A 54445-nucleotide genomic window follows, 5' to 3' on the forward strand; every position below is an offset into this window, starting at 1 on the left:
AATTCTTTTTTTCTTTTTTTTGAATGCTCTCTATTTTTTTTAATTGAAAAAACTTGCTGCAAATTTTATTTTATTTTGGCAAAAATTGAATTTTGAGTAATGTATTTTTTAAGGAATATCTGGGAGTGAATCAAATTCAACCGATATCAATCCAAGTACATCTTCTATTTTTAATAAAAGTAAAAATCTCCAGCAAATAAATCAAATATTGGATGGAAGCATGAGATAAATATTAATGAATGGTAAAAAGGTGAAATGTAATTATTGTTCAAAGAGTGTGAGTGGATGAATCTTTATATTCAAACATCATCTTGTTGAAATTAGGAAGAATTTTGAACCTTGTGTTGCTCAAAATATTCACTTAGATGGAGCAATAAGAGCTTCAATTCTAGATGCATTTGATCTTGAAAATATAACTTTTGATACCAATGTGGATTGTGATGAAGATGAAGATAAAGATGAAGATAAAGATGGAGATAATGGAGGAGAGGATGTCATTAGAGGAATGAACATACAAACTTGACATTTGTCTATTTATAATTATTTAATTATTATGACTTGAACAATTTAACCATCTTGACATGCAACAAAAAGGAATCATTAGAAAGGAAAACTATAGTCAGGTTAAAGCTTATAAAGATGAAAAAACCTAGTTTGTAAGGTTACCAAGAATTGAACTATATAACAAGATCCTATCATTTGCAGAGGACTCCTTATCATAAACAAACAAAAAAGAATTTAATATGGAAGACACTTGCAGAAGAGTGTGACTAAACAATCATGATATCATTATTAGCATGAATCCTAATCAATGTCAGCTTTCCACCCTTTAGATATCTACCTATTTTGCTTTTCTCTCGCTACATCTTCACCTTTCAGGAAATGATATAGCATTTAAATGCAGGAAAGTATTATGCATTCCATACCTTGGAAAGATTATAGATGAAAGTGTTTTCAAGATCAGGGTCATTTGTAAATGTAAGTTGGTGAATACATTGTGTGCCCTTGAGCTTCTTCAATATCCACAACCCTGAATTGAATAAAGAGTTCGAACTATACATATAACCCAAATGCAGACCAGATATGGAGACATATGTTTGCCGGTATCTTAGATATGCTCCATGATGCTCTTTGGAATTATTTTAAAAAAGAGATTACTTTCCCTAGTTTAATTTTCGAACACTACTGTTAAATATATATATATATATATATATATATATATATATATATATATATATATATATAACTAAGAGAAAGGTAACGAAACAATAATATAAATCTTAGACTTGTCAACAATAATACATTCACTAGAAATAACATGTCTTAAGACTCCACCTTGCCTAACCATAAAATGAAATTTTTCAAAATTTTAAAAAAAGGTGATGTTCAATACATCAAGGCTATCTAAGCATACATTAATTGAATGAACATACACGATGGAGTGATCCATACAAACTTCCATACAATCCTCAAGAAATTAAAAAAAAAAAGTACTTACCATGCAACCTGAAATTATGGGTTTCACTTTATGATCGGTTGTTTTCTTGGAGATTTGAAAAGGGTGACGGAAGCAATGGATGTGATAGATCAAGAAGGGCTCATATAAAGCTATGAGCTCCTTGTAGGTGCATAAAAGGTATGGAGAGTGATTGGTTGGACCATATCACTTGGAGAAATGTGGAGGTGAAAATCAAAGTGTCTAACCAAGAGAGACTAAACAAGGGAGTAGAAGCTTGCAATGTTTGACAACATTTTACTCATAAAATTGATCTTACAAAACACGAGCCAAACACTCCTATATATAGGTGCAAGTACCTTGGAAGACAAAAAGGTGGAGGGGTAGAGAAGAGACATGAGAGGGGCAACCTAGGGTGTTGACCTAGCCGCCCCTTGGCTAGGTTTCTAGAAGGCAGGGCTACATTCCTACCCTAAAAGGCTTAGGCATAAGCCAAAAATGATAAATACACCCCCAACCAAAATGATAAATACATTCCCTATTATGCTTAATGTACCCTACTCTATTGAAATTACAAATAAAGAAACTAGTTGATGCTCAACTCCCATGGCTTGGGCTCTACTCCTTGTGATCCTCTGAGGGGTCTTTGAACATTAGAGAAAAGTTTCTCTACCATCAGTAGTAAAGTCTCAATCTTCTTGAATCAATTTTGCCATGGACCTAGTTGTTGGTCTTGAACTTGGACATGAGCTTGGGCATCTTCCATCATGAAATGTACCAGGTGTATTACATAAGTCAAAATGCATCTTTTGATATGCAAAAAAATATGCAAAAACATTAAAGTGGAAATGTGAGAGTGGTCTTCACCTAATCTCTAGATGAAATATGAATTTGAAAATAGCTAGGAAATCCATCCAGAAAATAATAATGTAACTGACTTGTCAACCTATCTAACATTTTAACACTGAAAAGTAAAGGAAAATGATCCTTTAAACTATCTTTGTTCAGTTTTTTATAATAACAACAACTCAACAATTTTTTTGTATTATTGTATGCGCCAATTTATCTTTGGAATTCTTCATCAATCTCATGCAAGATTTTTTAGGAACCAATTCTATTAGAGTTATGCATTAGCTATATGAAGTATGATAAGTTAAGAAACAACTAAAAATTTCTAACTTTCTTTTTCACCACATCGAGTATGTTGAACTTTTCTGGGTTTTCTTATTGTTTCACTCTTTCCCTTAACTGAATTTTGTGTATAATCAGAGTATATTTGCAAATGTTGGACTAATAACCTTTATGTTTTGCCTCAATGTTCAACAACTTCTCTTCTTTTTCTAATAACAAATCTTTAGCTATGATAACTGGTAGCTTATTATGGTTTGATGCTAAAAGTGCTTACTTCAATTTTGTCTCCATTGTTGGTGACTCTTGTACAAAAGGTGCTAAAACTCATATTCTAGTTTTATTTTAGCACTTGCATCACGTGAAGGGTCTTGGAGAAGCACTGATCTACAAATAAAAAAGAAATAGAAATTATAGAGTTCATATAATTAAAATCAAAAGCCATAACACCATGGTTTAAAAAAAATTGAATTGGAATTATAAACTACATCAAAATATTTAGAATCAACAACAACATTAATCGAAATAAAAGTCACAAAGTCAAGAATTTTAGAAACCTATTAAAGTTCAACACTGAATATTGGAATTCATTCATAATCTGAACATTTTAATTCACCTATAGTGCCTACAATTTTAGAAAAATTAGCTAACAAATTCTCATAATGATATTTAAATGAAAACATAACATTTTCCTAGATATCTCAAATTGAACCTTAATATCTCAAATTCCACGAACAATGTCAAACTACACATTAATCTTAGTTGTCGATTTTAAGAAATAATCTACCTAAAATGAATGCTAATTAATTAGTATGTAAATCACTCTCATGCATATAAAAAAATCTGCTGGAAAAATGAAGTCATTTACTCTTACCTACTATATCTCTCAAAACTATCTCAGAATGAGTTATACTTTGGTTAATAAGTTAAATCAGTAGGTAAATTCGATTGATTTTGTATTCATTAACTAGCTTTTTAATTTTCATTATCTACAAAAATTATCCATAAAAATTAAAGTATTTTTTTTTATGATTGAAAAATATAGATTGGGAGGTTGTATATTGGATCAGGTTGTGAATGTATCATTCTTCTTCATGATTATAATAATAATTTTTTGAATAAAAAATTAAAGTGTTTTATAATTAATAATTTTTATGCATATTTTATTAAAATTTCATTTTTTTTATTTTGATGAAAATTTATAAGTATTCCTATTGTAGAACTAAAATATTATAAAAAATATATTTTTAATTTGTTTACATAATTATTTAAATTTTACATAAATTTTGGTAATACCTTCTAATTATACTTTTATAAAAAAGTGTGAAGAGATGGGAGTAGGAGTTTTCACCTGTTAGTATATTATTAAGTCAATAAAAAACTTGGCAAGCAAGTAGTTAGCACGCGTAGACGCATGATTCGGGTTCGCATTTGCCACTCACTCGGCGAAAACGAACCCAAAACTTGAAAGCAAAACGAAACCTTTTCATCTTCTCTTCTCCAACACACTTTACAACAATTCTTCATTTCCCTTCTCATTACAAACAAACCCCATTGCTCCCACACTCGACTCAACCAAGGTTCTCATCTCTTCCTTTCCTTTCTTTTATTCTCTTTTTCATTTTGAATGTTGAAATGTAAACGTTTTCAAGCGCATCCTCAACTTGCTTCTGAGTTCTTACTCCCATCGCATTCTCTTCCGTGTTCCGCATTTAGTTTCATTCTTGTCATTTACTTTTATGCTTGCTTCCTTTTATTACTATCATCGTAAATGTATGCTTGCTTGCTTGCTTGTTTGGACTTCCTTATGCTGGTAATCGAGTATGAAGTGATCGAATTTTCTTTTTCTTTTCAGTTATTATTGAAAAATATGTTAAACTACAAATTCTGATGTCTGTTTGTTGGTGAACTTATATTTGGGAGTTTTCTGGAAATGTTAAATTGGATTACTAAGTATTGCTAATTGGGGGTTAGATTCCCTCTCCCCTTCCAAATACTGATTGCAGAATAAGTTAGGTTTTAGTTTAATGCATTTCACACGTCCTTCAGTTAAATATTTTACTATCCCTTAAAGAAAATGCGAAGGGTAACTTATGTGATGTTTATTTATTCCGAGTATGCTAATAGCCACTTAAGAAGTAATTTATTGTCAATATGATAATGTATTGAGTTTGAAGTATGTTGGGATAAAACAAGTTCTTGGTTGATCTATCTTTTTTTTTTGGTTTTCTAGGTTACTGGATGGTCTGAGCTTTTTGTCATGGAAACTAGAGAACATCTTGTTGTTTCACACAAGAAACCAACCCTTACACCTAAGGCCATAATACACCAAAATTTTGGCGATAAGGCTTGCTATGTGGTAGAGGAAGTGAAGGAGGTTCATCAAATTGAATGTCCTGGATTGAGTATTCCACAAATGCGTCCCTGCCTTTATCGTTGCACATTACAGCTTCCAGAACTTTCTGTCATTTCAGGGACCTTTAAAAAAAAGAAGGATGCGGAGCAATCTGCAGCAGAGATTGCTATCAAGAAGGTATCACTCATTCTGATCAGTATGTAAATTATTAATTTTTATTATGTTATCATCCTTCTTGACTTCCCTTTCAACTATCTATGATTGTTGTGAACTTATGATATAAACAACATTTCCTTTTGTTCAGTCACAGTTATTTTGAATCGAGCTACAGCCTTATCTCACATGCCTTTTGAATTTATTTATTTATTCAAAAAGCATTCTCTAAGTCAACAAGAAGAGGTAGAACCAGTAAATGACTAATTGCTAATGCTGTTACATTTGGCTATAACTGATTATGTTTAGTTTTAGTCATGCTTTGATGATGATCGGAGTCAAGTTTGTAGGATGGGTTTGTTTTGAGTCTTTTGAGTGCTTGTGTAATGTATCATTCAATTCACTGGAATTTTCCATTGATGTTTCTTGTTTTTTGGTCAATGCCCTGTATGGGAGAATGGAGAGCACTTTTAATGTGGCCTTGATTGTATTTTGCCGACTCATTGTCTCATTGTTTCTAAATAGACTTGACACTTTAGAGAAAAACTATACAATCTGTTTGATTCTGAAAAGTGAAAAAGTTAATAGCACAAAGTGCAGACTCGTGTATATATAAAATCAGGCTATGGTGAAGACAAACTAACAAAGCTTCATAACAGACTACTTAAGATCCAGCTGTCACTAACAGACTCTTAACAGATTTGATCAAGATCCAGCTGTCTACTGATTACTTATAGTTACACAAACAGAAAGAAAAATATACAGTATAGGCACACGTGAAATGTTAGGTGCTAATACATCTGAGTAAGTATACACTAATAGTTTCAAACTATATATAATTTCTCAAAAATGTTATGGATAGGCATATTTCTTTTTCCCCAACATTGGATCGATCGCTACAGTATGTTTTATATCTATACATCCTAGTTTGATAGTATTGTGATATTTTCTAATATTTTTTTCTGCTACATTGGAACCAGATTTATATTATTATTATATCTTTTATTCAAGTGTTTATTGTCGTAAGGATTATGACATTTTAACTTCCATGATGCTATGCAGCTTGGCATTTGTACAGAGACCATTGATCCCACTCCACAAGAAGCACAAGAAAGTTTAGTAGCTCGAATCGCCAACATATTTTCCGATAAGGTAGGTAATCTATTTTAACCTTGTATATTAGGCCATGAAGCTAGGAACTCCTCTTTGAAGTGTTGTAGTGTTAGACACACTTCTTATATGGACGATCTCTTACACTTGTTAGACGCATTTTTGTTATGGACACATCCCTAACACCCATGTCTTACACTACTAATTAGGTTTGCAATTAAAAAATGTATTTTGTTATTCGGAGATGTAGGATGAGATATTTGCGTGCCTTAGACACTTGAGTTGACACTTCCATATGGACTCAATTTATTTTAAAAGAACTTGTTTTAGAATTTAGAAAAGCCAGCTGAAAGTATAATATAATGCATTAAAAAAATAATGTCTCACTTTTTTTTGTCTTGTCCTTCTATAATTTTATTTTAGTAAAGAATTTATAATTATCTTTAGCAGCTATATCATGTTGACAAATTAGTAAAAAGGAATTTTAATTCTTTTATGGCATGCTGCTCTGACATTATCTATTAGTGAATTTTAAATAAGTCTGATATTCAATTTTCTCTGCCATTTGGTGCATCTACAGTTTCTTTTATGTGATCATCCTCTTGGTGGTCACATTCGAGCAACTTTGTGGAGGAAAGGTGACCTTTGTGGTTCAATTCCTATTTCTGTCCTTGCTGTGTATGATGCAAAGCTTCTCAGCTTGTGTAAATGTATTAATCCTGATGTGGAGTCAAACCCATTTTTGGTTATTTCATTCATAAAGAGGGCCACTACAAACTTATGCCAGTATCTTGCTACTTCTGAACGACATCTCTATATTAGAAGGCTGTCTCCGTATCCACAGGATATTGTAGAGTCATTGATGAAAAAACATGATTCACTAGAATGCATTCAGGTTGCTGCCATACGCATTCCTAGTTCAGTGGAACAATCTATAGAACCAGTTATTCTTCATATTTCTTTAAGAGAATACTACCTTGATGTCATTGCAAATGAACTTGGTTTTGAAGATGCTGCCAATGTTATGATTTCAAGGTATGGTAATTAATGACATTACCGAAAAGTTTCCACGTTTCAAGGATACATACTAACTTATTCTTGACTTCTTGTTTTCTACAGGAATTTAGGTAAAGCTTCTTCTGAGACAAGACTATTCTTTACTGCTCCGAAACCGTATCTACAAGATCTATGTTCTAAATTTGCAAACGAAAAAGAAACCCTTTATTTAATGGGATCTCTGAATGTAAGGGCAAGTTACTTTTCTGGGCAAGATATAACTGGTGATGCAATATTAGCATCGATTGGATATACACGAAAATCTAGAGACATTTTCTATGAGGATGTATCAGTTCGGTTATATTACAGGTCTCTTTAAATTCAAATGATTCATTGAGTTGTTTATTGCATAGTTGTCAAACTTAAATTGCCTTCAAGAGTAAATTACAAGTTATACTTGATTAAAAGAAAGATGCTATTATGTCATGCACTTTTGCTGTATCATAGTGGCCAACCAAAGTATTCTTTCTCTCCTGCAGAACTACTTCTAAATTTTTTGTTGGTTTCTTTATTGTAAACAATTTCGTGTTTATTCCTTTGTCATATGTTTGGACCTAGAAATGGAGCTTACCAGGCTTGTTATCTAAACTACTGTAATACTGAAATGCTGATTATTCTGTCTGCCTTATTCTGCTTTCTATTGTTGACAAACTTACTGTCAATCTATGGAAACCATAATTTCTCTAGATGTTTGTTAGGCATCATCCCGAAGTTTAGAGAGATAAAAAGAGGATAGTAGGGGAAATAAACAGGAGCAGAGGAAGGATTAGGCTGTAACAACTTTGCTTACATAGCAAGAAGTGTGGGAACCTTTGAGAAACATGGGTAGCTTGGATAAAAGAGAGGTATCCATTCATTGAGTAGGAAATTATGGTCTTTGGGCTGGCAGAAATCTATGTTTTCTTTTGCTATTTTCTTCTTCCATGGTTATAAACAATTTATCCTGAATTGGTCCATTGGTACCAGTGTCTGTGTTAATATAAAGTTATAGATCTCTATTTCTTGGTAGGTTTGTATTCAATATATATTTGTTCTAGTTATATATATATATATATATATTTATTCTTTTTGTTTTCTGGCTAAAGCTGTGGCATATCGTGTATGACAATGCTAACAAACAGTTTATTTCTTGTGAAATATTTTTGTTAATTTAGAAATTCATGAATCTGTGTCTCTGGAAATTGAATGTGTGCGATGGGATTATAGGAAAGAGTATTCTTAAACTCATATGTTTACCTCTCTTCTGATAGAATTTGAACCAGGAGTTGTAAAAGAATTTTATTGAATATTCAGGATTTTGGATAGACCCTGTTTTCGCCCCATTATTTTCTCAGACGACAGATATTTCTCTCTAGCTCCTCTTATTTATAAGCAACATGCCTTATTTAAATTATTTCAGTCTTCTAAACTAACTACGTAACTAAGTATGGTGTATGGATGCCTAACATCTTCAGACTTTGGTTTCTCATGTGTTAGCCTTTTTTGAGTCTGACAGTTCTCTTGAATTCATTTGTCAAATATTTGTTTTGATGAACATCGACATTTGTAATTGTCTTTTTCAATAAGCCAATAAAATTTTTCAACATCTATGTCTGCAAAATTGTGTTAGTTTGCATCATTTAATGAGGGTCAGATTTCCATTACAGAATGCTTCTAGGGAAGACACCAGGCGGCATTTATAAATTGTCCAGAGAGGCAATACTTGCAGCGGAGTTGCCATCAAGATTCACCACAAGAGCAAACTGGAGGGGTTCTCTTCCAAGGGATATACTTTGTATGTTTTGCCGCCAGCATCGTCTATCCGAACCTCTCTTTTCATTTCATCCTTTCAAAACATCGTCAGTATTATCAGGGTCATCTTTGAAGGTTGCAGAATCTGGTGACAATGTGATTGAGCATGGCAATGGGGTCTGTGTAACAAGTCCTATGCATTCAGATTCGGAGATGTTTAAATGTGAAATAAAATTGCTTTCTAGGTGTGGAGATTTAATACTTTTGTGTTCCCCAAAGGATGGTTATAAAAAGCAGAATGACGCTATTCAGAACGCTTCATTGAAAGTTCTATCATGGCTGGATATGTGGTTTAAGAGTGTGATTCTCCCTTTTGAGCGGCTTTGTGAAACTGCAGATGACTTTAATATCCAGATTTATTCCAACGACATTATCAGTGAGATTTTAGCCGGTCAATCAACACACAATGGTCAACTTAATGCAATTCAATGCAATAAATTAGTTGAACCAACCTTTATGAACTCATCATATGACATGCTGGGGAATATAGTGCAGTCGTTAAAGATTGAAGGTCCATATTCTGGTGTCTGTCCATGCAATGGATCTTTACCTTGTATAAGGTATTCAGTGTCTTTGGCTGTGGAGAGTCAGAATGTCAAAGAAGTTATTGAAGTCTGTGATGAATTTGAATTTGAAGTGGGAGTCGGTGCTGCGGTTTCATGCATTGAGGAGGTTGTTATGCAGATGTCTGTTGGCCAGTACGCTTACTTCTCTACAAACTTTCTCACTTCTAATTTGATTTTTGCTTCAGCTGGTGAATCAACCAAAATGTTGTCCTTGTTATCTTCTAGTGAGTTACTTTCTCTCAATTCTCTCTCCTTCCCTGGTTCAGTGTGGGGTTAAATTGCTGACTGTCATGGTTTTATATTTTATTTTCAGAAGACTGTTCTATAGAATACGAAATAAGTTTGATCAAGGTTGCTGAACCTCCCGAAGAAAGAATGGAGCAAGCTCTTTTCAGCCCTCCTCTTTCAAAGCAACGGGTTGAATTTGCAGTGCAACAAATTCAAGAATCCCATGCTACTACATTGGTATGCAAAATGTTTTCATCTTTGGTTTTCATTGGTGAATAGAAATTGTTAAATTGATGCTCTCCATCACAGATTGATTTTGGATGTGGATCTGGAAGCTTGTTGGAAGCTTTGTTAAATTATCCGACGTCTTTGGAGAAAATGGCGGGTGTTGATATTTCGCAAAAGGGTCTTAGTCGTGCTGCAAAGGTCTCTTCACATTCACTTTCATCTAACAAAGTTTTCATTTGTCAGGGTTTATGCTTTAGATGTACAATAAAGAGCTAGGTTTAGTTTTTCAAAACACATAATGTTTGGGGAGTCTTATCAGAAGAAGATAGATTTTAGAAGTATGCCATAGGGATGTAAATGTTTACTTCGTTATGTGTCCCAACTTTTTTGCATTGTAAAATAAAATAAAAAGAGGCATTAATCCCTTCCCTTGTGTGTATAGAGCACAGAGGGTTATGTATTTATAAATAAGAGGGTTATGTATAAATAAAATAAGAAAAATGCAGAAGATATGGTCTAAGCCCATTACATATAGCATGCATAATATGAAAAAGGCTTTTATTTTGTTCATCATGTATGCGAGTCTGGTTTTGTTCATCACTAAAGTTAGGAAATTCTTGCTATGTACATAATAGTGTCCGTTGCCATAGAAAATATCAAAGTAATTGGTAAACACTATTTTATTATTCTTTTTTTGTTGAATAAAAAGGATGTGCTCTTCCTAGTTGAGGGTATTTTTTAATATTGGAGGATGATATCTTTGATTAAAGTGACAGCTGACTAAGTACGGAAATTTTCATCATGAAATTGTTTGGTCCATTCTAACCAGCCCACTTAGTGGAAAAATGCTTTGTTGTTGTATAAATATTGCTTTGTTAGTAAAGCTGTTTGGGTTTTGGTGTGCACGAATTCTGCAGGTACTTAATTCAAAATTAAGCGCAAATTCAGATGCCGGTGGGCAATGGACAAGCGTACAATCAGTTATTCTTTATGAAGGTTCAATTACAAATTTTGGCTCTCAGTTGCATGGATTTGACATTGGAACTTGTTTGGAGGTAAATTTCATAATCCATTGTATATTCCCTTCTTCCATCGTTAACTTCATTTTGACATGGCTGTCTTCATGGTAGACGTCTTGTCTATTCTTTCTGCTAGTAAATCATATATGATAAATGATTTCATTATTGTTGAGTTTAGAATATGTTGGCTGTCTGATAAATAAGTTTGCCATCAATAATTTAGGGTTTAAATATGTCAAATTGTGCCGTATGCTTTCTTTACTACGAGTCAATGTTTTTATACCAATCTATTAATCTAATATAACTGATATTAAGTTGTCTGTCTGAGATTGAAAGTAAAAAAAGAGTTTGACTGAATAATGTAAGTTTACCTTCATGGGAACTACTTGGGATGGAATTACATGGTAGAGCAGGTCAGGAACATGGACATTATGATGATTTCTTGTTTTCTTATTCCTCTGCAGTGACATCAGTCACCGGTTTCATGGTAGTATGCGGTATGCACATGTTTGAGCATATTCATGTACACATTCTAGTTCAAGCACCTTGGCCTTATGTAACGCTGCTAGTGGTCCTTATCATTCTTTAACCCCTTCTGCATTGCCATAACTAGTAATAATTGTACTTGTACACCTCTTTGTTACTTCCTGCACCAACTCACTGGAAATATACTTCATAGTTTGTATTTATTAGTTGAATTGGTCTTGTATTATGCTATCACTGTCATGTTCCTATGTCTTGTGGTTACATAGTTTGTTTTTGTGCAACACTATTAAGACCTGAGTCAACTTATATGAATCGATGATACAATGTAGGTAATTGAACATATGGAAGAAGATCAAGCTTGTCTATTTGGGGATGTGGCATTAAGTTTTTTTCGGCCAAGGATTCTCATTGTTTCCACTCCAAATTTTGAATACAATGTAGTACTCCAGAAGTCGAGTCCTCCAACCCAAGAACAAGAGGAATCAGACGAGAAAACCCTCTTACAATCATGCAAGTTTCGTAATCACGACCACAAATTTGAGTGGACCAGAGCACAGTTCAGGCAATGGGCATCTGACTTAGCTGCTCGGCACAATTACAGTGTGGAGTTTAGCGGTGTTGGTGGTTCTGCTGATGTGGAGCCCGGCTATGCTTCACAGATTGCCTTGTTTAAAAGGGATTGGAAACTTGAAGATGATGTACTGAAGCATGCTGATGAACACCATTATAATGTAATATGGGAATGGAATAGTAGAAAGGAATAGATTATTTGAAGTTTGAAAACAATAGCGAGATAAGTACAGTTCTTTTATTTAGGTAATCAGATTGCTGGTGTTTTTGAAAGCAGAGAAGCAAGGCAAGGTAGAATGGATGCTAGGAGAAGACAAGGTGAATTGAGAGGTTTATGATTAGAAAAAACGAGAGGAAATAGTTTATATATTTTCTTCCATTACATTTCTTATTAGTGTATATTGCATCTACTACCTATACGTCCCATGAAGAATAAATAACTTCGAATGAGTATAGTATGTGAAGCTAATGCTCAGCGTTTTATGTGGCTGTAGTTATGAACAATTTTATTAGTTATTACTTTCATATCATTTCAATTTTTTTTTAAATTGTCCATGCTTTCATCTATATTTGAATTCTTTAAATTTTGACAATAAGAATAAGTAACACAAAAATGTGAAAATATAATTTTAAATGGAAAAACTCAATTTATAGCCTGTGATGCACATCAAACCTAAATGACAGTAAATTATCTTTTGCTTAGGGCTAAAGTAATTACTTACTGAAACAATTTTATATGAGAAAGTAAATGCAAAAAGTAGCGCGTGATAGTGTTAGTTTATGTTCGAAAATGTCTCTTTAATCACGCGTGGAATGCACGCGCACGATAAGGGAAGAGTTTGAAACTGAACTAGTGAGGCAAGAGCGAGTAAAGAGAAGAGCAGGGTTTGGTTTTGGTTGTGGTTGAGTGGGTTATTATGAAGTCATATAGATTGTCAGAACTGGGCGGTGCTGAGCTTCGCAGCCTAATTGCTCGCCCCCGTATCGATTTCTCTTCAGTATTCTCTGTGGTCTGCCCCCTCTCCGTCCCTTCACGTGTTCCCTCTTTCTCACCGTCGTTTTCAGTTTCTCACACTTCTCTTTGCAGGTCAACCCCATTCTTGACCATGTTCGACAAAGAGGCGATGATGCTGTCAGAGAGTGAGTTCGTGCTTCATTCTTCTTTACTCTTTTCATTCCTCTTTCTCACTGTCGTTACGATCATTATCAACCTCACAATTCTTTCCGTATTTCTGCAGATACACTTTGAGATTCGACAAAGTTCAATTGGATAACATTGTTCAACTTGTCTCCGACCTTCCAGATCCACTGGTATTTTTATTGCTTATTCGTATCACCGTTCCATTATTTCTTTCAAGTATTCATGTTATTCAATTTTAACTTTCTGCATTGCATTGAAGCTTGATGTGCATGTTAAGGAAGCTTTCGATATCGCCTACAGCAATATATATGCCTTTCATGCTGCTCAGAGAACTCCTGAAACAAATGTTGAGAACATCAAAGTATGATAACATCTTATTCTTAACGTATTCGCGTTTCATGAGTCGACATTGGCGTGCTTTCTTTTCTGAAACTTCTTTTTGAGTAGGTTCTGGTAGGATTATCTTGCAAGTAGATAATTCGAGATCTCATAAAATATAATACCTTTTACTTTCTTTATTACACCTAATTGGGGTAAATTTTATAGACTTAATTATAATTTTGGTCTTTCAAGTATTGTAATTGGACTCTACTGGTCTAGTCTATAAGAAGCACGGACACAGATACAACTAAATTACAACATATAGAACACGGCTCTAATATATTCCACGGTTGGAAATAGAATCGGTTTCCTCGGTTTTTGTTCTTGGGCACCGTCAACACCTGCTTCCTGCCGCTGCACACAGTCTCCATCTCAGGTTAGGTCCACAACTGAAACGTGCTGACACTGACTCACCATCACCACATTTTCGAGGATGGGTCGCATCACTTCCAACACATCCAAGGATTGGGCCATGCCCGCCTATGGTGTTCGACACTCTGTTGTGCACGCATCTGTAGTGTTTCTGTGTCAATGGCGCGTTGGAAGCAGGAAAACAACTTCCAGTTAAAGCGTCCGAGCTTCATAGTTAGTCCACCTAGTTCCAATTGTGCAAATTAAATCCTTGGGGTATTATAATTAGGCGATTTTAGTTTTTTTTGTTAGTGTGTCGTTAAGTATATTAACAGATTTTGTTGATGTAGTATTGGGCGATGATGTGTCAATGACATGACAGTTAACATATTTCATGACATATATATATGCTCTCGTGATTGCAATTTTTATATCACAATCATGAAGGACTAGAAGTGAAATTAAGCCATGTCACTAAATGTTTTAGACAGCATATTAGCTGCACGTCATCATTCAATGTTATCTCAGCAAAATCGACAAAGGGACCAAATTAAAAATGACACAAGTGCAATATTTGGAGGACTCAATTTGTGCAATTGGACATAAGGGGGCCAAATTTCACAACTGAGAAACTAAAATTGCAAAGCATTTTTACTATTCCTTGTGATTGTATGTGTCCCTTCTCTTGATTGTTTTTTACTATCTTTTCTATGCTGATAACAAGTTATTTTCATTCAATTATCTTCCCTTCATGTTTGTCTTGTGTTAGCCTTTTGAGTTTTTTGAAAATGTCAGGGAGTCCAATGCAGGCGAGTTTCAAGAAGTATTAGTACTGTGGGCCTTTATGTTCCAGGGGGAACTGCTGTCCTACCTTCAACAGCCCTGATGCTTTCAGTTGTAAGTTGAATTTATGTCTAATTAGTTTGTGGTATTGTTCTCCATCCTATAGTGGCATCGGGATTGTTGATAATCATCATCTATCAGATTTTATTAATCTTTGATTGTTTTATTTATATACCAGCCTGCACAGATTGCTGGATGTAAAACTGTCGTTCTTGCTACTCCTCCAGCTCAGGATGGCACTATATGCAAGGTACTCATCTGTATTGTATGAAAACATATTTGAGGTTAGTATCTTTTCTGACCAATGTTTTTCTCTGCAGGAGGTAGTGTATTGTGCAAAGAAGGCAGGGGTTACTCACATCCTTAAAGCTGGAGGAGCTCAGGTTTGAAGCATGATAAAATTTCACCATTGTCCTATCTGTTTCTATAGTTTGAAATTAATATCCTTATGTTTAATTTAATTTTATGTTTGTGTATTGGTATTAATGGTTAAAAATCATTAATATGACATTTTTGGACACTGTAGGCCATATCTGCCATGGCTTGGGGAACAAACACTTGTCCCAAGGTAGATCTGTTTTTCTCATTTTAATCTCATTTGTTTTTTTTGAAATTTATGTTCAATTATAGTCGATAACTATTAGATTGAGCTCATTTCTTATCTTACTATTACATGTTATCGTATCTGGATTTGATTTACTTATTTTTTTTATATCTGATAAGGATCTGAGACCTCCTGTTAGGAGTGTCTACAGTAAGCAAAGGAGGAACACAAGGGATAAGGCCATTTATGATTGTAACAGAAATAAGTAATAGCTAACTACACTAAGTTGGTTGTTGATCAGGTGGGTATTATAAAAAAGGGGCTGAGTTAGGAAGGGGTATCGTAATTGATCATTGTACCAGAAAGCTTTTTACAATTTTTTATTTTAAACAGAAGAAAACATAACATGAAAAAAAGAGAGAAAATTTTGGATTGTGAATAACAAAATGATATAGGAAAAACAACGGAACCTTAGTAGTATTTTAAAGTAGTTTCAAAAAGAAAAAGAAAGTTGGTTTGTTTGAAAACTGTTAGAATAGGTATTAAATATAGGTAGTAAGTAGTTGTAATGGAGATCTATACGAGCTCTTTACTTATTAGCTATTTTCTTGTACCTTTTGGTGTTCCTGATGTAATTTTCTTCTATAAAAGATCAGCTGAGAGATAATCAATCTCTTAAACTCATATTTTCAGTCTTAAGTTGGTATTAGAGCAAGTGTCATCTTTTTTGAAGAAACTTCTTTCTTCTCTTCCTTTACACAAGATGTTCACTCTATTCAATAGGTCTAACCTATCTCTGTAGTTGATCCCCTTTGTATATCCCACTCCTAACACTATTCCAACGTCTCCCAATAATACAATTCCTTCTCATCAGCCCAATTCGCGTGGACCATCTTCTCCACCTCTTATCACCTCTCAACGACTGGTCCAATGACACATGGTGGGTCCTCTTCATCAAGTCCTTCACCATCATTGTTCCATACTATGTATCTTGATAATGAAGATTCCAATTGGCCTATTGTCATTCATAAGTTACTCGCTCTACACACAATCCTCATCCTATTTACAATTTTCTAAGCTTTCATCAGTTGTCCCCTTCCTGTTCTTTTTTCTCCTTTGCATCTTCCATTATCATTCCTATTCCTAAAAGTGTGAAAAAGGCACTTGATCATCTTGGATTGCAACAATCCATGATTGATGAAATGTAGGCTCTTGAATGTGATGGAACATGAGACTTAGTTTCTCTTCCATCTGGACAAAAGGTTGTTGGGTTTATGTCATTAAGGTTGGGCCAAATGGTGAAGTTTTTTGCCTTAAAGTCAGATTGGTGGCCAAAGGATATACTCAGATCTATGACCTTGATTATGGTGATATGTTTTCTCCCGTAGCCAAAATGACTATTGTGCGTCTCTTCTTTGCCATGGCACCTATACGCCATTGACCTCTCCATCAATTAGATGTCAAAAATGCTTTCCTTCATGGTGACCTAGAAGAGGAGGTTCACATGGAGCAAAGTCTTGGTTTTGTTGTTGAGGAGGAGTCTGACTTGGTTTGTAAGTTGCATCGGTCTCTTTATGGTCTCAAGCAATCTCCTCATGCTTGGTTTGGAAAATTTCAATCACATTGTTCAAACTTTTTGGAATGAAACACGATGAGGTGGACCATTCAATTTTTTATGGTCATACCTCTTCTGGAAAATGTGTTTACTTAATTGTGTATGTTGATGCCATAGTTATTACAAGAAATGATGCTACTAGAATCTCGCAACTCAAAGATCACTTATGTAATCACTTTTAGACTTAGAAGTCTCAAATACTTTCTAGGCGTTGAAGTGGCTCAATCAAAGGAAGACATTGTAGTTTCTCAAAGGAAATATGCTTTAGATATCTTGGAAGAAACAGGCATGACTAGTTGTAGACTAGTAGATAGCGCGGTGGATCCAAATAGAAAACTAATGGCATATCAAGGTGAACCTTTCTCTAACCTAGAGAGATATAGAAGACTTATTTATCTTATTATCACTAGACTTGATCTATCTTTTGCAGTGGGTGTTGTTAGTCAGTATATGCAAAATCCTTGTATTGATCATTGAAATGCTATAAGATACCTCAAAAAGGCTCCATGACAAGGTAGTTGTACGAAGATAGAGGGGAATACCCAAATTTCTGGGTATTGTATGCTGGATCTCGTACGGATAGATGCTCCACTACAAGGTATTGTGTTCTTATTGGAGGAAACATTATTTGTTGGAAAAGCAAGAAACAAAATATGGTTGCTCGATCGTACGGACACAAAATATGGTTGCTCGATCTAGTGCTGAATGTGCATATAGGACAAAGACGTCTCTTACTTGTCAACTTGTATGGATGAAACAATTTCTTCAAGAATTAAAATTCTGTGAGATCCACCAAATAAAGATGTATTGTGATCACCAAACTACATTCTACATTGCTTCCAATCCAATATTCCTTGAGAGGACTAAAACATAGAACTTGACTATCATTTTATTCAGGAAAAGTTGTTATCTAAGAAAATTTGGACTAAGTCTGTTTGATATGATCAACTTTCAGATGTAAGAGGACCTTATATTGAATTTATTTGTTCCAAGCTTGGTACATATAATTTGTATGCCCTAGCTTCAGGTGGAGTGTTAGAATAGGTATTAAATATAAGTAGTTGTCTTGGAAAACTGCTTTATGAGTTGTTTACTTATTAGCATTAATTTCTTGTACCTTTTGGTGTTACTGATGTAATTTTCTTCTATAAATAACAAAGATTAGCCGAGAGATAATCAATCTCTTAAGCTCTTTTTATCATATTTTCAGTCTGAAGTAAAACATTATAACCAACTGTGATATTATGTTAGAATTTGCTCATATTCAAGATTTAAAGGATCTATTAAATGTGCTGTGATTTGTAAAGAGTCGAGAACATTATTTGAAATTTCTCCATTTATTTTGTTACCAACAAATTTAAATACTTCGTAGTTCTGATTATTTTTCATGATTTCTTATTTTGATTTTTGTGATCATGGTTTTGTAGGTTGAGAAGATTTTTGGCCCTGGAAACCAATATGTCACAGCTGCAAAAATGATTCTGCAAGTGAGCTGTGAAGTGCTGTTCTTCTCTATTATATATTGTGCTTTATTCATCAGATCTTATAGTTCTTCCTGCTTTGCATTACTGTTCAAAATCTTCTGCAGAACAGTGAAGCCATGGTTTCAATTGACATGCCAGCTGGTCCATCAGAAGTTTTAGTTATTGCTGACAAGCACGCGATTCCTCGCCATGTAGCTGCCGATTTGCTTTCCCAGGTTTACTGAGTTCTAAATGTTTCTATATAGTATATGAAAGGCTATCTACACTCATTGAGAATATATTATCTTTCTTTTTCACTCTCTTAGCGAGGTATCTCATGCTCTATTGTAATTTATTCAGTTATAAACTAATTCTAATTTCTAGAAGCTTTTTTCTGAGCATTATGCTGTTAATTATTCCAAAAAACAATTCAGTATGAATCATGATGTCTGTTAGAGAAAAGACTTTCTGTTGTCTTCTAGATTATTCTTTAAAAGCTGTTTTGGCTGTGGTTGTCAATCATATAGGGTCCTAGGTGTTTTCTGTCAGCCATTTTGTATTTCTCTTCAGACTTAACATATATTAAATTGATCTCCTGAGAGCTCACCCTCTACGACACTTCCACTCAAGTAGGTATCAAAGTCTCCAGCAGCTGGAGGCCAATGTCAATTTCTCCAGCGACTACCAGATCTGGATCGCCTCCTCAAGTGACACAACTGTGGTGGTCGTGAAGGCAAAATCAACTACACCGGCTGTTATGCACAGCTTCTTTACATAGCCTAGTCATGGGCGTGTAGTTCACACGCTGCCCTCTGGTGACCTCAACAAAACCACATCTCCTCCAGCGGTCTTGTTGCCTTCTTCCAGCCCTCCAGTCCTCCAGTCTTCCACTATTGGGGACCCTTTGAACCTTTAAAACATGTAACTCCTTTAATTGGGTCATCCACACTTATCAAAATCGAAGAAAATCGATCTTGGACTTAACAAACATCAAGTCTTGTAGTATAAGTCATATCAATTAGGAAACATGTTGGGTCTTCTTTTCATAAGAAACATGAAACAAGATGTAATTTAGCTTTTTTCTCCATTCATTTAAACATTTGGGTTCAAATCGCCGTACATCTTTTGGTTTATATATTTTGTTACATTCATTGATAAATATTCCATATAAACTTAGGTTTATTTAATAAAAGATCGATATGAACTTTTGTTCATTTTCATGTAATTTTCGTAATGAAATTAAATCTCAATTTGACAAAACGATCAAAATTCTTAGAAGTGACAATTTTCTTATGCTCTTTCTTCCCTCTTAAGATCATATGGTGTTGTATCAATCTCATTGTTTTGTATCAAGACATTTAGTTAAAAATACGTACCGCTAGTGTGCCTCTTCACAAGTGTACCGCTAGTGTAATTTAGCTTTTTCCACGATCATTTACGCATTTGGGGTCCAAATCGCATTACATCTTTTGGGTTTATATATTTTGTTACTTTCATTGATAATTGCTCCATAATAACTTGGGTTTATTTAATTAAAAATTATCTGAATTTTTGTTTATTTTCATTTTTTTCTTCCTTAACTACCGTATGGCTTACAATTTGAAGACAAACATGTTTTTTGGTTTGGTACAGAGACAAGCACATTATATAATTATCATAGTAGCATGCGTTCACTCTTAAAGAAGATATATTTTGTAATTATTCACCGGCCTAAGAACTTTTTGGCCCTTTTGTATAATTCTGATGCGTCTGCAATTTCAGGCTGAGCATGGCCCTGATAGTCAGGTTGTGCTTGTGATTGCTGGTGAAGGCGTGGATTTGAATGCTATAGAGCAGGAACTCAGCAAGCAGTGCAAGAGTCTACCAAGAGGAGAGTTCGCTGCTAAAGCCCTGACCCACAGTTTTATTGTTTTTGCACATGATATGCTTGAGGTCAGTAGTTTTGCCCAAGTTCATCCATGTATTCTCAGTCCCACTGAAAACAAAGTGAAGAGCAAAGTGGAAGAGAGAAAACAATTTGTTCAGATGCATTAACACAAATGTTAGGCTTATCTATGTCTGTATTTTATATATGTGCTGCAGTGGTTGACAGAACTTGTATGCTTAATCATGTTTTCATAACAGGGGAACCACAGTGCTATTCAATGCTGTAGCATTATCTCTTGATGTGTCATAATTCATAACTTCGTTATCCTTGAGTTTACAAATTTCACTTATATGCTAATAATTCCTCTTGTTAGTTTGGTTTCAATTTATCAACATCTTTATTACGCCTTTGCTGATGTTTCAGAACCTGGTGTTTCTTTTTCATGTTGCAGTCAATCAATTTCTCAAACTTATATGCACCTGAGCATCTAATTGTCAATGTGAAGGATGCAGAGAAGTGGGAAGGTTTTATTCAGAATGCAGGTATGGCTTTGTCATAGCGTTAGTTGCTCTTGTGATGGGGTTTTCGGAGATGAAGATTTATTGCTAGTCGTACATATTATATCTGCAACTCATACATTGCTCAGAATTGAACTTGGTGCCAATTGCAAACACCTTCCTTTTTGTTATAAAAACTGTCGAGCCAACATAGATGTAACTTTGAACATGTATAGGCACTTTGCTGTTTTTTCCTTGACCTTTAGATTCCAGATCTAGATTTACATGCCCGTTTGTGGCCTCTGCAGGGTCTGTATTTTTAGGGCCGTGGACACCCGAGAGCGTTGGTGATTATGCAAGTGGAACAAATCATGTTCTTCCTACTTATGGTTATGCAAGGATGTATGGTGGTGTTTCATTGGATTCTTTCTTGAAATACATAACAGTGCAATCTCTCACAGAAGAAGGCCTCAGAAAACTTGGGCCATATGTAGCAACCATGGCAGAGGTTGAAGGTCTCGATGCCCACAAGCTGGCAGTTACCCTAAGACTTGAGGACATAGAAGGCAGGCAGGTTTCAACATGACATGATAATTTACGGTAAGCCTACTATCATTTATTATTTGTCTTACATAAAATTAGTACCGAAGCAATTGCCATCTTTAAGTCATGTAACCATAATGGGTATTGAAATTTTAAATTTTGGTGAAAATTGGTTTTTGATAGAATCGACGTTTGTCATCGTTGAGTTTCTGGAAGGATCGTATGGGAGAAAGTGACCTGTGCACGAGAGCTTTGATACCATATTTGAAAGCTAGAGTTCAGAGAAACAGAAGTGAAAAATCGTTGGACCATGGTTTTTTGTGAAGGATGGTGGTGAAAGTTTTGGTAAGTTGTAGCAGGTTAGCATAATGTGAAGGGAAAGGTTGACTAAATAAAGAAACATCCAATATGTAGTAGCTAGTTAAACAGCCGTTTATGGTTCCTTACAAATTTTAAAGACATTTCCTTCAGTTATAGAAATTTAAAATAATTTACAGGACACAGGCAAAAATTCATGAAACGCCGGAGCATCGTGGAGCACGTAAGCTAGAACATTATAACTATGCATGAAATATCATCATAGCTTCCTAGAGATTTAGCTTCTTTAACTAACTTCTTAGATGCTTTCTGCGCACCATCCACATTCTTGATACAGTCACAAGCCTCTTGATTTGTCATCACCTGCGATAGATACAGGGGCCAGTGATGTTTCTAAAGATCAAGGTTCTTACATGTCATTTCATTATTGAATGTAATTACATGGTTTAATGTATTTGTATTTTTACTATGAATAAAGAAAATAAATTTCTTCACGTATAAGAAAATCTAAAAGTACATATGACATGGTTCTCGTGTGTGATAAGTGAAGAAAAACGAACTATTTGAACCAAAGAAGCCAGGGGTAGTTTCCAACTGTTCAGGCCACGTTTCTGGATCTAAGAACATAGTCGAAAAATATGCAAATTCTAGAATTTGGTTTGACATAAACGAGCACATACAAAATTGTATGTTTCGGTGTAATATAGGTTAACTTTTGACCATAAAAAATATGCAAATGAACTTAGCAAGACATGGTATGTATTTCATTTAACCATACTTCCAAGTTCTCCTTGTCCCGAAACTATTTTTTTGGCCATTTGCTTAGTAAGCTCACTCAGTTATTCTACACTCAGTTAGCAATTGATTGGAAATATGAAATTATTCTTCTTTTCAATATTTGAAATCATTCCTCTTTTCAATATTTCTTATCCTTTATATTTTGGCTTTGCATATACGGTATATTTCTTTGAAGTTTAAAATTTGTAAAGCCAAAGTGCTCATCTGTAATTATAAGATGCATGCAATATTCTTGTACCTTCCATAGACCATCACTTGCCAAAATAATGAATTCAGTGTCTTCATCAATCTTCTGAATGCTCATATCTGGTTCTGCCGTAATGTGCTCCTTTAGTTTTCCATCTCCAAATGCCCGTGTCATTGCTAATTGGCCATCCACTCTTGGAACATTCCCTGATTAAGTCATATTTTTGGAAATTCAGATAATGTTCAGTACTGGACTTGGCAGGAGCAACATAAGTTCACTAATGGAAATATAAATAAAATTAAATGAAAAGAAAGGCCATAAAACTAGGTGGGTGAAACAAATTATAGGATATCTATATTATAACCCAAAGAACATAAAGTCGTTGGTGAAGCAGCAAAACTAGGAAAAAAAGGGTCGCAGTCACAATTTTGAGACACGAAAGTAAGTTCAGGGTGAGGGAGGGTGAGGGAAGGCTTGCCCATTTGGAGGACAGGGTAACCGTTAACAAAGATTTTCAAATGAGATTACATTAACATTACATGGAACCTATCAAATGTCAGATTGCTGAATTAGAACAAGTTGTGCAGTTGACATAAGATGTTGAGTCTCACGCATGCATGCATGTTTAGTGTACATGATCCTACTCGTTATAGTAATGACATTACATGATTGGATATTGCAAAATTTTGCAGTAGAGCAATCTTGTACGATAATTAATGAACTGTAGTTTGGTAGTAGGTACCGCAGTGCATACGAATAGATGCAGTATAGAAATACGGCAAACATTTCAGGCATACAATTGCGGGTTATCAAGCATTAGTAGTATAATTATTCTCTTACATCTATGCACTGACAGTGCAAGAAAGGGCCTAGAAGCCTCAATTTCACAAACGTCAAGAATTAACATTATACACGAGCTTCTGGTAGAGATAGATTTTACCCTTTAGAAGAAGGTATCATCGTTATACAGGTAATACTGTTTTCATATACAAGATAGAAAAAATGTTTTATGTTGGCACACTATCATAAAAAAATGATTTATATGTCAGATTAAATTTTAAAATTTAAATATCAGTTATCAAGTTCCAAACTAGAAAGTTTCCAAAATTAAACTTCTAATATTGTAATTTTTGCTCTGTAGTAGTTTTTGGCTATTAGAAAACTAACTTATTTTCTTGGATATGCAAGAAAGTTGAAGTCTTAAGTCTATTAAATATTGATAAATTAATTTCATCATTACCGGGTCTCTTAGACACAAAACCCCCTCTGCTCTCAACAAGATCTTTTTCCTTCTCTGGATCATGATCCACAGTAAGTGGCTTTGCTCGACCATTTTTGCATGATATTGCCCGAGAATCACCAACGTTGGTGACCAGTAGCTTTACTCCATTGACTAGTATTGCTGCAACTGCAGTTGATCCTCCACGTGAATCAGCTACGTTTTCTAAAATCTCATCATCTGTTGCTTTGCATGCTTTCTTAATAGCTTGCACTGGATTTTCCCAGAAACCAGGCTTTTGATGCATGATTAAGAAAACAAATATTAGTGAGAATAATAATGGTGTGGACTGAAATATAACAGTTACTAAAGGTTACCTCACTCAGTATATTTTCGAATAGATGGCTTCGCAAGTATTTTGCAACTTCATGACCGGAGTGACCATCAAATATTGCATACAATCCTAAGTCATAGCCATCGAGATTCCTGTGTTGAGCAAAAATATAGTCTTCCATTCCATGCTTCATCTGTCCTTGTATTAAGTGATATCCATGGATGAAATGTCGAGTTGAAGGGTTATTCTTTTCATTTGCGTATTTTGTGACCAGACTCTTGTGAGGTTGCTCCTGTGTTTAACAAAATTACTTTGTTAGCTTCAAGCTTTCCTTTGTTAGATTGTGATGAAAAAAATCCATGTCTTTTACTAATGATCATTTGATTTTGGTGAGAGCATGCATGGGAATGAAGTTTGTAGAGAACGAGAAGCTAAAATAACCAGAAGTCTGAAGATGGAAAAAGCTATTTCTCATAATCCGTTGACTGATAACAATCAAGTAGATACCTAACCTATTTTAATGATTGTACTTGAAAGCAATTGTAAAATCCCCACAAGAGCTTTAAACGATTATATAAGCACAAAACATAAATATCTTGAAACGATTACGTAAGCACAAAACTTCAACAGCTTGCTTATGTAACAAGAAGCTGGAATAAATCACCATAGGCTAACATTCATGTTCTTAAGAGAGATTGCCAGAAAAATGTACGTAAGCGAAGTTGAACGAATAAATATCATAACAGGATTTCATCGGATAGAGACAGGATACCTCTGTAGCAGTTGGACCTTTATTTCCTGGTAAGTACTCTGCTTTGTCTTGATAGTCATCCACTGCATCATCTACTCCTCCTGCTTTTTCTTCGATCATGTATTTACCAATAACATTGTTATCTTCATCTTCATTATAGTCTTCTTCTCTAGTAATGTTACCCTCTGGCTGCTGTTAAATGCAAAATAAAAATTTGCTGGCAAACATAATGAAGAAGGTGCACCACCAACTAAATTAATCAATCTCAATACTTAGGTTGTGAGGATAGTCCTAATAATTTATCTTAAAGAGAAACTTAGTTGAAACCAACCAAATAAGTAATTGACAGCTAGAAGATAGATACAGGTGACAAAATATGGGATGATGTTCTGAAAATGCAGTAGAAGCTTTTGAAAGAATATATCTGATGATGGGACAAGACAATTTATTTCTTTGACTGTAAGTTGAACAAAGTAACATGAATGCCATATTCTGACTCCAATCATACGAAGAAGTGAAAGAGCCCCTGCGACTCCATTGTTGTAGTTACATACCATGCAACATTAGCACTATCCTCCTCCACTGTACACGCATAACTACTCCAACATCATGCTTTCATTATGTCACAATTAGCATAAATGAGCTGTGATTGAAATTTAATATTTATTAAGATGGCGCAAGTGTGTCTATAACATACTTAATATTTGTTAATGAGATGCATTTAAGTCACATTAAATGTATTTGAGTTATACTTGAATTGAAATTGAGTACATATTAGTTTGATGTATTAATTGTGTTGAATATTTGTGGATATGATGTATTAAGTTTGAAGAAAATCCATAGTTGAAGATAAATAAAAGAAAGTACTAATAGTTATGGAAGGATGGAATAGACATTATTTGGTATACTGGTTGCATATATATATATATATATATATATATATATATATATATATATATATATATATATATATATATATATATATATATGACAATGAATAGAACAAGAATGAAAGAGGAAAACCTTTCTTTCAAAAGAGTCCACGGAACTTCCTCTTCTTGATATCCTCTTCAATATAAAAGGAATTATATCAGAACATCGTGCTAACTGTGTCCTAAAATTCAGGTGAGTTTTAAAATCCTGAGAGTCCTTGCAGTAAAGAACTATAAGGAGAAGGGGGTTGAAATGATATATGTAGACACTGAAAATGATTAAAAATAATACGTATAATTGATAACTAAAAAATGTATTATGACTATAAAGACTAAGTATTTAAACTTTAATACTTTTTTTGCTTCAAACTCATCTATCCATAAAAGTTGCTTGCCATACCTTGAATGCTGAAGGATGTCCATCACTAATGGAGGGTGACTTTCTTTTATGCAAGTTAGATTTCTTCTGCTCAAGACAAAACAAAAATACATATCAAGCCATGATAAGTACCTGTGATGTTAGTATATACACATGCATACGTTCTCCTTTACCAGTACAATGATAATTACGAACATAGGTGGGGTATTACATACATATTAAGTCACCTCTTGCATGAAATGAGCTTCCATACGTACCTTGATCATATTTGTTTGGTGCATGACTTTGTCTTGGCTGAGTTCAGATTGAGAAGTTGAGGAATTGTTGAGACTGAGAAAGAAGAGAAGCATGGTAAAGAATAGATGATACTGGTATGTATATGTTTATGAAACAGCATGTGCAGGTAAGTGTCCTTGGTGGGAAAGGAAGGACACGTGGTTAAAGAATGCATGGGGTGGTGTCATTCACCGCTAATTGTCTTTGCTTTTGCATACTTCACAATAAACTAATCCATTTCATGCTACCTCCTACTTCTCCACAAAAAACCACATTCACTACTCTATCGCCAATACATTTATCAGTCAGCAACGTTATCATTTTACGTTTCCAGAAATTATATCCTTCTGAATATCAGAACTTTCCTTCAGATAGATATTATAACTCAAAATGTGTTTTACAACCTTATAACAATGTTTTTCTTCACTATATATTAACCTCTTATAATATAGAAAACACATGATAATACAGCAGATAATAATTTTTGAAAGCATGTAAAAAACACATAAGAATCTAACAGTTTCACGTTCACCTTTTAAAAAAATATTCTTTTAATCTGTCAACAGCGATACATGATTTTATTTTGCTTTTAGTTTGGATAAATTTTCATATTTGGTTTTTTCTTTCTCACTAATGCATTTATTTATTTATTTTGATCTTTCATTAAATTTTATTTTTATTTTCATTGTTACCATTTATTGATATCTTTAAAATAATGGATTGTTCGTTAAGTAAACATGTCAACACCTAAATAGAATAAAGGTGTATTCTTTTAAAATTATTGTACTTTAAAAAAAATAATCATCATAAAAGTAAAATTGTTTTTCTTTAATTAAAATTTACATTTTTTATTTAACCATTTTCTATTTAGAGATTAAACTCAAAGAACACATCCATCTACATCTTATTACATCTATAGAATTATAAATAATTAGAATATGACTTTTAATATAACCTTTATTTATTTAATTGGAGAATTTTAGTAGTTAATTTAGAAATAGACCAGGGACATAATCAAATGATTTTAAATGTACAACTTTTTCAAGCCAAAAATTAAAAGTTGATTTTAGACATATTATTTATGAGTAGTTTTTTTTTTAAGAAACATAATTCTACCTAACATTAAAAGACTGAGATTTTAAAACTTACAAGTTAAAGATATTATAGCACTTTTCGTTAATTTAGAAATGCACAATAAGATAGCTGATAATAATTTTTGAAAGCATTTAAAAAACATAAGACTGTAACATTTTCATGTTCACATCCCGAAACAAAATACTTTTAATATGTAAAATAAATAATCCAAGAGTTGTTTTTGTTTTGAAAACTTGTAATAACACGAGAATGTAAGATTTCTGTATTTATATATTTGGCTTAAATAATTTTTATCTATCGTAAATTTACGAAATTTGTGTATAGTCACAAATAAATTTTATTATCATTCTTTTTTTTTTATCGGCATTTTATTATCATTCTAATTCTCCTTAAAGTTTTTACTGTTTATTAAAACTATCATTAGTCATATTTCATGAAAGAACATATTATAAATAATTATCGTTTGTTAAAGGAAAAAAAATTATTATAAAGACAATATTATTGGTGACCTTTTATGAAGAATATTTGGGTAAAATATATTATTGTTTCTTGTTATTATTAGGATAAAACGAAAGGTTAAAATGTTTTTGAAACAAATCCCAGTGTAATGAAAAGGTTTTCCCATTAACAGCGTTGAAGAAAAAACAATAGAAGGTTTTCTCTTCTCTTCCGCTTCGCGCTGAACAAAACGTGCTGCTTCACTTCTGCAACTTTAGGTCTCCGACCAATTGGTACTCTCTCCCTTCTCTTTCCCCTTTTCAATTGCGTTTCTTGTTCTTTCCTTATTTACTCAATGCGCGTGCCTTCCTTGATTATAATTGCCACCAATTCAAGTTTTTGTTTTCGTTTTCTTTTGAATAATCTTAAATTTCAATGAAGTATTTTTTAATTATAATATTGTTGAGTTCTTTGTCTTTGATAGGTCTGTGCCATTTCAATAGTAATTTATAATTTGTTTTGCCTGAAGTAGAATATTTTTGAACATGATTACTTGAGAAACAATGAAAGAAAATGCCCTATGAAAAAAGTTTACTTTTGTGTGAGCTGTGTTTTTTTTTTCAGATTTATACAATATAAATAAAATGAGAATGTACCTGGATAAATTTCGTAGTATTATTTTGTGCAGCTGTGGTACAGGTATAAAATGGTTGATTAGTAGGATGTTATGAAACACTCCACTGAGTTGATCCAACCGTAAAAGTGGATGATATTATTGATTTGAAGATGGCCTTCATTCTCATCACTGCTTCTCTCTTCTTTCTATTTCTATGGATCATTTCTCTTTGCAAAGTTCTCATTCTCCCTCGGATCCCTTTCGCCAAACATTTCACGCACAACGGTAATGCATCTTTTTTCCATTTCTCCTCAATTTTTCTTTTCTTCCTCTAAATCTCTCATCTTTTCTTTCAGGCAGATCATTTCGGAAGAGAAACGTCTTGCTGGTTACTGCTCATCCGGACGATGAATCCATTTAAGTTCTAAACCCCCATTCTCATATTTCTAATGCTAGTTCCTTCGACTCTTGAAACATATATTTCTATGGCTTTGGAAGTTTGAGCTATATATTTCCTGTATTATGATTTAGCACCATCTTGAAATTTTATTTCATTTCTGCAGGTTCTTTACTCCAACTATAAATTTTCTGACTTCAAAGGGACATAACATTCAAATACTATGCTTATCTACTGGTAAATAGCTTTCCATAATCTGTTTTTGTCTCGTAAATTATGGCAGTTTTGGTATATATATGTGTGTTTATTTGGATCTTTCTGTCACTTTAGAATCATTTTTTTTAATTTCATTTATAGTTTTCCTTCTCCCCATTCTGTAGTTGAATTTTCTTAAGGTGACATCTTTCTAAATTGAGAAAGTTTACTGTCTTGATAAAGAATTTGTTTTCTTTAGCTATTTTCAGTATATAGAGCATTACTTTATTAATGAATGATATTGCCACTTCAATATTATTTCTCAGATCATATGTAAAAAAGTTCAATATTTATTTCTCATATCAGATGATAATAGACTTAAATCTTATAATCAAACTAATGAATTCCTGTAGCAGTATCAATCTTGCTTTAGCTTAAGCCGCCCAACACAGATTATTTCTTGTTATCAGTTTTCACTTTTTACATTTGATACAAATTTTCTTTTTTATAATTCTATTCAAAGGGCTTCAACACATCCTTATCCTATATATATAAAAGAAAGAAAGAAGTATGGGCAGGGAAAGAATGGACCTAACTGAGTAGAGGGATCGCTTGTGGATTGGGGGGAAGGATGTAGCAGATTGTATCAATTGTGGTGTGATAGAGGTCAGGTAAGTCAAGTTACAATTGAATTGTGGCATTTGGATTGGGACACTCTTAAGTAGTATGAGTTGTACATATGACTATTAGTTAGTTTTTTGACTAGTGATAAATAAGCACTTAATCGAACAAAGGAGATGAAGGAAGATTCTCTGAATGGGACAGTAAGAGGGAATGATTGCGAAGCTAGTAAGGAGGAGGACCTGAAAGTTTGCTGGGAGTTCTTTATGAGGAGGCTGGTATTGATATTTGAAGGAAATTATGAGGATTGGCTTTGGGGAGTTCCCTGGTGCATGGGACCCCATTATTATTTTGTTTCTATTTTCGTGTTCATCCTGTGTTTCCTTTTTCTTGAAAATTTGAGGATTACCTTTAGTGCCATACAAGCAATTGTCCATTTTCCATTGTTACTGTATACATATCTCTGTCCTTAACGGTCTCTAATTAATAGAAGATTTACTTTTGCATTTTACAGATTTAGGACAAGAAATCTATCTATATTAGACGGTTAGATATGAGAATTTCAACGACAAAAAATTAAAGCTTCAAGTCTAGCCTCAAAGAAAGCTTTAAAGTTTATTTTTCAATCCATTGGATAGTTTTTCATTTTTCTTATTTTTCTGTAGGTGGTGCAGAAGGCAAAGGAAATATCAGAAAACGAGAGCTTTTTCAGGCTTGTGTAACCCTCAAGGTGATTTACATAATTATATAAAATAGTTGTGGTTTCAAATTTAAAATCATAACTTTTCTATACTTACAAATTAAATATTGTACGACCTTGGAAATTGTACCCAGGTTCCAATGCAGCAAGTGAAGATTGTCGACCATCCTGATCTGCAGGTTTTGATCCAATAGGTTTATGGATATAATATTTACTATTGCTTCTGAAGCTTATTGTTAGTTCCTTATATTGTTGTTTAACGTGTTGTCATACTTAGGACGGTTTTGGTAAAGTTTGGAACCGTAGCTTATTGGCAAAGATTATTGAGGAAGAAATAACCAATTGTTCAATTGATATGGTAAGACTGTTCTGCCTGCCTTAAGCATCTTTTGACAGACTAGTACTTCTTGTGCAAATTATCTCTCTTAATGATTCTTCTACTTATCCCTTTCCCCAGATTATTACCTTTGACTTCTATGGTGTCTCCGGCCATTGTAATCATCGTGATGTGCATTATGGAGTATGGTAAGTTGAGCATTAGTATTGATCAATATCGAATAACTATAACTGGAAAATATGGCGATATAGTAGCATGATTGGATGGCCTTTTATTTCAAGGGAAATAGTGGGTTTTTTAAATGCTCTCTCAAAAACCTGACAGAAAAAGTGATTATTTATTCAAAATAAGTTGAACCAAGTTGCACTAACATTTGTACATTTTGAGATTTATTTAAAACAATATAATTTTAAAATTGAAATAACAATAAATGAGTCATGACGGCTCACACTGTGTACTCTAAGTTCATTGCCCCCACCCTTTACTGTTCTAACAATACCCATTTTCAGTTGTGGTGTTATTTTGTGCTTGATACTGTTAGGAGCAGATTAGTTTGTTTCCATAAGAACTCCATATTCTATAAACCTGAACAACTTCTCTAATACCTGTCACTATTTTTTTTTAAATGCTAAAATTTTGTTTATAAGTTCCTGCTAGTTGCTATGCAGTGGTTTTTAGATTATTAAACTTATTAATATATGTTGATATTTGATCATCCATACTTCTTATTTATAGAGATTATTTAAATTGTGCTAGTAATTTTTTTGTTTATCATTATGTCTATGGTCCCGAGTCCAGATAAAGTTGGAGGATTGTGTCGGGCTTCGACAATTCCTGCAAATTTGTCAATATCTCAAACATGGGTCACTTACAACAGACTGTGTACATGAGAATTTGGTTTTTAATTGAGCCCAATGGTGTCATTGTTCCTATAGTCTAATCACGTGGGTGAACGCTTTTGCTGTTTTGGCTTTACTGTTTGTCAGAATTTATCTTAACTTGTCTTCGTGAATGTGATATTTTGTACAGTATCCAAGAAAACTAAAGGTTATGTATGGGAGTTAAGTGGATGAGGACATCTTCCATGATTTTATCTAAGCAAACTAATTGCGTTATTTTCTCTCCCACTTGTGCTGTTGTCTAACATTGAAAATGTTTCCATTTTGTGACAGCAAGCTACTACATGATACTTTACAAAGAGATATTGAAGTTTGGGAGCTTGTATGTGTTTGTTTTCTTAGTTTTATTTTTTCGTCTTATTTGACCAATTTTTTTTATAACTCTCCCAAATTGCCTTATTTTCCTGGGATGTCTTTATTGCTTATAGGTTAGCACCAATATTTTGCGCAAATATAGTGGTCCTGTTGATATTTGGTTGTCCATATTTTTGGCCATGCTGCACTCAAATGGAACAATGCATTGCTTAGTAAATGAAAATTCTCGTAGGAGCTTTAAAGCAATGGCTCAACACTCAAGTCAATGGGTGTGGTATGCATGCTTTACCATACTTTTATTATAAAAGCTACATATATTAAATACTGTTGCTTGAAATTTGCAAATGTTTTTAGTTTGGATTTTCTTCTTTAATCTTTTCCCTCGTGTCAATATTACAATGCACCACACAGGACAACTATGTGATAGATATTTAGAAACTTCAACTGAAATTATCTCAAAGAGGCATTGCACAACAGCACATCTAAATTCATTTCTGCAGGTTCCGCAAGCTTTTTGTGGCCTTGTCCAGTTATACTTATATGAACACTCTTAGAAAGGTAAGGTAATGTTGGACTGCTGAAGGAGTTGTGGTGTTGCTTGTGACATCAGCTTTCATTTGTTGCAATTCTGGCCCTGCTCTGTATCTATCACTTTCATATTTTCATCTGGGTTCAAGCTTGGTACATTGTGTGGAGTGTACCCTGCGGCTCAAGCAGCCTTTCACTTTCCAATGACATGATTGAATGAAATCACTGCTAATTTTCTTCACGTTATCCCATGACATTTTAGAATTTCTCAAGCATAGTACATATGTTCATTAACAATGGTCTGGTCTATAACTTTGTCAGATTTTGTTTACTATGTTTTCAATTTTGTTAGATAGAGTAGCAGAATATTCTTTACTGCCAATGTATTAGCAATATCCTTGAATCCTTCGTGACTTTTAGTTTTTCTTTCTATCAATCTTGAATTAACCACAAGCTACTACATATATTTGTCCTGAAATTATATTTGACCATCATCCTACTTCTAATCTTGTTTAATATAACATCTGAGAGCAATTGCACATGCTTGGGCTTAAATTGAAGATGTATTGTGAGCTTGTGTGGGTAAAATATTTCCTCTAAGAATTAAATTTTTGTGAGATTCAGAAAATGAGGATGTATTGTGATAATCAAGCAGCTTTTTACATTGTCTCTAATCTCTTGTGTTTCATGAGAGGACCAAACACATTAAGATTACTGTCATTTCATTCAAGAAAAGTTGTTATTTAAGGAAATTGATACCGAGTTTGTCAAATCCAATGATCAACTTGCAGGTGTGTTCACAAAATTGTTGAGAGGGCCTGAGATTTAATTTATTTGTTTGAAGCTGATACATACAAATTGTATACTTTAGCTGTTTTGGGTAGGCTAAGTAAGCTTTATTCAATAGCTGTTTTGAGTAGTACCAATCTGTATTCAAATGACAGGTTTAGAATAGATAGGCTGAGTAAGTTTTGTTCAGAAGCCGTTTTGGGTAGTACCAATCTGTATCTAGGGTTACTTCTCTTTCACTCTTTCCTTTCATGTCATTGTATCATAGATTTGTTGTATATAAATGTGAGCACCCAAGGGAGACCTTTTCAAGCTCTGTAAAACATTGATCTCTCTCTTTTTATTTTCTCAAACGTTTCTGATTTGGACACATCCCTAAGACCCCTTTATACACATGTCTTACACTCCTAATTAGGTTTTAATCAAAAAATGTTTTTTTTTGTTAGTTCGGAGATTTAAGATGACATGTTTTATGCCTTAGACACTTGATTTGACGTGGAGTTGAACCTATTTTTGGTTATTTCATATACATAAAGTGCCACTGCAAACTTATACCAGTATCTTGGTACTTCTGAACGGCATCTCTGTATTAGAAGGCTGAGTCCATCCACAAGATATTGCAGAGTCTATTGAAAACACATGATTCAGAAGATTGCATTTGGTTTCTGCCATAAGCATTCCTATTTCAGTGGAACAATCTATTGTACCAGTGATTTTTCATATCTCTTTAATGCAAAGAAAAATCAAAGAAAAACGGCATCTCATATAATGCAAAGAAAATCAAAGAAAAAGACATCTTATATAATGCAAAAAAAATCAGAGAAAGTTGAAGAAACTTATGGAATACATAACAAAATGTCAAATTAAGTATATTTATAAAATAAATAAAAATATTATAAATAGTAATAGTAATGATAACAAATTTTTAAAATAATATGATAAAAAATTATAAAAAAGTAATTTTATTAAATAATGGTATTATTTAGTATTTTGAATAGTTTTAAGAATTTCTTTATTTTAGATTTTATTTTAAATAGATCATTTAATAATTTAAAAATTATATTAATTTAGGATTTTGAATGTTTTAAAAATTTTATATATTTCAGATTTTTGTTTAAATGCGATATTAACTAATTTATGATTTATATTTAGTTCAGATGATGACTGTATAGGAATTTTATTTTATTTATTGATGGCTTTTTTAAGTAGGATATTGAATAATTTAATATTTTTATTTATTTAGAATTTTTTAATAATTTAAAATTTTATTTATTTCTTATTTTTATTCAAACATGAGATTAAATAATGTAGGATTTATATTTATTTAGAATTTTAAATAATTAAAAAAAATATTTATTTAAGATTTTTTAAATAGAATATTAATTTATATTTTTATTTATTTAAGATTTATTAAATAATATTTTAATTATAAATAATTTAATAAATTAAATTTTTTAACAAATCTTATATAAGAACAAATTTATAAGTTTATATTTTTATTAATTAAAAAAATATAATTTTAATCACAATCATTATATCATTCACAAAATAATTTATATTTTATATTTTTTTATTTAATTTAAAGAATCTCACTTCCTTTTTAGTTTTTCTTCAAATCATTTCAAAAACGGTTCGTCCAGTATATTCTATAAACCAAACAAAGCATAAGGGAGTACTACGTTGATATCGTTTCAAATGAATTGGTTTTGATGATGGCCCAATGTTATGGATGACATTACAGAAAAGTTTTCAGAGTTTGAATGATTCCTTACTATTTTATTCTTGACTTCTGGGTCTCCACAGGAATTTGGGTAAAGCTTTTGAATGATTTAACTAAATAGAGCTTTTAAGTGGTACCAATTTATGTTGCACTCGAGGATGGCAAGAAGACTTTATTTTTTATTCGGACTTCTCACCTTGGTTTCCACTCTACTAGAATATATCAGTTTTGATAAGACATCAACTCTATCATTCTAATAACAAGGTACATGAGGGATGTTGAATTGGCTGAAGTCACCAACCATAGTCTTAACTATATGGTAGTACTTTTATAGAAGGAGCTCTCTTTCTCATAAGTGTGCATTTATTCATCCAAGGATTAATTGTGAATCACTTCACTTTTTGATATCTTAGACGGTTTAATCTTTAAAAAATATATTAATTTTGATAAATAATATATATAATCTTTAAATATAAATATTTTATCTAAGCATTCTAATGTGTGTTTTGTGCTAATTGAAGGATCAATATATCATCCAATGATATAACAAAGTTTCATGATAAACGGTTTCCAAAAAAAAGGGGGTGGGGGAGGGGTGTTAATGGAGCATAAACTCTATTAGTAAACATAAAAAGCAAACATATAATTTAACACATAATAGACAAAGATAGAGAAAGAATTGCACACTATATTTATACTGGTTCACCCTCGCAATAAGGGTTATGTCCAGTCCCCTTGAGCAACCCACTCAAGAGTCTTTCACTAAAAAGTATATTTGCACCTCTTTAGGTACACTAGTATTCTACACCTTTGTGGGTACACAGTATTCTCAACCTCTGCAGGTTCACCACGTATTCTAATCTCTCCAGGTACACAATCATGATGACTTTTTACGGCAAATGCACCGTGTTGTTAGAAGTAATAATGTGTCCCTACGGACAAATATCAAACTCACAAGTAACAGTTGAATAATCAAGTAAAATATAAATTTTTTTTATAAAAATGTGTTGAAAGTTGTTGTGATGATAATGATTAATCAGAAAACAAGGCAAAGTATTTGTTACTTCAAGTTAGAAAAATAGGGATTGGATTTCATCTTTCTCACTATTTTGTATTTTGATTAGCATGATAACATTATGTCTTTTGGGTGATATTGATGCCCGTATAAAATTCATTTATATTGATTCCAGACAAATAATGGTGTTAACCTAAAACTCAAAGGTTCTTTACACACTTCTTTCAAAATTCAAGCGAGTAAAATTGCAAGGATGTTTTGTTCTTCGGGACTACCATTTCATTTACCAAGAAGTTCTTATTATAAAAATGCATTTTCTTATACAACTATTACTTTTAATCTTAGTGGATATGTACCGACAACATATAATAAATTGAGGGGTCCTTTATTTTCAAAAGAGAGAAGTTATGTAGAAAACCTTGTGCAAATTATAAGAAACTCATGAAATCGGAAATGTGTTACATTTGTTAATGATGGGTGGAGTGATTCTTAAAGAATACCACTTATATATTTTATGGCTATTACTGAGAGTGAAACAATATTTTTGAAGTCAATAGATGGATCTAGTGAGATAAAGGACAAAGATTTCATTGTTAAACACATGAGAGATGCAATTATGGAGGTTGGGTAATAAAATGTAGTATAAATTATAACTGATCATGCTTGTATGTAAGGCAACGGGTATGTTCATAAAATTAGAATTCCCTTCAATTTATTGGACTCCTTGTGTAGTGCACACCTTGAATCTCGCATTGAAAAATATTTGTGCAACAAAAAATACTGATAGAGATAGTGATACTTATCAATAATGTTCTTGTATCTTACAAATTGATGATAAGGCTACCTTTATTAAAAACTTCATTGTGGGGCACTCTATGAGATTATCAATGTTCAACAACTTCAACTCAGTTGCTTCTGTTGCTACCACAAGATTTGCTTCAACCATATTCATGCTAAAAATATTTAGAAGTTTGAAAAAAGAACTCCAAGATAGGGTTATTAGTGATGAATGATCTTCTTACAAAGATGTGGATAGTGCATAATCTGTGAAAGAAACTTTGTTGACTGATAATTGGTGGATGAATGTTTATACTTTCTTTTATTGCCCCTATTTATAATGTTCTCATAGAAACATATACATATATGACTAATCTTCACTTAGTATACGAAACGTGATATTCAATGATTGAAAATGTGAGAAAGATCATATACCAACATGAAAGAAAGACATAAGCAAGTGAACATTCATCATTTTTCTTGGTAGTAAAGTCAATATTAATTGATCGTTGGACTAAGAATAACATATTTCTACATTGTCTTTCTTATTCTTTAAATCAAAGGTAATAATTATATAGTTAAATTGTTTTATAATTATATTTTGTTGTATACATATTATTTATAATATCATAAATTTATAATATTATATTAATTTATGTTTATATTTTTTTAATGTAGTACATATTATAGTAATGGATGGCTAAATTAATATTCACAAAGTTGCCCCACATTAAGATGGAGATTACTCATGAAAGGAAGAAATGTTTTAAGAGGTACTTTGATGATGCAGACGATAAATGTAGAGTTTGCAAACATTTCATATGGAAGAGAAGATTTTGTTGATGCAAAATCTTTAAACGATAGAGGTAAAATTTGCAAAATCACAGTGGATTGTTCATGGAGCTCATGCACCAACACTTCAAAAGATAGCTTTTAAGTTACTTGGACAACCATATTCTTCTTCTTGTTGTGAAAGGAATTGGAGTACATACTCTTTTATAGATTCTTTGAAAAGAAATAAGATGACACCTGAAAGGATATAGTGTTTGTTCATAGTAATATTTGTCTTCTTTCAAGAAACTCCTCAAAATATAAAGAAGAGGAAACTAAGTTGTGGGATATTGTAGAAGATGATTCTTCACTGGATGACAATGAAATTCTTAAGATTGTTAACATATCTCTTGATGAACCAAAATTAGAAGTTGTATTTTTCAATGAATATGAACAAATATAAAATTCAAAAAATATAATTTACATAAGTTTATGTTTTGTTACATGTTTTTAGAAATGTTTCTTTTGAATTTTTTTTTCAAATTATAAAGTATATTACTACATTTTAATATTACATTTCATTGAATTTAGTAATATATATATATATATATATATATATATATATATATATATATATATATATATATATATATATATCGGCGTGTCCCATGTCTTATAATTTTCAATTTAGTTGTATCTTATCCGTGTCTGTGCTTCTTAATTTGAAAGAGAAGAAAAATAAATTGATGGAAGAGTGTTGGTTTTGAGGTTTCAATCATTTCCCAACTACATGTTCCCGATCCTATTACCAAAGCAACAAGTCTCAAGGGATGATTGAGATGAAGACATGGATGTAGAGATTGATTTTTTGATTCCCAAATTCAATGAAATTGGAGATGATCAACCACACTTTCTGGTTTCTCCTTCTCAAAGGGTGTAACTCCAAGTAAAACCACAAATATTAACACATAGACGTTATATCAAATCTAAATTAAAACTGAAGCATCATGGGTCGAACCTGACGTTAAGAGATATGTAGGTTGCTTGGAGATTATTAGAGTAAACTTGGCTTTTTGTCTCATTGGCGTATGTCTGAGACTAGGGGGTTGTAATGTCATGGGTCGAGCCCGATTTTGCGAATAAACATGTTGTCTACTAATTCATATTTAAGGACATTAATGTCGTATCAGCGTAAATCAAGGGATTCTGAATAATCAACATTAAATAGAAGAAGACAACATTTATTACTTAAGCCTATTATAAAACCAGATACAAGGAGAAGGAGATATAAGGGAAATAAAACAACTCACAATACACAACAACACATGAAGTACTTTCAACTAATATTTTATATTATACTCATTATGTTTTATGCTCTTACCGACTGATTTGAGTGTCGGATTATTTTTTGCAAATGAACCCCCCTCATTTTTTTGGAGCCCATGAAATTTGCAATGATACGATCAAATGACAATCTCAAAATTTATCCGACCTCAACTACATCTGCTTTGAGAAACATCTTTTTTAACTAAAACAAAAACATAACATTTTGATTTTATAAAATATAAAAATATAAAAAGACTATACTTTCGTTGAATAACTAAACACGATCCTGATCCTTCATAAATTTTATTATATAAAAAAATGGTCCTTAATAAAACTTAAGGAGAAAAACATATTTAATAGTATAATAATTTACTTAGTGTTCTTACAAGGACCTAGAAACAAACTCCCTTCGCCTTCCACCCGTTGACCTCTCGGCCTTCGCTTCCGGACTCCCTTCTCGGTGTGATCTTTCGGCTTATTTGTTCTTGGTTTGTATTTGGTTCGAAAATCTTTCACGTTTTATTGAATTGCTTGACGGACACTTCCCGGTCAACTTTAATTTACTCCATTTGATCTTTCGGTTTTTGGTCTCGGCTTCCTCTCACAGATGGGTGTGCGTACCTGAAAGGTGCTCCGATGCCAAAGTTAGATTCAGTTTTACAAGATATTAGAATGAATTCAACCCCCTTACCTCTCAGGATGACCCTCTATTTATACTACTCTTTTATTGGGCCCAGAAGTTATTTGGGCCTTTTCTCTTTGTATTAAACATTTACTACACACACCTACATATTTGGGCCCAGTTTCATGGGCTTTTGCTTAATAATAATTTCCATTCTATTTTATTTCTTTCGTTATTTAATTTACTTTCGGGTTGAGCTCTCGGCTTAGTACACATTGCTTTCGGTCCAATCTCTCGGCCCAGTACACTAAGCCCCCCAGGCATAAGGAGGTGTAGACGACGAAATGTCTATTAGAAGATAAAATGCTACCTCTTGTATTTTTTGGGGGGAAAATCAATTTTGAAAGAAAAGAGAGAAAAACTTGAATGGTGTATTAACTATGAAAAGACAAGCTGATGGGACCGCTTGACAGGACAAGCTAGAAGTTCCAACCATCGGATGTAAGTAAATCTGATGGTCACTATGCCATGACTCTTCAGATTTCACCACTCTTCCACCACTATAAATCTTCACTTCTATTCACCTTATTTCACAGTTTCTCCCTGCATTATATATTAAAGCTGAAGCAAATATTCGCGGAAGGTATAATGTCTTCATCAAGTTCTGTTTCCGTTTCTTCTGAGTTTACGGAATTTTCGAGCACGAGTAATGAATCTACTGGGAGAGTGATTGAGACCAATAAGAATGCCAACCCTGCTTTGTCACCTAAAACGGTTTCGTGTCTGAATTCGTCAAGCAAGGATGGCGTAGATGTTGAGGTCGAGGAAAGAGAAGAAGTGGCCGAACAAAAATTAAGCCTTCGGCGCGGGTACGAATGGGTTAATCCAAAAGTTCGGGAATATTTCTCTCGGTACCAATTTAGTTCAACCCTTCGTAACTTCCTTTCTAAAATTTATGTGTATTCTCCTGATGCCACTGAGGAAATCATTTCTTTTCGGCGAACTTGTGCCATTGATAATGTTTGCCATGGCCGTGAAGGCGACGAACACGAATTTTTTTATTTTTATGAATGTCTCTATACTGATCTCCATATTTTGTTTCCGTTAAGTGAATTTCAGATGGGTGTCCTGCGTTTTCTTAATATTGCTCCTACCCAACTTCACCCCAACGGTTGGGCTTATATGCAAGCTTTCAGTATTTTGTGTAGATACCTTTCTTTAATTCCGAGTCCGAAAACCTTTTTATATTACTATAGCTCTCGGCCCGGTAAGAAGCCTAGTTGGTTGTCCCTGATCAGTAAGACAAAAGTGTGTTTTCTTTCTCCATTTACTTCTTCGTATAAAAATTTCAAAGGAGGCTTCTTTAAAATTCTAATTGAGGAAACCGGGAGAAAGTACTTCTTTGATGGTGATATTCCAAAATTCCCTTTTTACTGGACCCGTGCTCCTGTGAAATTCAACTCTTGTTCTTACCATTCGATGACTACCGAAGAGAAGCATGGTATTGCGGTTCTAGGTCACTTCTCCCATAAGATTCCAACTCGTGCTCTGCTTCGGCTATATGTTTCTCGTAAACCCCAAAAGGATTTCATGGGTATGTGATTCTTTCGGATTTTCTCTTTTAGTAATAATAGAATTTTAACTTTGCTGAATCTGTTGGTGATGTCCAGGTTTAATGGCGGCCACAAAATCGAAGGATCGTGCTTATTTCTCTAAGCTGTTTAATCAGGCTGGAGGTTCAACTCCTCGTCTTGAGAATGAAGCTCCAGGAACAGAAAATGAAGTTGTTGAGCCTACCCCTCGCTTAGAGGTTGAAATAGCCGCGGACGCCGGAATAGGACCTTCTAGAAAGAGTAGGAAACGAGACAAGAATAATAGAAGGTCACACTCCTCTAAGAAGCATCGTCTTGGTTCTGGGAGTTCTTCTCAATCGCTTTTTGAAACAATGTTCACATCGTCCACACGCTTTTCAGATTTTGTTGACTGCAATCTTGATTCCTCTGCTCGGGATATGTTCAAAGTGGTTTTTGTTCCTTCTCTAGCTGATTCAATGTTTGAATTGACTAGCCGTGCTTTTTTGATTAGTGAAGCGATAAAGGAAAAAACAAAGAGCCATGTTACTTATGCTGAATTTGAGAAATTGAAGAGGGAAGCAGCTGAATCAAATGAGAAAATCGCGTTACTAAATTCTCAAATTGATGAACTTTCTGCGGTTAATAACCGACAAGAAACCGAGAAAGAAAAATTGAAGAGTGAAAATGTCAAGCTCTCGGCCCAAACTTTGGCACTTAACTCGGAGAATCAAGAATTGAAGGGAGACGTTGCTAAACTCACTGCTGCGAAGAAAATCGATGCTGAAGGCATTTCTCAGTTGGAAGCAGAAGTGAACAAGTTAAAGTTGAGAGTTGGTGAAGCTGAGAGTTTTGTTATCCAACAACACCAGTTGGGTTTTGAGAAAGCTCTTCAACAAGCCGAATACTTCTACAAGATCCCATTAGATGCCGATAACTTTGATGTCGGCAAAGACTTCTATAAGGGCGAATTAATTCCAGTTAGTGATATTCCTTATGACGGATCTCCAGAAGATGAGAGGGAAAATGAAGGATGAAAAATGAATGACGAGGCCGAATAGTAATCTAATTAGGATGTTTTTTGTTTTTTGTAATAGCTCCGAGTAAAAATTTTCGGACTTTTTAGGACATTTTGTCTCTGCAGTGATAGGAATTTTGGATATACGGAATCAAATTATATGATAATATTTGGTTTACTTCGTGTCTATTTTACTTGATCGGTTCCAGCTATTTATTATCTTAATTTCATACGATAAATGTATTCTGTTTAATCGAACAAGAACGGGCGATCGGCCATTTAATTGTGATCTTTAATCGAACAACTAAGGATAGGTGGCCAGCTTACTTGCGATGTTAATCGAGCAAATTTGGTGAGCGTTCGGCCGACACTTGCGATGTTAATCGAGCAAGCGGGCAATCGTTCGGCCAATACTTGCGATGTTAATCAAGCAAGTGTAGTGGGCGGCCGACCATTACTTGCGATGTTAATCGAGCAAGCGGGCAATCGTTCGGCCAATACTTGCGATGTTAATCAAGCAAATTTGGTGAGCGTTCGGCCGGCATTTGCGATGTTAATCGAGCAAGCGGGCAATCGTTCGGCCAATACTTGCGATGTTAATCAAGCAAGTGTAGTGGGCGGCCGACCATTACTTGCGATGTTAATCGAGCAAATTTGGTGAGCGTTCGGCCGGCACTTGCGATGTTACGTTCGGCCAATACTTGCGATGTTAATCAAGCAAGTGTAGTGGGCGGCCGACCATTACTTGCGATGTTAATCGAGCAAGCGGGCAATCGTTCGGCCAATACTTGCGATGTTAATCAAGCAAGTGTAGTGGGCGTTCGGCCGGCACTTGCGATGTTAATCGAGCAAGCGGGCAATCGTTCTTTCGGGAAGGATTTCACCTGGAGTGAAAGCATCCAAGACCGAAAGTTTCTAGTTAACACTTAGAACTTTCAACAAAAGATCTTAATATACAATAGTTAGTGTTCTTAAATACAAGCCTTAACTGAAATAAAATTTTAAGTGACTCGTATTCCAAGTTCTGGGTATTAGCTTTTCGTCTAACGTTTCCAACCTATAGGCATCATTCTTCAAGTTTTCTTTTACTCTGAACGGTCCTTCCCAGTTTGGTGCTAACTTCCCTTGTGCTGGATCTTTTCTTACATCAGTTCTCATTCTCCATACCAAATCTCCTTCACTAAAAGTTCTCGGTCTTACCTTCGCATTGAATCTCTTACATGCTCTTCTTTTTACTGCTTCTTCTCTGATTTTGGCTTTCTCTCGAAGTTCTTCAATCAAATCTAATTCTGCCTTTAAACATTCATTGTTAACACTCCAATCTTCTATTTGTCTTCGTAATGTTGGTTCAGTGACCTCTATGGGCAACATAGCATCTGTTCCATATGTGAGATTAAATGGTGTTTCTCCAGTTGATGTCTGCGGTGTGCATCTATATGCCCACAATATTTCAGGTAACTTCTCGGCCCACAACCCTTTCGCACTTCCCAATCTTCTCTTTAGTTGACTGAGAATGACTTTGTTAGCTGATTCTGCTTGCCCATTTGTTTGCGGATGTTCAACTGAGGTAGTTGTAGACTTGATTCCCAAATCCGCATAGAATTCCAGAAGCTTTTTATCAGTGAACTGTCGGCCATTGTCAGTTATAATAGAATGTGGAATACCGAATCTACAAATTATATTCTTCCACACAAATGTTTGAACTTGTTGAGCTGTTATTTTTGTCAACGCTTCAGCTTCTATCCATTTTGTGAAATAATCAACCGCAACAATCATGAATTTTGTTTGTCCTCGGCCTAAAGGGAATGGGCCGAGGATATCCATTCCCCATTTAGCGAATGGCCAGGGAGAAGCAATGCTTTGCAACTCTTGTGATGGTATATGGTTGAGGCTTCCAAATTCCTGACACTTCTTACAGGTTTTAACGTATTGATTGCAATCTTCACGTATTGTCGGCCAATAATATCCGGCACGACAGATTCTTGTTGCCATTGTTTGCGCACCACAGTGCAATCCACATAGTCCTTCATGAAGTTCTCGGATTACATGTTCAGCTTGCTCATGAGAAAGACACTTTAACAAAGGAGTTGAAAACCCTCTCTTGTACAGTTCATCCCCTATGAGGATAAAATTAGCGACTTTTCTAGCCATTCTAACATCAATTTCAATTCCTTGTTCTTGATTGTTAATCACTTCTTTGTATGATCGAATCCAATCATCTTTCTCTGTGGTAACAATCAAACATTCTTCCACTCCAACTGTCGGATTGTGCAAGGTTTGTTGTAAAATGGAGTTGTGCTGAGGCTGTCTTCGTTGACTTGCCAACTTGGATAGAGAATCTGCTTTTGTGTTTTGTTCTCTCGGAATATGTATGATCTCGGTTGTGATAAAGTTTTCCATAATGCTTAAGACTTTGTGATAATACCTTAATAATAAGGGATCTCTTACCTGGTATTCACCTTTCATATGTCCCACCATTAATTGAGAATCACTCCGGCATATAACATTTTGTGCACCCATGTCTTTGGCTAAAACCAATCCTGCAATTAAAGCTTCATACTTGGCTTGATTATTTGAAGTTTTGAATTCAAATTTCAGAGCCATTTCCAAATGAAAGTTCCCTGGTCCTTCTAGCACGATTCCTGCCCCACTCCCTTTCTTGCTGGATGATCCGTCAACAAATACAATCCACGCTTCATGATCGGCTTCCGTTGTCGGCATTTGGATAATAAAGTCTGCTAATGCTTGTGCTTTGATTGCTCCTCGTGGCTCATATTTGATTCCAAATTCTGACAACTCTACTGACCATGCTACCATTCTTCCCGCAAGTTCAGGTTTTCTTAATACTTTGGCTATCGGGCAATCGGTTCTGACAATAACCTGATGATTCTGAAAGTATGGCCGGAGTCGCCTTGCTGTGTATACAAGTGTTAAGGCAATTTTTTCAACCCGTTGGTATCTGGTTTCGGCGCTTTGGAGAACTCTGCTCACGAAGTATATAGGCTTTTGTTATGGATTTTCTTGTATCAAGGCTGCTCCTCTGGCTTCGTGAGAAGTGGCAAGGTAGACGATGATAGGCAGAGTTGACATAGGTTTGACCAGGATGGGAGGTTTAGCTATCGTCTCTTTAATCGTTGCAAAAGCTTGCTCGCATTGTTCATTCCACGTGAACGTTTCGGCCTTCCTCAACAACTTCACTATCGGTTTGGACTTCTCAGCAAGTATTGGCAAAAACCTTGCCAATGCATTTAACCTTCCTATTAACCTCTGAACTTCTTTCAAATTTATCGGATTCCTCATATTCATTATTGCTTCACATTTATCTGGATTTGCCTCAATTCCTCTGTTAGTCAACATGAAGCCGAGAAACTTCCCACCTTTGACTCCAAAAACACATTTTTTTGGATTCAATCGCAAGTTATACTTCCTTATCTGTGCAAATATTTCTTCAAGATCTTTCACATGGTTATCTACCGCATGAGACTTGACAATCATATCATCCACATACACTTCCATATTCTTTCCAATTTGTTTTTTAAACACCGTATCCATCAATCTTTGATATGTAGCTCCGGCATTTTTTAAACCGAAAGGCATGACCTGATAGCAATAGTTTGCCATATCGGTAGTGAATGCAGTCTTCGGGATGTCAGGTTTATACATTTGTATTTGATTGTAACCGGAATAAGCATCCAAGAAACTCATTATGGCTTGACCAGATGCCCCATCAACCAACCTGTCAATACTCGGCAAAGGATATGAATCTTTCGGACATGCCTTGTTCAAATCTGTATAATCAGTACACATTCTCCACTTTCCGTTTGCCTTCTTGACTAGAACTACATTTGCTAACCAAGTCGTATATTGGATTTCTTTAATGAAACCCGCCTGTAACAATTTTTCAGTTTCTTCAAGAGCAGCTTTTCGTCTTTCCTCTCCCAACTTCCTTCGTTTTTGAGCTATCGGTCTTGCTTCTCGGCAAACAGATAATTTGTGAGAAATGATGTTATGATCAATTCCCGGTATGTCTGATGCCTTCCAGGCGAACAAATCTTTGTTCATTCTTATTACTGCCACTAAGTCATCAATTATTTCTTCGGGCATATTACCCCCAACATATGTACATTGCGTTTCATCTTCGCCTAATTGAACCGATGTAATTTCTTCTCTTGGCTCTATCCTTTCATCATCATTCATTCTGGGATCCAAGTCCACCATTGCAACCATGTTTCTTGCTTCCATACTTCCGGTCGCCACTCTCGGCTCTTGGACCATCTTCAATCCGGTCGCATAACACTCTTTGGCTGCTTTTTGATCGACATATATGGTTGCTATGTCTCCCCGTTCAGTTGGAAATTTCTTTGCCAAATGTGGCGTCGACACTATAGCTCCCAACTTATTCAACGAAGATCTTCCTAACAAGGCATTATAAGAAGTACGAGTATCTACCACCAGGTATCTGATTGTAATTGTTTTCGTTGCATTTCCTCTACCAAAGGTTGTCGGCAAATCAATATATCCTTTGGTGTCAACCTTTTCACCTGAAAACCCAATTATTTGCTCCTTCAAAAGAACCATGTCTTGTTCTTTCAAATGTAATTTTTTGAAGGTTTCCCAGAACAGAATATCGACTGAGCTCCCTTGATCTACTAGAGTTTTCATGACCGCGTACCTGGCAATTTCAATTGTTATCACCATTGGGTCTCGTTGATCAGGATCAATATCTTGGAAATCTTCATCAGTAAATAACATAGGTGGCAAACTTCTTCTTTTGAAAACATAATTCACGGTCATGGTACCTCTCAAATATTTCTTTCCTATCGTATTATATGTTTCCTTTTCCGGAAAGCCTCCAGAGATGGTATTAATGAACCCCCTGACTGGCCTTCCCAAACTGCGTTGTCGGCTCCTTCTCTCTTGAGAATGGAGGTGGCTTCCTCCACTTCTTATATCTCTTTTTTCATCTCTTCCTCCTCTTCTCTCCTTTCGATCGTTTTGTATATCATTCGTTCTTCCAAATTTTTCTCCTCTACTCCTGACATCTTGTTCTGGACTTTGACTAGCCTTCATTCTTCCGACTCTAACAAAGCGTTTTAATTGCCCTGTCTGGATCAACTCTTCAATTCGGTCTTTCAGCGCTATGCATTCTTCAGTGTGATGGCCATGATTTTTATGGTACTGGCAACGTTTGTTGTGGTCAGCTCGATCTGGGGTTCGTGCTTTCCTTGGTGGCGGTATTACTTCAGTTGCCATCGCCTCTTGAAGTATTCGGGTCCGAGTTGTGCTCAATGGTGTGTATTGTTGAAACTTTCGGCCACGGGGTTCCTCTCTGAAACGTCTGCTTTGATATCCTGCCTCTCTTTCATTTGTTTTCTTCTCGTTCTTCACGTCCATCCTTGCCTGATTCCTAAAGTCCCTTAACTCCTCCATCTGCATGAACTTTGCTGCACGCCGTCTTAATTCATCAAGGCTTACGGCTGGTTTTTTGCATAAGCTATCGGCAAATGGTCCCGGTCTCAAGGCAGTTATCATATGATGCATAGAAACTTCCGGACTGAGGTTTCTAATACTTAAAGCCATCCTTCCAAAGCGTTCCATAAAAGCTCGCAGTGACTCATTCTGTTCTTGTCTTATGTTTACGAGAGCTATAGATGTTAAGTGATGTGGTCTACTTGTAGCGAATTGAGCTCCAAACTTTTCTATCAAAGTGTCAAAACAATCAACAGATAAGGGTGGTAGCCGGGTAAACCAGCTCAGAGCTGCTCCTTTCAAGGTAGTTGGGAAAACCCTACATAGAATGGCGTCGTTCCACGTGTACAGACTTATTTGAGTTGTGTATATTGCAACATGTTCATCTGGATCTGTGCTCCCATCATACTTCTCTATTGTTAGACTCTTCCAATTGTCAGGTAATGGGGTCTCTATTATAGTCTCAGAAAACGGGTGTCTTCTGGCTGGCGTTTCCACAGCGACACCGGAAGTCTCAGGTATCTTCCTTTGTGTAACCCCGAAACTCTCTTCCTTGTTCTCTCTTTCATTAACGAAGTTTCTCGGGGAAGTATTTAACACTGTTTCTCCATTCAATCTTTGTCTCATGTAAGCATTCTCAGCTCTCAACATGCTCAACTCCTCTTCATTACTCTTCTTCAGTGTCTCAAATTCCTCTTGCAATTGTATTAACATGGCCATAGTCATGGCGTTCTGACAATCTTCTTGTTCTCTAGAATGTTCTCCTCTTTCGCTCATTTTGTTTCTCGACCCCACGGTGGGCGCCAAAATGTTCTTACAAGGACCTAGAAACAAACTCCCTTCGCCTTCCACCCGTTGACCTCTCGGCCTTCGCTTCCGGACTCCCTTCTCGGTGTGATCTTTCGGCTTATTTGTTCTTGGTTTGTATTTGGTTCGAAAATCTTTCACGTTTTATTGAATTGCTTGACGGACACTTCCCGGTCAACTTTAATTTACTCCATTTGATCTTTCGGTTTTTGGTCTCGGCTTCCTCTCACAGATGGGTGTGCGTACCTGAAAGGTGCTCCGATGCCAAAGTTAGATTCAGTTTTACAAGATATTAGAATGAATTCAACCCCCTTACCTCTCAGGATGACCCTCTATTTATACTACTCTTTTATTGGGCCCAGAAGTTATTTGGGCCTTTTCTCTTTGTATTAAACATTTACTACACACACCTACATATTTGGGCCCAGTTTCATGGGCTTTTGCTTAATAATAATTTCCATTCTATTTTATTTCTTTCGTTATTTAGTTTACTTTCGGGTTGAGCTCTCGGCTTAGTACACATTCCTTTCGGTCCAATCTCTCGGCCCAGTACACTTAGTTATATAATGATTGTTTTTCACTTGGCTTGTAAATGATGTATATGTATTATTTGAATACGATGAGATTAAAGAATATAGGAAGAAAAAGATATGCCGTATTTGATTCTCTTAATAAAATTTGAATTAATAAATAAAAGTTATTTGTAGGAAGAAAATAATTGAGATGAGGTGGTTGTATAGGAATTGACAGAGGAAGAAGGTCGAAAAATAGAAGAGAGAAAGGAGAGAAGTAACTGCCACACGTATAGAGAGAGAGAGGGAAGTCCTTGAAATTGTGTCCACGAATGAGCAAGAAAGAAGGGAAGAAGAAAAGATAAAAGGCAAAAGAGGGTAGTTGAATCTCCCCCTCCCTTCTCCCACACTTTCCCTACAAACAAAATGAGAGAAATCCTCCACATCCAAGGCGGCCAGTGCGGCAACCAGATCGGAGCCAAGTTCTGGGAAGTCATCTGCGGCGAGCACGGCATCGACCAGACCGGAACCTACAGCGGTGACTCCGAACTCCAACTCGAGCGTATCAACGTCTACTATAATGAGGCCAGTGGCGGAAGGTACGTTCCACGTGCCGTCCTCATGGATCTCGAACCTGGAACAATGGATTCGGTCAGGTCCGGCCCCTTCGGCCGGATATTCCGCCCCGATAACTTCGTCTTTGGCCAGTCCGGCGCCGGAAACAACTGGGCCAAGGGTCACTACACGGAGGGTGCCGAACTCATCGATTCCGTCTTGGATGTTGTGAGGAAGGAGGCCGAGAACTGCGATTGCTTGCAAGGTCTCCGCACAATTCTGTTTTCTTTTTTTTTTCTTCAAATTTCAGTTTCAATTCTCTCAATATCAAAATTCAGTTCATGGAACGAGGGATGCCATCCGTCATATACCCTATTTTGACCATTAATTATCCATGTGGAATGCGCAATTCTTTTATGTTAATGCATGTTTTTTGTTTGTAATTTTGCTCAATTCAATGGCTTTAACAGGGTTTCAAGTGTGCCACTCTTTGGGGGGTGGAACTGGCTCGGGCATGGGAACGCTTCTGATCTCGAAGATCCGGGAAGAGTATCCTGATCGTATGATGCTGACGTTTTCCGTTTTTCCTTCCCCCAAGGTATCTGACACAGTTGTGGAGCCGTACAACGCCACGCTTTCTGTTCACCAACTTGTTGAAAATGCCGATGAATGCATGGTTTTGGACAACGAGGCTCTCTACGACATCTCTTTCCGTACCTTGAGGCTTGCTACACCATCTTGTAAGTTTCAGATTTCTTTTGCTGAAATTTCTGCACTCAATTTTGTTTTTGATCCCCCTTTCTGAATTGAATATATTTTGCATTATATTGTATGCTCATTTTACTTGTAATTCAATGTTTCATTTTTTTTTCTTGTTTTGCTGCAGTTGGGGACCTTAACCATCTCATCTCTGCTACCATGAGTGGAGTTACCTGTTGTCTACGTTTCCCTGGACAGCTTAACTCTGATCTTAGGAAGCTTGCCGTGAATCTGATTCCATTCCCCCGTCTGCATTTCTTCATGGTTGGATTTGCACCCTTGACATCAAGAGGATCCCAGCAGTACCGGAACTTGACTGTGCCAGAACTGACTCAGCAGATGTGGGATGCTAAGAACATGATGTGTGCTGCAGATCCACGCCACGGCCGTTATTTGACCGCATCCGCAATGTTCCGTGGAAAGATGAGCACCAAGGAGGTAGATGAGCAGATGATAAATGTACAGAACAAGAACTCTTCTTACTTTGTTGAGTGGATACCCAACAATGTGAAGTCCAGCGTGTGTGACATCCCTCCACAGGGTCTTAAGATGTCATCTACATTCGTTGGAAACTCCACATCAATTCAGGAGATGTTCAGGAGAGTTAGCGAGCAGTTCACAGCGATGTTCAGGCGCAAGGCTTTCTTGCATTGGTACACTGGTGAGGGAATGGATGAAATGGAGTTCACTGAGGCTGAAAGCAACATGAATGATCTGGTGGCAGAGTACCAGCAATACCAGGATGCTACTGCTGATGAGGAAGAGTATGAGGATGACGAGGAGGATATTGCTTGAGGCGTCTTTCAGTTGTGAAGATTGCTTAGTGTGCATGGATGGATTTAAATTGTGAAGCAGTAAGCTAAAACATTGTTTGTTGTTTGTATAAATTCAGGGTCGTTGTTTAACCTGGGTTTTGTTGATTTAAGACCTCTGTTATTTATTAAGTCATCGGATGTTTTACCGGTGGGTAGAAAAGTATGCACATTAACGTCTGCAGTTCTCGTATTTATATTCCCTTTACCTTTTCTATCGCCATGATGAGTATCATTGCTTGCCTTTCAACTAATTCATTATTTTACTATGTTACCCCAAGACCTCAGAGTGGGAGGTTTCAATTTTTTCTAGCTTACACATTGACTTGTGTCAGTGTTGTGAAGTATGTGAAAGAAATTATGTGAGATATTCGTAAAAGAGTCTTCATACATAAAAAAAAGTGTTACAATCGAAAAATATTTTTTTAAATTAATCTATTTTTTATATTGATCAAATTATAATTATAATGTAATATATTTCAAAATATGAAATTGTAAAAAGTAACATTTTCCTTTATATATATATATATATATATATATAATTTTTGCAAATGTTAGGTACATTAATTTAAAGTTAAAGATATATTTTGGTAATTCTAATATTATATAATTTATCGTATGATATTAATTGTCTTTATGTATCACATCAATTGTTTTACATTTATTTTATTTTATTTTATTTTAATGATGAGTAAAATTCTTACATTGATTTTTTTTCAAGACAAATACTTACACTTTAAAGTTTGATTTTTTTTTCCTTCAAAAAAAGGTCCAAAATACACAAACTTCATTACAATATTTGATCTTACCTTACGATTTTCTTAGTTAGGGAAAATAGGATTTAATTTATCTTTATGTAAAGGGTTAATTAACTTGTTGATGTATATATAACTTGTTGCAAGCTTTGTGAAGAATTATAAGTTATGGAAGATGTTTCAAACCGTCTTAGGTACGTATGCTATTAAAGATTTGAGAAATAATTGTAAGATAATAAAATCTTGAAATTTTCACCATTGATCTTGAACCATGTTAAATAACATAAGTTATAAATTAATTAACTTTTTTTCTACTTTAATACATTTTAAATCTTTCTTAATGAGTTTAGCACGGGTACATAAGGATTTTTTTAAGAAAAATGCATAAAGATACTTTCTAAATTATGCAATAAAAAGATGTTGTTTGAATTTAAGGTTCAAACTCAACCGTGAATATTTTTTTTTTTCCCTACTCCAAAAAGACTATTTTACGATGGGGGAAGAGTTTACAATGAAAATATATATTATTTTTTATATAAGTCATCTACCTATAATTTCAAAGATCGAAGGCTTTTTCATTATCTCATACACGTCAGACTCTTTTTTTTATATATATTAAAAACCCTTTATTTTTATGAAGAGTTTCCTTGTATATATGTATAAAATGAACTATTGAAGGTTGCGTGTTTCAGAGTATTTTGAGTCAGTTTTTTTAGAGGTTCGTTACTTTATTGAGTCAGTTTTTTTAAAGGTTCGTTATTTTTTTGCTGATAACCTCTATTTTGTATTTTAAGGAGTTAGTGAAATCAAACTTTTTGTTTCCAAGATGTCTTTTACTTGTGTAATTAACCTGTGCATTGTACGGAAAAATGAAGGTATTAATGAGTTATGAATTATTATTAATATATTAATAAATAAAGAGATTACTTTAATTTGTGTCAGGTGAATAATTAGGTCTTATTTCTTCTAACAAACACGCATGAATTTTCTTATAACGTCACGTGTAGAAGTTTTTGCTGTTAAAAAAATTGTAGAATAAATAAGTTCCTCGAAAAAACAAATATTCGTTAGAAACCAAAAATATATTACACATAAACATTAGTCATGATTGTCCACATAAATTCAAATTAAAGAAACTGTTCGTTTTCATCAAGGCTTAAATATTTTACTGATTTTAAAAATTATTAAGATATACATTCATTAATATCATTTTTCGCAATGACGATGACTCTAATGTGTTGAGATGACTAGTGATCATTTGTCTCAAAAGTAAGCTGATCGTGTTTCTGAAGTGAATGTTTCTTTCGCTTCCAAATTTTACATAACTTTTTAGGAAGATCTCTAATAAGAACTTTACATTTAACTTGTTCGTTTGAATATTGAAGTAGAGAGGGTTACTATAAAATGCACCACAAAATTAAAGGTTAGTGGGTTCCGACCTTCAATGTTCCTAAAGAACTTTATCACAGTATCATCGTACAATGGACGCTTAAATACTGTTATATGAAAATTGTCTTCCCCCACGTAACGGAACAGGATGTCATGAAATCCTTCCAAGGCATACAGCTTACGCAGTTCATCCCAATCATTAATAATCATCGGATAACGCAGGTCCATATTGTAAAATACCTTAAGTAAATTTCCTCTATGATAAATAAGAATCCATACAGGACCCAGTTCTCTATCAAATATTATTGCAAACCCACGGTCCACAAGACCTTCAAACTTGTACAGTGAATGATTAAAAGGTTAAAAGTATTAGGAATCAATAAAATATTAAAAGCTATGCATAATATAAAGGAAGTGAAAATAAAACATACATCCTTGCATTCTATGGTTGTCTTGAACGTACCCACTGTATCACGGCTTACAATGTCAGTTGGGTCTGAGTTCTTCATTTTGTTGGTTTACAACTTAAGAAAGAACTAAAGTAAACAAAGGTTTACAAAGGAAGAAAATATACAAAGGGGAGGAGATGGTAGAAGTTCACAATCTGGATATCCAACAACATGACAAGTTCATCAATACAAAATCATATGACAACAAAGGAAATACATAAAAACAACATAAGCAAATACTTTTGAAATCAACAGTAAAAGTAAGAATGCAACACATTTTAATGTAGTAGTAGATGATGCCTCCATAAATAAAACAATAGGTTAAAAAGAAACATAAGCATAATAAAATTAACTAAAATATAAAGAAGAACGAAAATCAGCAAATAATGTAATTCATTGTCTTCATACTCTTCATTGACTTCAAGCTGCAAAAAAAAATATAAATATATACTAATTAAATCTAATTCAAACAAAATAAGGATAACAACTACCAAAATATAATTGTATAAATAATCAATAACATGTCTTAATCAAATCCATTAAACTTTGATGTAACACTAGACATTTGCATGTATGTGTTTACAACACAAAATTAGGAGTAC

At 34.4% G+C, this 54445-nt stretch overlaps 6 protein-coding genes across 8 annotated transcripts; 4 read left to right on the plus strand and 2 right to left on the minus strand.

Annotated features, from left to right (window-relative positions):
* The first annotated feature begins 3966 nt into the window (after nucleotides 1-3966).
* LOC137811753 (small RNA 2'-O-methyltransferase-like) lies at nucleotides 3967-12702 on the plus strand. Of its 2 annotated transcripts, none has more exons than XM_068613587.1 (10): nucleotides 3967-4164; nucleotides 4818-5117; nucleotides 6156-6245; nucleotides 6784-7238; nucleotides 7323-7568; nucleotides 8906-9840; nucleotides 9930-10081; nucleotides 10154-10270; nucleotides 10990-11127; nucleotides 11907-12702. In XM_068613587.1, the coding sequence occupies exons 2-10, from the start codon at nucleotides 4845-4847 to the stop codon at nucleotides 12339-12341; spliced, it is 2841 nt and encodes a 946-aa protein (XP_068469688.1). In that variant the 5' UTR covers nucleotides 3967-4164; nucleotides 4818-4844; the 3' UTR covers nucleotides 12342-12702. The 2 variants fall into 2 exon arrangements, with proteins under 2 accessions (XP_068469688.1, XP_068469689.1); XM_068613588.1 differs by having other exon boundaries at nucleotides 9933-10081.
* Nucleotides 12703-12906: 204 nt separating this feature from the next.
* On the plus strand, nucleotides 12907-21903 carry LOC137811754 (histidinol dehydrogenase, chloroplastic-like). Its single transcript, XM_068613589.1, has 14 exons — nucleotides 12907-13157; nucleotides 13235-13287; nucleotides 13386-13458; nucleotides 13548-13649; nucleotides 14816-14917; nucleotides 15042-15113; nucleotides 15184-15246; nucleotides 15390-15431; nucleotides 18450-18509; nucleotides 18611-18721; nucleotides 20247-20417; nucleotides 20804-20894; nucleotides 21158-21449; nucleotides 21576-21903. The coding sequence occupies exons 1-13, from the start codon at nucleotides 13065-13067 to the stop codon at nucleotides 21433-21435; spliced, it is 1311 nt and encodes a 436-aa protein (XP_068469690.1). The 5' UTR covers nucleotides 12907-13064; the 3' UTR covers nucleotides 21436-21449; nucleotides 21576-21903.
* LOC137811756 (probable protein phosphatase 2C 39) lies at nucleotides 21791-26675 on the minus strand. Of its 2 annotated transcripts, none has more exons than XM_068613591.1 (8): nucleotides 26568-26675; nucleotides 26332-26397; nucleotides 26023-26067; nucleotides 25021-25188; nucleotides 24292-24540; nucleotides 23936-24209; nucleotides 22747-22901; nucleotides 21791-22073 (listed from the first exon to the last, which is right to left on the minus strand). In XM_068613591.1, the coding sequence occupies exons 1-8, from the start codon at nucleotides 26658-26660 to the stop codon at nucleotides 21939-21941; spliced, it is 1185 nt and encodes a 394-aa protein (XP_068469692.1). In that variant the 5' UTR covers nucleotides 26661-26675; the 3' UTR covers nucleotides 21791-21938. The 2 variants fall into 2 exon arrangements, with proteins under 2 accessions (XP_068469692.1, XP_068469691.1); XM_068613590.1 differs by having other exon boundaries at nucleotides 25021-25191.
* A 1580-nt stretch (nucleotides 26676-28255) lies between these two features.
* Nucleotides 28256-33869, plus strand: LOC137811757 (uncharacterized). The gene is made up of 12 exons (XM_068613592.1): nucleotides 28256-28412; nucleotides 28808-29020; nucleotides 29092-29152; nucleotides 29299-29369; nucleotides 30614-30678; nucleotides 30783-30827; nucleotides 30926-31006; nucleotides 31106-31173; nucleotides 32158-32206; nucleotides 32313-32473; nucleotides 32700-32757; nucleotides 33519-33869. Exons 2-12 carry the CDS (start codon nucleotides 28906-28908, stop codon nucleotides 33537-33539), a joined length of 795 nt encoding a protein of 264 aa, XP_068469693.1. The 5' UTR covers nucleotides 28256-28412; nucleotides 28808-28905; the 3' UTR covers nucleotides 33540-33869.
* Nucleotides 33870-45345: 11476 nt separating this feature from the next.
* Nucleotides 45346-48531, minus strand: LOC137809434 (uncharacterized). The gene has a single exon (XM_068610546.1). The coding sequence runs from the start codon at nucleotides 48529-48531 to the stop codon at nucleotides 45346-45348; it is 3186 nt and encodes a 1061-aa protein (XP_068466647.1).
* A 737-nt stretch (nucleotides 48532-49268) lies between these two features.
* Nucleotides 49269-51434, plus strand: LOC137811758 (tubulin beta-3 chain-like). Its single transcript, XM_068613593.1, has 3 exons — nucleotides 49269-49944; nucleotides 50150-50419; nucleotides 50566-51434. The coding sequence occupies exons 1-3, from the start codon at nucleotides 49551-49553 to the stop codon at nucleotides 51231-51233; spliced, it is 1332 nt and encodes a 443-aa protein (XP_068469694.1). The 5' UTR covers nucleotides 49269-49550; the 3' UTR covers nucleotides 51234-51434.
* Nucleotides 51435-54445: the final 3011 nt, after the last annotated feature.

This window comes from Phaseolus vulgaris, chromosome 2 (genome assembly GCF_000499845.2).
Source record: "Phaseolus vulgaris cultivar G19833 chromosome 2, P. vulgaris v2.0, whole genome shotgun sequence".
NCBI lineage: Eukaryota > Viridiplantae > Streptophyta > Magnoliopsida > Fabales > Fabaceae > Phaseolus > Phaseolus vulgaris.

Bases quoted from the DNA above. Each gene is read 5' to 3' on its own strand.
- LOC137811753 (XM_068613587.1), top strand. From the start codon at position 4,845: ATGGAAACTAGAGAACATCTTGTTGTTTCACACAAGAAACCAACCCTT. The intron at 5,118-6,155 runs GTATCACTCATT...GATGCTATGCAG, and splicing joins CAGAGATTGCTATCAAGAAG to CTTGGCATTTGTACAGAGAC. The intron at 10,082-10,153 runs GTATGCAAAATG...TCTCCATCACAG, and splicing joins AATCCCATGCTACTACATTG to ATTGATTTTGGATGTGGATC.
- LOC137811754 (XM_068613589.1), top strand. From the start codon at position 13,065: ATGAAGTCATATAGATTGTCAGAACTGGGCGGTGCTGAGCTTCGCAGC. The intron at 15,114-15,183 runs GTACTCATCTGT...TTTTCTCTGCAG, and splicing joins AGGATGGCACTATATGCAAG to GAGGTAGTGTATTGTGCAAA. The intron at 15,432-18,449 runs GTAGATCTGTTT...ATGGTTTTGTAG, and splicing joins GAACAAACACTTGTCCCAAG to GTTGAGAAGATTTTTGGCCC.
- LOC137811756 (XM_068613590.1), bottom strand. From the start codon at position 26,660: ATGCTTCTCTTCTTTCTCAGTCTCAACAATTCCTCAACTTCTCAATCT. The intron at 25,192-26,022 runs GTTTTCCTCTTT...TGCATTTAACAG, and splicing joins TGGACTCTTTTGAAAGAAAG to CAGCCAGAGGGTAACATTAC. The intron at 22,902-23,935 runs GTAATGATGAAA...TGACTTAATCAG, and splicing joins TTTTGTGTCTAAGAGACCCG to GGAATGTTCCAAGAGTGGAT.
- LOC137811757 (XM_068613592.1), top strand. From the start codon at position 28,906: ATGGCCTTCATTCTCATCACTGCTTCTCTCTTCTTTCTATTTCTATGG. The intron at 29,370-30,613 runs GTAAATAGCTTT...ATTTTTCTGTAG, and splicing joins AATACTATGCTTATCTACTG to GTGGTGCAGAAGGCAAAGGA. The intron at 30,679-30,782 runs GTGATTTACATA...AATTGTACCCAG, and splicing joins AGGCTTGTGTAACCCTCAAG to GTTCCAATGCAGCAAGTGAA.
- LOC137809434 (XM_068610546.1), bottom strand. From the start codon at position 48,531: ATGACTATGGCCATGTTAATACAATTGCAAGAGGAATTTGAGACACTG.
- LOC137811758 (XM_068613593.1), top strand. From the start codon at position 49,551: ATGAGAGAAATCCTCCACATCCAAGGCGGCCAGTGCGGCAACCAGATC. The intron at 49,945-50,149 runs GTCTCCGCACAA...TGGCTTTAACAG, and splicing joins GAACTGCGATTGCTTGCAAG to GGTTTCAAGTGTGCCACTCT. The intron at 50,420-50,565 runs GTAAGTTTCAGA...GTTTTGCTGCAG, and splicing joins GAGGCTTGCTACACCATCTT to TTGGGGACCTTAACCATCTC.